The sequence below is a fragment of the Eriocheir sinensis genome, chromosome 38 (genome assembly GCF_024679095.1).
Source record: "Eriocheir sinensis breed Jianghai 21 chromosome 38, ASM2467909v1, whole genome shotgun sequence".
In the NCBI taxonomy this organism is placed as follows: Eukaryota; Metazoa; Arthropoda; class Malacostraca; order Decapoda; family Varunidae; genus Eriocheir; species Eriocheir sinensis.
This window is the reverse complement of record NC_066546.1, coordinates 14111545-14172592: the sequence shown is the minus strand read 5'-3', so window position 1 is coordinate 14172592 and position 61048 is coordinate 14111545. Positions and strand designations below refer to the sequence as shown.

Sequence of the window (61048 nt, the reverse complement as noted above, 5' to 3'; positions counted from 1 at the left end):
CCATCTTCCAGTCTTCTGGGACCTTGTTTAGTTGAACTGACCGGTTGAATATGGTAGTGAGTGGTTGAAGTATTTGTTGTTTAAGCTCTTTTAATAACCGCGGGACAAACTGTCGGGTCCCGTTGACTTGTTCGTGTCGAGTTTGTCCAAGTACTTTTTACTTCTTGGTCGCATATTGAGTCAATTTCAGCGGCGTGATCTCACTCGGCGGGCAGGGCTCTCGGAATGGTTTCGATGTCCTCGACTGTGAATACGGATGCGAAGTTACTGTTGAGGATTCTGGCCATCTGTTTACTGTCCTGAGTTACAGATCCAGTCTCGTCTGTCAGGGGACCAATATTGGATTTTACTTTCTTTTCGATCTTATGTACGTGAAGAATTACTTGGAGTTAGTTTTGATTTCGCGCTATTTGCTTTTCATAGTTGCGTTTGCTACTCCGAATAAGGCTGCGACAAGCTCTGAGGCTGTTGTGGTACTGTGTGCTGGCTTCGGCCGTAGCATTCTCTTTCATCAAATTATAATTCCTTTTTTAGGTTTACTGCCTTTTTATTTCTCTGGTCATCCACGGTGGATCTACGGCCCCATTTACTCGCCTGGATTTCGTAGGCACTGTAGCCTTCTCTACTTGCAACAGCTTATCTTTGAAGACGTTCCACGCGTTGTCGATTGTATTGTCGGTGATGCCAAGTTGGTCCCAGGTCGTAGGGAAGCAGTGCACGGGCTAAGTTGAAATTTCCTTTTTGTAATCTGGTATCACTGATGGATTATCTACGAGTTTGTGACATATGTTGATATTAAAACGGATTAAGTGGTGATCGCACCCATTAAGTTTCTCACCAACTGTACAGTCGCGAATGAGGTCGGGTCGCTTACTAATACCAGATCCAGCAGATTGTTTTCTCTTGTTGGTTGAGTTACAACTTGAGTGAGGAACGAATCCTCCACCATTTCTAAAGCCTGTTACCCTCTTGATCTCCAGTCATCAGTCCCCAGTCAATGTTAGGGCAATTAAAGTCCCCAATTATAATTGCTTCCTTGCTTTGTGTTAGAGAGTGAATCTCTTCGTAGAGGGCAGTGTCATCGGCTGCCTGTTGTTTCGGAGGCCTGTATACGGTTGCAAGTGTTAGTTTCTTGTTATTTGCGGTTATTTCCACATAGACAGAATCGTATTTCTCTGCGTCCTGTTTGTCTATTTTTATGGCAGGGAGTGTACTTTTTACGTAGCAAACTCCTCCTCCTTTCTTGTGCTTTCGACTTTTGTGGAAGCTTTCGTACCCAGGGAATGACATTTCGGATTCTAGATGGGTAGAGTTGGCCCAAGTCTCTGTGATGGCTACCACATCTGGTTTCTCTGTTGCAATATACGCCCTAATTTCGTCCTTTTTGGGTATTAAACTACGTGCATTTGTGTACATGATAGAAATGTGGCCGTGACGAGTTGTATCAGTTCGCTTGTCGGAGGCGTGGTTAGTTACACAGTTTCTTGTGGGTCGCACTGACGCTACGGGTTGGTTGATCAAGGGCTGCCTTTGCCCCTTTGCCCTTTGTCCCGTCCTCGAGGAGGAGGAGGAAGAGGAGGAGGAGGAGGAGGAGGAGGAGGAGGAGGAGGAGGAGGAGGAGGTGAATAATGATCGAGATGAGAAATATTGGGAAATGTTGACAAAACGTGAGAGAAAATGAGAGAGAGAGAGAGAGAGAGAGAGAGAGAGAGAGAGAGAGAGAGAGAGAAAGGGGAATGGAAGGGGGTGAGCTATAGTAGTTTTTGGCAAGGAATGAAAGTGAGAGTGGATTTGGAAGCCGTGGGGTCACATTCACCTTATATCTTACCTCCCTCCCTCCCTCCCTCTTTCTCTCCTTCCCTCCCTCCCTCTTTCTCTCCTTCCCTCCCTCCCTCCCTCTTTCTCTCCCTCCTTCCCTCCATCTTTCTCCCTCCCTCCCTCCAAGCGGTCAGTCTGGTCAGGATTTCTAGCAGAGGTCAACTTTCCCGCCGAAGACTTTGCATCAAGGAAAACGGGACGCATCTTCACTATCATTATTTAACCTCTTCTTCCTCCTCCTTCTCCTCCCTCGTCCTTGTCCCTCTAATCCTCCTTCTCCTCCTCTTCATCATCTTTCTTCTCCTCCTCCTCCTCCTCATCTTCGTCCTTCTCAGCCTCCTCCTCATTTTGCTTGTTTTTTTTCTTGTTTTTTTCGTTGTTCCCGTCTTTACATTTTTTTTTTTTCGTTACCTGTTTTTTTTCTTGTCTTTCTACTTGTTTGTTTTGTTGTCTTCGTCTTTGTTTTCGTTGTTGTTGTTGTTGTTGTTGTTGTTGTTGTTGCATGCTAACTCATCTCTGATCTCCTTCACTCCTTTCTTTTTCCTTTTCCTTTCTTTTCCTTTCCCTTCCTTTCTTTTCATTTCCAATATCTTCCCTTTCCCTTCCTTTCTATTCATTTCATCTCCCTTCTTTTCCCTTCCTCTCCTTTTCTTTCCTTTCCTTTCCCTTCCTTTCCTTTCCTTCCAATATCTTCCCTTTCCCTTCCTTTCTATTCATTTCATCTCCCTTCTTTTCCCTTCCTCTCCTTTTCTCTCCTTTCCTTTCTTTTCCTTTCCTTTCCTTTTTATGCATTCCACTGGTCTAGTCTTTCCTCTCCTCTCTATTGACCTCTTCCCTCTCCTTTCCCTCCATACCCTTCGTCATCTTCCCTTTCTTTTCTCTTCCCTAACCTTCCTTCCATATAATCTTTCTTCTCTTCCACCTTTCCTTTCCTTCCATACTCCTCGTCACCTACCCTTTCCTTTCCCTCCCTCACCTGTACTTTTCCTTACCCTCCATATTTTTCCTCACCTTACCTTTCCTCTCTCTTCCCTAACCTTCCTCCCATACTAATTTTCTCCTCACCCGTCTCTCTGCTTTTTCCTCCCTCCCGCCGTCAGCTTTCTCTCCCTTCACACACACTAAGAAAAAAAGTCACCATATATAGTTACCAGCACCAGCTAAGTCATCGGTACTATAAAGAAATGTCTAAATCACCATTGCAGTCACCATTGAAAATCATTATAATTAAGAATCAACATTGCATCCTACCACAAGCTCACCACCGCCAACAACCCCATCACCAGTATCACTACCACCACCACCACAACCACCACTAACAACAACAACACCACCACCACCACCACCACTAACAACAACAACAACACCACCACCACCACCACCAATATCACTACCACCACCACCACAACCACCACTAACAACAACAACCCCATCACCACCACCACCACTAACAACAACAACAACACCACCACCACCACCACCACAGTCACCAATCCCTTCACTATAAAAAAAAAAAATATACACCACAGACAGTCCCTCCACGATACACCAGCGGCAGTTCCCTTCGTCCCTTCTCCCCCTTAGGCATTCCCCGGCCTCCCCAGCTTCCCCAGACACACTCGCTCGCCTTGAAGTGGGAGAAAAGTGAGGAAGACTGAGGAGGAGAGGGAGGAAGAGGGAGAAGAGGGACAGGGATGAAGAATGAAGGAGAGGATCACAGTAGGGTCAGTGGGGGTGAGTAAGGGGTCGAATCCTCCTATCCTAAGTTTTTATGTACCTTTTTTACGAGTCAAGGCTTTGTGGGTATCAGTTAGGGCAGGTGATAGTGCATACCTTTACCTGAGACCTCCCTACGTGGCCCCGACAAGGGTTAACTTCCTCATACAACCCCTGGCTCGGTCGAGGTTAACTTAGCTTAGGGGGATCAAGTACGACCAGAGGTTATTCATAGACTCCTGAAACTACCACGACGGGGAACCTTATACTGAGATGGGAACTGAAGACAAGGAGAGAGATTGTGAAATAGGATGTTAAAAGGGGGACTATGGGCAGGAAAGAACAATGAGGAAACGTAGTTGTGTGTGAGAGATGGTAGATAAGGACAATAGATAAAAGACAAGAAGATAGATTAGGATATATTAAGTGAGGTGGTGATACGTGAAACAGAAGCAGAAAAGTGGAAGAGCATGTTAAATAGTAAAAGAAAAGTAGTGTTTTGAGAAGGCAGATAAGAACAACAGACAAAATATAAGTAGACGGCGGTTTATATGAAAAAGTGATAAGTGAAATAGGTGTATAAAAGAGAAATAGCATGTCGAAAGGAGACTAAGGAAAGGAAACATTGGTGCAAGATGCGTGAAAGAAGGTGGAATGAAATGGAAAGGTGACTGACGAGAGGAGAAAGAGAAAAGAAGAGAGAAGGAAAAGTAATGAGGAATAGAATGTAAGGGGAACTATGGAAAGGCGAAAAGAGTGAAAGATATAAAGGAAGAGCATGTTAGAGAAAAAGGAAGGAAGGGAAAGGTGACAGACGGCTGATAAACGAAGGACAGGAGGAGAAAGAGAAAAGAAAAGAGAATGAAAATAATGAGGAATAGAATGTAAGGGGAACTATGGAAAGGCGAAAAGAGTGAACGATAAAAAGAGGAAGAGCATGTTAGAGAAAATGGAAGGAAGGGAAAGGTGACAGACAGCGATAAACGAAGGAAAGAAAGAAGGCTGTTGATGGAGAGAGAGAGAGAGAGAGAGAGAGAGAGAGAGAGAGAGAGAGATGAGGATAAATAAGATGTATACATATTTCAAGATAGAATATAAAAAAAAAGAGAAAGGATGGAAGATGAAAGTGAAAGGGAAGGGAACTCGGTAACAGAAAAGGAATGTATGGAGAAAAGTGTGTGTGCGTGCGTGTGTGTCTGTGTGTGTGTGTGTGTGTGTGTGTGTGTGTGTGTGTGTGTGTGTGTGTGTGTGTGTGTGTGTGTTTGTTTGTTAGTGTTTGTCTGTCTTGTTTGTTTAGTTTGTCTGTCTTAGGTTGAAAAATAATGAAGGAGGAGAAGAAAAAGAAGCAAAAAAGGAGAGGTCGAATGAATGAAAAGATGAAAATGATGAAAAATGAAAAAAAATAATGAAACGAAGAATGGCAAAACAGATAAAAGACAAACTAAAGGAAAATAAAGTGAGAGGAAGAGAAAAAGACGCAGCAGAAGAGAAATGGAGAAACAGAAGATAAATGAGACGTTAAAGTGAAAGGAGAAGGAAAGAAAACATTTTATACAACAGAGTGAAGGAAAATTAGGATGATGGAGAGAGAGAGAGAGAGAGAGAGAGAGAGAGAGAGAGTACATAGGTGAATGAGTTACCTTTTATTCTAGTTATTATTGTTTGTAGTAATAATAGCAAAAGGAGTAGTAACAGTAACAACAACAGTAGTAACAGAAACAGATCCTCATTGTGTTACGAGCGTGTTAGTAGTAGTAGTAGTAGTAGTAGTAGTAGTAGTAGTAGTAGTAGTTGTAGTTGTTGTTGTTGTTGTTGTATATGTCTAGAGGTCTTTGCGGTGAAGGTGGTCGGTCCTCTCCATTAGCACGAAGGAACCAATGAGCGGGAATAGAAAGTGAGGGGGGCGGGGTATGAGGAGGGGGCGAGGGAGGGCGTGGGAGGGGGAGGAAGGGAAGAAGCTTGGACACTCACATCACCGCTCGCTAGGAGACGATACTGAATGCCTGGTGTGTGTGTGTGTGTGTGTGTGTGTGTGTTAAGGTGTGATTCATGAACCCTCCTCCTCCTCCTCCTCCTCCTCCTCCTCCTCCTCCTCCTCCTCCTCCTCCCTTCCTTCCTTCCTTCCCACTCTTCAAGCTCCCAAATTCGGTCGTGTCTCCGGGCCAAGGAAGATCTGTTGTTGTTGTGCTCGCCTGAACTGGTTTGCTTTGTTCCAGTTTGCTCAGGTGTTTTGTTTCCCGACGAGCAAGTTGAGAGGAATTTGCGCCCAGTGTAATGTTTTTGCTTTGTTTTGTTTTGTTTTATTTGTTTTTTGTTTGTGATGTAACGTGTTTGTGTAAGGAAATATTGTGAGGTGATTTGTGTGTGTGTGTGTGTGTGTGTGTGTGTGTGTGTGTGTCTCTCTCTCTCTCTCTCTCTCTCTCTCTCTCTCTCTCTCTCTCTCTCTCTCTCTCTCTCTCTCTCTCTCTCTCTCTCTCTCTCTCTCTCTCTCTCTCTCTCTCTCTCTCGACAAAAGGTCTTCAGAGGTGCATGATTTTTCCTGCATTGCGTCCTTCATCCTTCAATAAAACACACACACACACACACACACACACACACACACACACACACCGGGCGGCCTCCTGGTGGCTAGTTTTTCCGGGCCCATCACCACTACCACACCACGCTCAGGTTCAGCCCCGCCTTGCCCTGGTGCTCCGCTTGAGTGCCATCCCGAGAATCAAGAGCCGCAGGAAGGAAAAAAGTTGGCATACCCGAGAAGTGTATTAGACAGAGGGAAAGAGTTGCAGATCATGAGCAGTTGAAATACGTGGGATATACATTTAGATAACATTTTTTAGTGAGGTAAGATATTTGAGCTACGTAAGATATACATTTAGATAACATTTTTTAGTGAGGTAAGATATTTGAGCTACGTGAGAAATTCATTTAGATAAGCATTTTTAAGCATTCGAGTTGCGTAAAAGATGCATTTGGATAATTGAGGTCCTTTGAGAAATACAAGATACCTAAACATCTGTAACTTAAACCTTCGTAACTTAAACCATTGTAGTCAGACAGTCTTCAAATCGCATCGCACTTCAATCTTCATATACTGAGTCTATTCTTAGAGATGAAAAAGTACACTGAGGTCCTTGAGAATCACAATCTTAAACCTTCGTAACTTAAACCATTGTAGTCAGCAACTCTCCAAATCTTTCAAGGGACAGAAAAACACACAAAGGCGGATCATTTTATCTCCATCCAAGGTGATCTCCACACACCTGGCTGCTCCCTAATACTGTCGGTTCCACGTCATGTTTTTTTTTTACCCAGAGTTGACAGACCAAGGACAAGAGCAAATATAGGAGAATACCGACCGTGTGTGTTGCTCAGAGAAATATAAGAAAAATAAAGGTGATTCGGTGTCAGAATGTCGGTTTATGCTTCAAGGTGACATGCTCCTCTGATTTTTTGAGAGAATTGAAACTTTTTTTTTACGCGCATATAATAGAGTATGCCCTTAAATTTACCTTTATTTTGCGGGGTTTTTATGTATATACCTTTGCTGTAGTAAATATAAGTTCTTTACATTTGTTATTTCGTCGGGTAATTTAATGAGCAAGTAGTGTATGCCTCCTCCTCCTCCTCTCCTCCTCCTCCTTATCATCATCATCATTATCATCATTTATTCTTCATTCCAGCCCTTACCTCTTCACCACCACCACCACTACCATCATCATCATCATCATCATCATCGAGTCGCAGATCTTCAAAATACATCACCACAAACACTATTCTTCATTCCAGCCCTTCCCTCTTCACCACCACCATCACCATCATCATCATCATCATCATCATCATCATCATCATCATCATCGAGTCACAGATCTTCAAAATACATCACCACAAACACTATTCTTCATTCCAGCCCTTACCTCTTCACCACCACCACCACCATCATCATCATCATCATCATCATCATCATCATCATCATCATCATCATCATCATCATCGAGTCACAGATCTTCAAAATACATCACCACAAACACTATTCTTCATTCCAGCCCTTCCCTCATCATCACCACCACCATCATCATCATCACCACCATCACTCACTACCTTTCACTATTCCCCTCGTACCCGCTCCCCTTCACCATCATCATCACCATCACCACAATCACCACCATCACCACCTCTCGACTTGATGTATAAAATGACTCACTTATAAGATAGTTCAGCCGTGAGGTAAGGAGTAATAAGCGTTTTCATTTCAGAGAGGAAAAAGTGAGGCGAACTCATTTACTTATTATTATGTGAAGCAACGGACCCTGAAGGATTGACTATGGTGAAAGAGGCTAAAAAAAGGCTATGTTATGTTATGTGATGTATGTTTCCTGGTCATTACCTTTGCTATGTTACTTTCACGTGTATGTGATATTCGGTGGTTCCTTTTCTTATACCGTTCATCTCCATTTTCGGTCTTGGTTAATGCTTGCTCTTCACTTTCCCCTTGCTCTTGTATCTCATCTATATTTCCAGCACTCATGATTCGCCGTTAACGCTTGATTTCCATCCCTTTGTATATTGTTATGAGGGATTTAAGGCTTTATAGACCACTTCTGAATCCTGTTATTATATTATTCCATGGTTTCGTATATTCTTAATTTTCCATGTTTTTTTATTTATTTATCTTAACTCTTTATTTCCATCCCTTTTTCTATATTATTATGAGGGATTTTAGACTTTATAGACCACTTCTGAATCCTGTTATTATATTATTCCATGGTTTCGAATATTCTTCATTTTCCCTGTTTTTTTATTTATTTATCTTAACTCTTTATTTCCATCCCTTTTTCTATATTATTATGAGGGATTTAAGGCTTTATGGACCACTTCTGAATCCTGTTATTATATTATTCCATGGTTTCGTATATTCTCCATTTTCCCTGTTTTTATTTATTTATTTATCTTTACTCTTTATTTCCATCCCTTTTTCTATATTATTATGAGGGATTTTAGACTGTATAGACCACTTCTGAATCCAGTCATCATTTTTCTGCCGTGGTTTCGTATATTCTCCATTTTCCATGTCTTTTATTTATTTTTTCTATTTTTACGGAAAGGAAACAGCTTCATCACCGTTGTTTAATTAGATATGGCTCCTTTATCTTCAGACACCCTTTTGAATCTCTCGCGTCGTGTTATCTCATGATCTTATATAATTCATCGCCCTGTTCACTATCTTTAATTAGACATATGGTTCCCTTATTTTTAAACACCCTTTTTGGATCTCTCGCGTCGTGTTATCTCATGATCTTATATAATTCATCGCCCTGTTCACTATCTTTAATTAGACATATGGTTCCCTTATTTTTAAACACTTTTGGATCTCTCGCGTCGTATTATGTCATGTCTCTATATTGTATTCTTCGCCTTTTTCCTTGTCTTAATTCAATATGGTTCCCCCTTGTCAGACACCCTCACTGATATGTCGTAATGTTATCCACCTACTCCTCTGTTGCGACACACACACACACACACACACGCACGCACGTCGCCTACACCCTCCACACTCCACCCTGGCTGTTTGCGTCTCGCCCTAACTAAGCCTCTTGTAACATTCCTTCTCGATGTTCTTTTGTTCCTCTCTCGTGTTCTTGCGTCTCACATCTTTCAGCGTTCTCTCCACCCTGGCTTAACTTTCCGTTCCCTCCAGCGATGCCAAACTATCGTACTCAGCGCATTGCATTTTCGTAGTTTCCGGTCGATAACTATAGAATAAAAGAACGAAAACCATCAGTATTTAGCAATTTCAACGATGACTTTAATTTTCTATCGTTATTTGTGTGGTTACGATAATCTTGGCGCCTAAAAACAATAAATACAATGATCAGAGTACGACAATTTGGCAACGCTGAACATCCCTCTCTCACAAACCCATTATGTGTTCGAGTTTCAAGTCTACTACGCTGTCTGTGTTGGAGTGGAATCTTATTAGTTACGCCTTTGAGAGTATCTTCCTTTCTCTCTCTTATGACGTTCTGAATTAACACGTGACCACTTCTGCTTTTTGTTCATGTGGTAGTTGGCGTATACTTTCATTTTTTTATTTACCTCGAAGATATTCCAAGTCCCAGACCATGAATTTTGTATTGTATAAAATTACTGCCCCCAGACGCTACTTTCCCATTTTCTTTTCTTTTTTTGTGTAGTAATTTCGGACAGACCTATTTTCTGCCTCTGAGTTACTTCAAGTCCTTCCCTCACATCAACTATTTAAAGAGGCCGAAACGGAGATCAGTCGGGTTCTCATAAGTGTTCTTTTAGGGTCATGGTACAGAAGAAGGGTCAAACTACCAATAGGGTCTTAAAACTACCCCTGGAAATGAACATAATCACACTCTGTACTGCCTGGGGGTTGGGATGGCATGCTCCTCCCTTCTCCTTTGTTGTTTACTTGCAACAATAAACTATAAATCAATCAATCCTCTGGAAATGCCCCAAAACTCCTACGAAAGCCAGATTATATGTGTGCTTGGGGGCCGAAATTAAACTGAATCTTCTCCCAACGCCGCCTGTCTCATTCTTTCTCTTATTCTTTACCTTTTTTGCGTGGTAATTTCGTACAGGTTATTTGTGCCTCGTAGTTGATCCCGCCCCATGTCATTACTCTTGTACACGTTATTTTACCGTTTTACATCACAACGTATTAAGAATCATTATTAAAAGGGAACATTATAACATAAACAATAAATACACATCACTTCCGTTACCTTCAAATGCTCCCGTACGAAACATTCCGAGAGCGGTGACATCACTTCATAGCGCGACTGTACATGAAAGTTTTAAGCCTCTCCCGACGCCGCTTGTCCCATTCTCTTCTTTTCCGCCGGGTAATTTGCTACATACTTACATTTATGCCTCGTAGTTAATAGAATTCCATGACATAACTCTTGCACATGCAGTTTTCCCCCGACGCCGCCTATCCCATCCTTTCCTTTTTTATTTTTTTGCCTGGTAATTTCGTACAAACTTATATTTATGTCTCGTACGCACCGTTGCCAGATTATCGTACTCAGAGCATCGTATTTACCGGTTTCTGACCCATAATAATTGCCAAGAAACACCAATAATTGACCATTTTATCGATAATTGTATATGAAGCCAGTTTTGGGGGGTGGAGGAAACTGTTTTTAGGTCAGAAATCGTCAGTCATAAGAGGTACGACAGTCTGGTAACGGAGCGAGGTTAATTCAGTCCCACGCCGTAACTCTCACACGTGAAATCTCCCCCCTAACCCCCCCCTCCCCCTCCCGCCGCTGCCTGTCCCATCCAGAGGGCAGACGCTCCCTCCGGCACCGTCCTTGAAGCTGTCCTTGAGAGGGAAACCTATACTCTTCCATGCCCTCCTGACACCGTTCCCTCCTGGCCCTTCTCAGCGGCAGACGAGTTTTTGGGTTTATATTTCCCTTTGGTGTTCTCATATATCAATTTTTTTATGTATGGTATAAGGGGAACGAGAGGAACAAGAGGAAAATTTTGCCGAGATGCAGAGTCAATTTCAACGATTTTGTCCGGTTCGAAATATGGCTGGCATGCACCCTGGTCCAGCCCCCCCCCCCTCCGCCAGCCGCTTTCTCCCCTCAGGTATAATTAGTGATTCAGTTCCAGCGGCCACTTTCGTCACGCTGTCCTGCTTTCGCCCTAAGGAACGTCTGACTGGAGCCCTCTCAAAGGAAGAAAATGGGAAATGAGGTTTTTTTTTAATGTCTAATCAGAATTTATAAAGAGCAGGTACTGGAATAGACAAGTGTGTACCTGACGTGTGCTCTCACTAAGGACGAAAATGGGGAATGTTTTTTTTTTAATGCATTATCAAAATTATAAAGAGCAGGGAGGGGGGGGAGGCGATCGAGCATGCGTCGCTGAGGATTTTTTTTTTTTTTTAATGAAACACTTTCAGGGGTATTTTAAAAATATTGGGGAGGCTATAGCCCGTTTAGCCCCCCCCACCCCCTACCCCAGAAATACGCTGATTTATTAGGCAGATACAAGACATGACACCCCAAACCTTGAAACCAGCTAGCGTATTTATATAAAAAAAAAATGACCCAGTAATGTCAGTCTTCATAAATGTCTTGTAATGTTAAAGGTTGTCTGTAGCTTCTTTGTGCATGTATACAAATTCTAGGACACGATTTAGGTCCATATTCTTAATCGTATCAGGCTCCCAGGACGACTATTTTCCAAGACCACAGCAAAGACTAACCAGATTTTCTTGGGTGATTTTCCAAGACGCAGAGGTCGTCCACAACTAGCTACAACTAACATCACAAAAGTTACGAAAATGCCAGCAACTTTCACGACAGGCTTATCAGACAGGAGCATACTGAGGCGCCGTGACCTTTAGGAATACGGCGCTCCTTGTGTGTACGGTATGCATGGAAGGCCATTGCAATAACTCAGACAACCACGCAGGCACTCATTTGCTTCCTCTTGTGGAATGAGCGTGCCTGTGAAGAGATCGGGAGCGTGAGCAAGCAATTCAGGGCCGGAGAGTGTTGTAATCTGCTGTTAGCCTCGCAGGGAGCAGGATGCGTCCCCTTAATGACTGCCTCGCATCAACTACCATATATAGAATCGTGGTTACGCCGCTTTTGAGGATGGAATAGAGAAAGAGGGAAAACTATAGAGGATGTAGGATGATGATAGTTGAAAATAGCGTGTGTTAGGCCGCTTTTGAGGATGAAATAGAGAAAGAGGGAAAACTAGAGAGGATGTAGGATGATGATAGTTGAAAATAGCGTGTGTTAGGCCGCTTTTGAAGATGAAATAGAGAAAGAGGGAAACTATAGAGAGGGGGCAGGATGCTGATAGTTGAAAATGTCTCGTGTTAGGTTATGAATTTGATGATGCAAACAGGCTCTCGCTCCTCAGTGGAAGACGAGTTTTAGAATTAGCTCTTGCTTTTGAATTGCTTTTATATCTTTTTATATGATGTCATGGGAGCGAAAGGTATTTAGGAGGAAAAATTTGCTGAGATGCCGAGTAAACTGGAGGAGATTCTGTCTGGTCCATAATATGTATAAAGACAGACAGACAGACAGAGATGATTGTCTTGGAATGCTGAACTAGTCCTATTGGTTTTATGAGCACAACTGGTAAAAAGGAACCCTCAAAATCCTTACAGTAAATATTGGTCACTGGAAAGAGTTATGAAGGATTTAAACATTAGCATTATCTTGTATATATGACTGGCTCTTCACCCTCCCAAACCCCGCATCCAGCCATACATATAATAGCAAATAAAGGGGAGGGTTTATATAGAAAAGGAAGATATACAGTATTTAGTTATCAATGTAAGTGAATGTCTGCGAAGGTACAGGCAAACAGAGATAGAGGAAAGGGCATTGCAATTTGTATACATCAAAGTGGAGATTATTAGATACTTTATAGTTTTCATGAACCTGTGTCGAGTGAGTGAACGATTAAACGGAGAACAATATTTACTGGGACGTGGAGTGAATGGGAGGACTGTAATAAGGGAGTGGATGGTGCTGCTGCTGGGGCTGAGTGGAGAGACGAGTGGACGAGTGATTGAGGCGATGAAAGAGTTCCTGAGAGCATGTGGCGTGCAAGCTGTAGGGAATGACATCTTGCCCCGAGTAGCTGAACACCGATTTTCTGTATGTATTGTTTTTTTCTGCATGTATCACTAGTTTTATAATCACACTCTGTCCTGCCTGGGGGTTGGGATGGCATGTTCCTCCCTTCTCCCTTGTTATTTACCTGCAACGATAAATTATCAATCACCAATCACAGGAGCTGCCGATAAAAAGGCCTGGCTGGGAGAAATCTCAAGCCACCTGTGACATCAAGATCAAGATCGAGGCTCCCAACGTCAACACGGCTGCTCCTCAGACCTCAAGCCATTCCCCGCCGCCATGACCTTCCCCACGAGCCACAAGACGGTGTTCGTGCTGGACCACACCCTGACGGCCTCCTCGGGGGTGCGCCTGGAGGTGGACAGCTTCAGCAAGGGGCGCGGCGGCAGCAACGGGTCCGGGGGTGGCGGCGCGGCTCTCCCCCAGCCTCTCAACCTCATCCCGCTGCGCCCCGTCACCAAGACCCTCTGGACCTGTGCCGTGGAGGCCATCACCGAGTACTGCAGGTGAGGCGACCACTGATAAGGCGTTTGCAGTAGTGTAGTGCCTGTGTCTTTAATATTAGATTATGTTATAAGAAAAAGTTTGTCTGGCCGTCCAGCCTTCCTCTCATCCGTCTTTTATTCCTTTCCCTGTTCGTTTTATCTCCATATTTTTCAACCTCACTCCTGTTTGATGAGTTTGGATAGGCTGGTGCATTGGTTGGTGAGGCCTTTCTGTTCTTTGCCTGACGGTTCACCCAAGCATGGCTCATAGGGAAAGGTCATCCAGGTAAGAAGTCAAACGATCGCATACAAAATAGCATTTTTACTGAACATGAATTAGACAGGAGCCGCCGCCCGGGAATAACTCGTGTACATCACTCTTCAGACCCAGGTACTTGGAGTGCACACTGTCAGAAGTAGGAAGGTGGAGGAATTCGACGTTTTGTTCCTAGAGGATGACTACAGATCACCTGTGCTTAATCCTTTGTATATGCCCCTCATCCAGCGGCAAACAAATTCTCGGTGGCAGGGTGGCAGGTGGCATGTATGAGTGGTGAACCAACTCAATTTTCTCCTTGTTTAAGCTTGATGTCAACTATGATATTGCAAAAATGTATATTTCCTCACCGCACATGATGATTATGTTAAGAGATGGTGCAAGAAATGCACCAACATAGGAATAAACAGCTCTGCTCCGGGATTAAAGTCATAGCCATGAATTAGAGTTGGACAACGCTGCCTAGCGTTCAAAAAGATGCGAAATGTCATTAGAAAATGCAGCATCTTCCCTTCTTTCCCATGCCTTATGTCATTTTCAGGTTCTTTTTAATGTGAAATGACAAGAAAATAAATATTTCTTTATACAACACCAACTTTCTGGGTCTCAAAGAGCATTATATTCTATATTTTATTCTTCAAAACATTCCTATGGGAACTTGACTGCTGTGTGCTGTGGTTATACCTACTCGCTGATTGGCCGATGAAAAGCACTTGCTAATGTTAGCTGGTAATTGCCTTTTGGGCGAACATATCCCGGAGCACGTTTGATCCCGTTTTCGTCTGTAAGCCGGGGACTTCGTGGTGCAGTGGTTAGCACACTTGGCTCACAACCAAGAGAGCCCGGGTTTGATTCCCACACAGAGTGGAAAAATTTGTGTGGCTTTTCCGATACCCTACGCCCCTGTCCACCTAGCAGTGAATGGGTACCGGGTATTAATCGGGAGTTGTGTCCCATCTCCTGGGATCTGTTCCCTTCTATAAGTCCTTCCCCTTCTGTCTCTCTCTGGCATAGGACCACAGATGTTGTGCCGAAGGGGGATTTTTTTTAAACAATGTTATTATTAAAAATAGCTCTGCATTTCTGCCCTCATCTGCACCAAAGAATTCACCCACCCCTCAAGCTCTTCAGTGCTTTCCTTGCCTCCTCTCTGTTCATCACCCTGTCCTAGCGAACTACTCCTTTCCACTGCCATACCCAAGAATATCAAATTTGCTTTCCCTACTGTTCCTTCATTCTTAACTTTTTTGAAGTATCCTCTCCATCCATCCCTTATTGCCTTGCTATCTTTCACATGTATGCAATCACTCCATGACTTCCTCCTTGCTGCTTCCTTCAAAAATTTTCATCTACCCTCTTTTGACTATCCTTAAGAAGTCTTCTCACTTGTATCCCATTCACTTCACATTCTCTCCATCTTTCATAAATTCAAACAATTAATTATCTCTACTTTTTTTTTTTTTTATATAATTTTCCATGTACATTCTAGAATATGTAATTTTTTATAGGTTATGTAATATTTCCTTTGTAAATTCAGTGTTGGGTTTTCTCATGATCATTTCCTGCCTTCATGAATTATCAGTAGTTTTTGAAGAGTGAATTCAAAGGGGATTGCTATTAATTTGTCTTTTTCTAGGTACAGTTATTTCACTTTTGACATCCATAATAGGGGTCCCCATATTAATCTTGATAATAATACGCAGGGCATCTGTACAAGTGCATAACACATGATGTCCACTGCCCCTCTTCTTATTGGATTATGCACTGTCACTACTGTCAGAAATAGGCTGCATATTATGACAATACTAGATTGTTGTTATTTTTTTCAGGATTGTGTGGGACATATTTCCAGGCTCCAGACTAATACGTTTTGTTGCTGTTGACAAAATGGCCCACAAACTGTCATCCTGGAGTTCAGAGGACCAAAACCTAACAAGCCTCATGACTGCCTTCATGATGCTTGGACCAGCTAAAGCCATTGATCCAGGTAAGCTGGACCTCTTTAAGGGCCTCAGAACTGCCATTGAAATTTTGACGGAGCCTTCTGCTGTCCAGCATGAGAAGCGAACCTCTCTTACAGAGAGTGCTACGAAAGTTCTCAACAAGGGAAGAATTATTTTGGTGTCCAAATTTGACACAGAAGAGGAAATAAAAGCACTAAAAGACAAGTTTCATGATACACTTTTACACTTGAACAAGGGGGCTGCAGCAACAGACAACTTGATGGCCATTAACCACTGTGATCTGGTGCTCCTCAACCTGTGGCCTGATGGTCCTGGGTGCCCTGTTTCCCGTCGGACATGGCCCGACGTGTCGACTATCATGTCCTGTGAGTTCACCAACCTCCAGGGTGGCATGAGTTTGGCACCAAAGCTCTGCAACCTGGTGTTGAAGCATTATGACCTCGCCTCCACCACAGTAACTGGCATACCCATGAAGGAGGAGCAGAATGCCAGTTCCTCGGCCAACTATGACGTTGAGTTGTTCCATCCAGCCGCTGCCCACGCTGCCATCCTCAAAGGCATACCAACAGAAACTGCTCACCTGAAGACTTACCGTGAGGGTGCAGATTATGAAACAGTGACCCTGAAGTGGTGCACACCACGCAGCAATGCCAACATTGAGCTGCAGCACTGTTCCTCCGCCTACAGGATTACCTCTGTCGATGTTAACAGTCGACCCTCATCCTGCTTGACAAACTTTCTGCTGAATGGCCGTTGGGTCATGCTGGAAATGCCTCGCAAGTCAGGAAGCAAAGTCATATCCCATATGCTGGCCTGCCATGGAGGGGACATATATATCCATACCATGTACACATCTCGCAGCATCCTGGAAGACCCTCCCTCCATTAGTGAAGGCTGTGGAGGCCGTGTTACTGATTACAGGATCCCAGACTTTGGAGAATTCATCAAGGCAAACAAACTGGCCCCTTATCCAGCATCAGCCCTGGGTAGTGACGAAGCATCATCATCATCACCCCTGGCAAAGAGTCGTGAACAATTGAGCAGACACACCAAGTACTGGCCCATCACACTCTCAACCACATCACTCTTCACCTTGGGTCCGCAGGTTGAGCCACTCACCACATTGATGGTCAAGGACACTCTGACAGATGATGAAGTTGTTGAATGTAAGCAAGTGATTCTCTGTCTGATGAGTATGGAGGCTCGTGGAGACCCTCTGCCGTCCCCCATGGCTGGGCAGCGGGGCAAGGGCATGAAGCGGGAGGACCAGTACAGGGCAGTGTGGGCAGAGCTGGAGCAGTATTTACAGGTACACTTGCACTCCCCAGCCCATGAGAAGGTATTAAAGTGTTTCATGGACTGCCACAACAAAGCATCAACACCAGAATACAAAAGCGATGAGAAGGTCGACATAGCCCAAGCTTTGAAGGAGTTGGACGACATCATGACTGATCGAGAGAAGGTAGATTTCAACATGGGAGGAATGAAGCACATGTCTCCTGACCTTCCCCTCCCTGACAGCAAGCGGCGGCGCACTGCTCCTCCGCCTCTGACCCCCATGGGACGCAGCAGTGGGGTCAGCCTCCTTACATTGTGGGAGAATAAGGTCTCCTCGGAACAGTCTCGCCGTTGTCTCGAGTTTCAAGGACGGTTACGAGCAGAGGGAAATGTCACCAAACTCTATATCAACTTTCAGAAAGACAAGGACAAAGATGACAGTGGATCAAGGAAAAAGAATTGAGATGACCTGTTTTAGCTTTCTCAATATTTGTAATATCATTCATTACAGTTATTGCAATATAGTATTATCCAGTCATGAAAAAGTATTGACAAGTCACTAGGAAATATTTCCTAGGCTTTGTAGAGTAGTTCAATCATACAGTACCTGATTATTTTGTTAAAAATTTTATACATGTAAACTAGTGACATGTTTGATGATACTAACAAAGAAAAGGAAACTGCCAGTTGAAGGGAATGAAAAGCAAGGTGTTGCTTTGCAAAAGTATGTGGACAAAGTAATGAAGCTTAAAACTATTTTGTGACCGTAAATGTTGACAAGAGTGAGCTGAAGTGTTTTTGTTTGATCTGGTCAAGCATGGACAAAAAAAGAGATTTGTGAAATCCCTGAAGTGTATCATAGAAAAGGGAGTATGCTAAGCAGGGATGTAAAAAAAATAAACAAATGCTGGCTTATGTGCACCAGCACTGAAATGCACGTGAGTAGGATATTAAACTGGTGCAGTGATTGAAAAGTTGAGAAGTGCCTGTACTGTAAATAAGTAAGAAAAATCTAAATGTTCTTGGAATGTGTAGCAAACTTGATAGAACGAAGAAAATTATTTAGGGTGGTTGTCATTTATGCCACCCTGAAGAGGTTTGACCAAATCTATGCAAGCCAGTGAGAACAAAAAAAGCCCCGTGAAAGTGGATGACAGATTAGATGAATTTCCCAGCGTGATGGTGGGAGCCTCAAAGGACTAGTTACTGGAAGGATTGGGTGTCTGGACAGGAACAAGTTTAGATTCAAACACAGCCACTGTTCTGAAGAAGCCTCATGGTGGAGGCATTAGCAGGTATGGTGGTACCAATTGTTGATACTTTGTAGCCCATTAACTACAGCACTAATATCACAGGGTAGAGAAAACTCTTGTAGTTCTTACTCACATATATTATTATAAAAAGTCATGCCTTTCCCCTGCTCCATACATACATAAATCATACTTTTTTTCTTTTTGAAATACAAAATTGTTCTAATACTGATGAATCCTTCCACCCTTCACCCTAAACAGGTGACAATTATAACACCTCTCTCCTTATTTTAAAATGCACCGTTTTCCTTTAATGAGTTGAGGTAGGACTCCTGCAGGACGTGTATCGTGGCTAAAAGACTATTGCTAAAGGGGTTGTCCACACCCTGCACAGTGTTCCACCATGATTCAGTTACCTGTGGGCACAAGATTGTAATATCAGAATTATGTTAACTGAACCCTCAGTGGTTGGAGCTAGCTCATGGGGCAATGACATGTGATGGTTTCAAATGGAGATAAAACTTTATACTTTCCATGACCTAGATACAATTATTTATGAATTTTCACGGAACAATGGTTAGTTCATGGATAGCATGGTAGAACAAGGGTGCTGAGCTATTAAATCTAGTTAACTTTTTCAATGTTGGATGTGATGAAGGTTAGACCTATAAGTGATCACTGAAGAAGGGTGTAGCACCTTTGATTTAAAAATATATTGAATAATTAATTCATCAATCATTGGGGGCACATTCTGGAGGGCACACTGCCTTGCCTACCCTACAACTGGGGCCTCCTCCACTCTGGGTTGTCTTTTACAGAAATTTCCTGATGAGCAGGGTTGACTTTTGGGTAGCCTGGCACATTTCATGGACATGTTCATGGACTATGCAGGTAATAGGCCTCAAGTCAGTCTCACTGAGGAATCACTGGTTTGACACAGTCTTTCCAGCAATACCCCAAAGACATCAGTCTGCCTCTATAAGTCATTACAGTAAAAACCCTCAGTTATCTGGGTGCACCGTATCCGACCTCACCCGTATCCAAGAATTTTTAAAAATATTTGATTTTTTCCAAAAATTTTTTTAAAAATTGTCATGCACCGCCAAAAGTCGTTCATATTGCCCGCGCAATGCCTCTAAGCTCTGTCCGGGCGCATATTTACGAAAGGTTGTCAGGTTTTTGTCCCGCGGAGTCTAGCCCCACCCCCTGCAGTGATGTTACACGTGATATCTCTTGATTGGCTGCTGCCTCCCTCCTCCCCCTCTCTGCCCCCACTCCCTGCCCCTCTCCCTTCCTCCTCCAGCATATAATGTGTCATTTGTTTGTTGTGTTTTTTGTTACTGTCTAGTAGCTCCTCTTCATCTTATTCCTTTTCCTATGACCAGTCAGTCAGTCTCTCTCTCTCTCTCTCTCTCTCTCTCTGATATATATATAGATATATATATATATATATATATATATATATATATATATATATATATATATATATATATATATATATTTTTTTTTTTTTTTTCCCGTGTGCCCCTGTGGCTCTATTAACCCAGATACCAGAGGGTTTACTGTATTTAGAGAGTCCAAAGGCATCAGTCTGCCCCTTTCAGTCATCATTTAGAGAGAAGATCCAGATCTTTGTCCTTCTGTACAGGAACTGACAACACTGTATACTCGTACTGGCTTACTGTATGGCTGTGAGACATGGACAATGAATATCAACTTTCAGAGGTTTGTCAATGCCTTTGGTACCAAGTGCCTTTGCAGGATCATGGGGGTATCGCTGGAATGACTTTGTGCCAAACCAGTGACTACTTCAGGAAACAAGAATTGAGTCACTAGCTTAGTTTGTGAATACCGCAGGCACATGGCATGATTCTTGGACTTCAATCCTGCTTAACCCCTTCAATCTGGCGACGCCGATGGGCGTCCGACGGCGTCACGGTATGGAAAGGGTTAGTCCTCTTCTAAACCGTGCCCGTAGAGCCAAAGTTAGCATTTAGAGACTATGCAGGTAATTGGTCTTGAATCAGTCTCATGGAGTAATTGCCAGGACTCTCTGTCTCAGAGTCACAATATATCCCCCTTGAGACTACTAATCTCATTCAATAGGTAAAGCAGTCAGTGATCATCTGAGAGGCTCAGGACATTCCAGGAGCTCACACGCAGAGCCCTCTGAAAGTTAATCTCTGGAATGGTTCTGTGGGCGGGTGCCCCTTCTGTCTCCCTGGCCACACCAAAAGCAAAAAAGAATTCATCACCTAGTTGCTGTAAAAACAAATGGTTTGCCCTACCTGTTATAAAACAATGACAGCATCTGAATGCCTAATTCTGCCACTCCCAACCCCATGGCTCAGCCCGTCTTCAAGTACAACATGAGTAAAATAAAATAAAGGAATATCTATTTTGTTCTTACCTCTATCTGGGGTGGTTCATAACCTAAATAACTTGGAATGATGTTGCTGCTGGGGACAGGAGACATAGGAGCAAAGACATTCATAGACACATTAAATTTGATGTTGTTCACATATAACTGCGTCACTGCAAACCAGCTGAAAGATAAGTAGTATAGTTTACTTCCCTGTGTAATATATCAATAATTAAAGTCTTATAATGGGAATAACATTTAAATTTCATAACTGCATAAGCTTAGGGTTGGTCACTTTTATACCCATCTTGAGATGGTATGCAATGAATCTCTCTAACCCCTCACTCACATCTGGCAAAAAGTGATTCTGTAAGGACACTAATTAAGTGTGTCTCAGAATGCATAAACGACAAATCTGCATGGCTTCCTTAGTAAGTCAGTAATGAATTTAATGCCTTAAGGAGAACTAACCTTGATTTGACAACCTCCACAAAGAAGTCGATGCCTATGAAGACACTCTGGGTGGGCCCTAGGTCTCCTGTGCTTCGTGCCTCATCCTCACACACCTGTTGATGCGCGTGGGATTAACACAATGTCTTGTTTATTCTTTGCACTTTTATTTTAAGTAACTTCTAAGTGTAAATTTGAATTAGGGAAAGTGAAAAAAAGTTTGCAGATTGACTGCGGATGAAATATACTCTAAAATTTCAATAAAGGATGCTACAAAAGTAAAAGATATGTCTTGAGAGTAAATTGTCAGAACTGCATAAAAAGTTGGATTGAAAAGCCAATGTCCACTTGAGAGTAAAGAGCATTCAAGAGGGAGGATGAACACCTGGATAGACTATGGGCTAAGTGTTCTGGGTGGGATCAAACACATGCTCATGGAGGCAAGGGTACAATATTTGTTTACTCAAATGATAAATTCACTCCCTAAAATTTATAATGCAATCCTCAATACAGAAAGTAAATAGTAAGTTGCAGAAACTTGTCATGTGGACACACTAATTGACAGTAACAATCAAGAATCCACTCTTGAAAAGTGAACCCAAGCCTCAACTTCTTTTTCCCTCAAAGTATCCACAGCCTTGAATCCTTACCTCCTGCGCTGTCTTTGCTGCCTGCCAGCCACGGGTGCTGTTGGGTGGCTGGCACAGTGTGTCCAGTAGCCTGCAACATGAACATTGCAGCTATGATGTTCAGGCATTATCAAAGCAATGATTCTCTTGTGTTTAGTTACTTAAACTATTTGATGACATTTACCCCATTTAAAAAAAAGTCATATTCTCAATATTCATTTTTTGTGATGATCATTAAATTGCATGATCACAAACACTGACATAAATCCCTTTTCCTTTCAACAGTGTCTAACAAAACCATTGTATTTATGAGTTTTGAGGCCAGGAACTTTGGTGTTTTATAGGTTAAATTTTTCCATGATATGTATCATATCTTTCATTCTAAATAGTGATATGATGTGAGGAAAGGCACATCAATCCCCTCTGACAAACTAAATTTTTTGTGACCACTCCCTGTGAATGAGCATACGTAACAGACTCACCGGACATTTAATCCACCATCTTGAAGGATCTTCATCAAGTTGTTGCCAATCCTCTCAGAATTTGCTAAGATTGCTACCTCTTCCTCCTTCAGGCCCGAGAACTGAAAGTCTGGCAGTGGCTCTGGCGTCACCACAGGCTTGGGCTCAGGCTCAGGTTCAGGCAGAGGGATGCCATTGGGGGGACCCACAAGGTTCTCATCCACCATAGCAACTGAGTGGAAAATGGCATCATAAAAAAATGTCAATGAGAATGTGTATTAGACTCAATAAGATTGCTCAACTTAAATAAAATTATCATCATAAAACAAATAACTAAATACACACAATATTGACAGTTGTTTTAACTGCAGCTCACATGAGCAGTTTTTTAGCACCAGAGCTCCAATTCAGTTAATCTGTTTCCTGGGAATGGTGGCGTGTTATTAACACGGGTGTTCCGGGCTCAGGATCTGCCAGGCCAAGACTGAGCCATATCCCACATCGTCAGTGTTTATGTACATACAAAGAGCAAAATTTAAGAAAATATTCAAGACTAGGAGCAAGAAGGCATCAATTTGCAAAATTGGGTGTCACTAGGACACCTAGCTGGACTCCCCAGCAACTGTATTTACATGTCGTGGGAAACCAAGGACCTCAGCTTTGCATGGAGTACACTGTACTAAGCTGCAAAGGAGTTTACTGCTTGGACACTCTTTGGATTTCTAAGAATTTGTTAGTTTTGTTCAAGAATGTTTTGATTGCAGGTCTAGGAAATAAGTCACCAAAAAACTGCTCATGTAAACTATCATTTATGGAAACTAACACAGTACTGCCAATGGACAGTTGAGAGAAATGGAATTAAGAGGCCAATAGTGAAAAAACAATTACAATAACCGTGATGTCACCAACTTATTCTATTAATGATTATTTATGAAATTCCATGCAGCCTTAATATGTACATGCTATTAAAATCCATTAAGAGTTTTGCATAACTCATTGTGCTAAAAACACCAAAAATTAGTTAGACCTACCATCATTAACTAAAGTGAGATGGTACATAACAACAAGCACTGGGGCGGGCTCCTCTTCCCCAGACTCCTCGGACTCAAAATAACACGAGTAGGTGTCATTGTCTCGTAAGTTGGGGTAGGGCCCAGCAATTAACACCAAGTCCCCATCATTTGAGAGTGAAGTGCCCAGGATCCCAGCCATATCAATTGGGCCAAGGAACAAAGTCCTTCCATTGTAATCCCAAATGGTCTGCAGAGAGAATTCTTAATCATCATCATGATTTCCACCTCCAATATAGGTATGGTTCATGAATTAACTATGTTTCAGATGAGGCAAAGAGGATTATTTCATAATTTGGCATCACTGTCTAGCTGAGTAGGGTTGATGCCAGTAAAATGAATGTCTAAAGTCAATGTTGAATACAATACGTCATCCTGAATGTCTATTTCTAGCTTGGAACTGGAGCCTAAACTGTATCTAAGCTTCTTGTTAATTTGGCAGCAATTTGAGGCAGCTTTTCTACTGCTCATTGCACGCTGCCCTGACCTCTCACCCGGAGTCAGGTTGTGTGCTCCCTGGGGAAGCCACATGTGTGACCAAGGCCTAGTAATTAGGCCAGCCTTCCCATTCCCCATCCCCCCAACCCCTTCCCTAAATGCATTGCAACTTTTTTATAAGACCTTACATTGTAAAATTTAATAATATTGCTTACAAAGTGTGGGGAAGACACTGTGCATGTGACTGGCTGTCTGAAGCCATTATCTAGTCATCAAGAGGCTTAGGAAAAATATTTATTGAAATTGCAAGATTAAAATACAGTATAGTACTTACATATTCTGAGTCATATCCCTTGCAGCTCAATGTGATTTCCTCATACATTGGTGGCTCTGTGGTGGTGGTGGTGGTGGTGGTGCTGGTAGTAGTGGTTGTAGTGGTGGTTGTAGTTGTCATGGGAGTTGTTGTGGGGATTGCCGTGGTAGGAACTGAGAACGTTGTGGGCATGGGAGTGGTAGTGACAGGGTCTGCTGTTGTGTAAATTGAGGTTGCAGTATCTGTGGGTGGTATTGTTGCTGTTGTAGAGCTTGTTCCTTCAGTTGTGGGGACAGTCTTCATTGTTGTTGTCTCTGTTACTTCAGGATCATCCATGTCTTTGTAGTCTACAGGATAGTAATCATAATCATGGGGTGTTGTACTTTCTGTCACTGTACTTGGCATCTTTGTCGTTGCCAGTGTTGTACTTTCTTGGGTTGTTGTCCTCAGAGTTGAAGTTGTTATTAAAGATGTGGTTGTTGTCCTCAGAGTTGAAGTTGTTATTAAAGACGTTACTGCCGAAAATATTTAACTAGTTAAACTCGTAGTACTGGATTAAAATTTGATGAGTTTTCCATCAACATAATGGTAAACTGATGGAATATGATGAAGCTTAAGAATATTAACCAAACATATAGGTGACTAAAAGTGGTTCTTCTTATTTATGTTGACTATGATTGGTCAAGTATGATTGTGTACCTCTGGACTGTTTTCCTGCCATATTCTTTTCAACTTTACTTATATCACTATTTCAGATATATACCACATTTCAGAACCAGAATTTTCCCACCAATGAAGTAACAGTCACACCTTCTCCTAAGATGGACACTGATGTCTCCTGCAACACGTGGTCTGGGTGTTCAGCGCTGACACAAGTGTACACGCCACAGTCCTCCTCCATCACGTCAGTCACCGTCAGCGTGAACACCGCTCCCTCGTCATCTGACTCGGATATCTCCAAAACATACTTGTTGGTTGTGTTCTCATCTGACACCATTAATTCCTTCCCATTGTATAGGAAATTCACCTGAAAGTCGTCGTCATTTACTTCTCATACCTCACTGTACAAACACTAACAGGATATAGGAAAGTTAAGAAACATTCTAATGAAGTCTTGATGCACATACATTTTCTCTCTATTGAAAATTAATTTAGGTTTTACCTTCAAATGAGTTACATTTTCATAAAACCGTTATTACTCTATTTCTGATGCAAAACAGAGTAAGATAAAGTTTAAGAAAATTAAGAAAGCTGTGTCATCAAGTAATGTGGGTCACAGTGCCATTGATCCATCATTAATGTGTTAGAGCATCATACTGCAAGGCAGACTATTTATGATAATGATATCACTGAACTTTAATGTTTTGAGCATCATGTCATCTCTGCTCTAAAACAATACTCACATTTTTTCCTTTCGGTGAGTAGCAACTGATGGAAACATTTTCACCAAGCTGGGTTGTTAGTAATCCTGGGAAATAAAAATGAAATTGCAGTTCTGCCAAATTTTTAAGTCCATAAGTCTAGTGTTACTCAAAATAGAGAACATTTTTTATCCTGCATTGGCACAAAATTTGAATTATTATAATAACCAATGTTTTCCACACACCTTCAACATTAATAGAAAAATTTCTCCTGTATAACTCCACTTCATTGAGAGCAACTTGACAGATGTACAATCCAGAATGCTTGAGAGTAGCATTAGGGACAGTGAGCAGGTAAGAGTTATTGGAGACGTCCAACTTGTATCCATCCTGCTCAGCAAAGTTAATGCTGCCTTGTGTCAAAAGTGTAGTCCCTGGATACCGCCACCAGCTAACCTGGAAGGCAATCAGGCAGGTTCTTGTTGCATTCAGGAATAAAACCATGATGGCCAGTCAGGGCGTCACTGGTTAAAATGGAAAAAACATATTCAAGAAATCTGTATCTCCAATGCCCTTTCCCTCCAAAGGATTTTATTTTATTTTTTTGTTTTTGTTTACAATGTCTTTCAATAATTTAAAAAGTTGCTCATTCAATGTATTACAGTAAGACCTCAGGTATCTGCATTAGTTCAGGCCAAGAACCTTGTGTATATATAAAATATCCAGATAGTTTCAAAGGAATTTATATACCAAAACCCTCCCAGACATATTGAAAAAGTCACACACCAACCTATGCTTTCCTTACAGCCAAACTGGATCTCGTGACTTTATGGCACTGTAGCATGTTCAGCTATGGTTACACTAGCCACTCATATCCCTGTACTGGAGCCCCGACCAGCCTTACCCACCCAGGGGAAGTAGTCACAAGGCAGTAATAACCATCCACTCAGTTAAGGCAGATCCTGTTTCTAACAAAACAACAAGAAACAGCTGTTTATAAGATCAAGGGAGTGTGTAATATAGCCGTCACTGTGCTTTTTTACTGAATGAAGAGTAAAGGTAAAGTTAGATGCATTTGCTATGGCTGCATGATCTGCAGTGCTCATCTCTGTCACACCAGCATGACCCAAGTATACAGAGGTGCGGTAGGATGGACAGTCACTGGCTCCCTGCTTGCTCTGCACCACCCAGTGCTCTCCTGCATAAATCTCTCACACTATCTGTATATTATGCAGATTTTTTACATTTCACTCTTAATACAGATGATTTCCCTTTCCCTAACTTAACTACACCTCATGAGGATACAGTGACTGGTTTGCAACAAGTTGCTCTGCGGATAATGTTGAGTTGCGGGGAATGTAATGCAGATACCTGAAGTTTTACTGTATTGAAAAATATGCTTTTTAGAAACAACCCTGTCTTGTAGTGAAAGTTCTCTGCTTGTTGCTCTTCCCTCTGGATCCTGAGCAGTAAGGTCACTGGCCAAAACTTACCAGAGAGGAGGTCACATTGCTAGCCACGGAGCAGTCTAGTGTGGCAGGATGGCTCAGAGGAGGCTGCACTTCAGTTCTTGAGGACACAAAATACTTCAAGGGATCTGCAACTGTTGGAAATTTAAGTGAAACTGATACCTTAATAAAGAAAATATGAATTATTTGTAGTACATCTTATAAAGTCCTGGATGGAGATACCATAATGAGGAAAGTTAAAAAAAAAAGTGAAATGGCTTACCTGCACCAAAAGTTGGTGGTGTGTAAGGTTACCAGTTCCTGACACTGTCTAGTACTAAAGAAATCAAGCCCACACACAATACAAATATACAAAATTGTAAGGCAACAAAACAAACATAAATGCCATTAATGTGTGTAACAATTATGATGACAAATAATGCAGCTAAATAGGTCCTGATAAATGTTTCTGAATAATATACTGTCTCCATGACCAACCTTCAGACTCTTCTAAAACCAAGTATTTTGGGTAGATGATCAATGTTGTACTGCCCAGCGTAACATTGTTGATGGAGCAGCTGTAAGTGGTGTCCAGAAAACTTGACGTGATCATCAGGCCCATCACACCGTCGTGGATGTACGGGACAATGTTGGGATCCTGGATTTCTGATTCATTGCCTGAGGTAATTTTCAGCTCCAGGTCTGCATCAAACCACGACATCTGCAGAAAAGTGGCTTTGAAGATCACAGGTTCATTGTAGCATTAAATGTTTACAGAAGTTTTACTCATATTCACTGCTGTGAGGTGCACAGCTGCCAGTGCCCACTATGTTTTGGTGCAAATTGGATAATATAATTATTATTCACCCCATTATTTACCTCACCCCACTAAATGCATGGAAAATGTAAAGTACATGTTTATAGCATCAACCACAAGCTGCATTTTACGAACAAGAGAGTAAGAAATTAAATATTTTGTTCGTGATATGAAAGTGAATGTGTTCCAAGGCTTACCTCCAGGTCATCCTCAAGGGTCTGGACACAGGGCAGGAAGGCAGGTTGGTATTCCACTACCACAACTTGCTGCAGCATCATGCTGGCATAATCTGTGAAGAAGAAAAGTTAGCTCTAGCCGCAGCAATGGAGTGGTAGCTTTGTACATTGCATGGTGTGCTTTAAGCATCAACAAGTTGCCCACCCCTGAGGAAGGTGAGAGTGGTGCTGGCATTCAGTGGAGCCTCTGTGGCAAAGTTTGAAGCTTCACAGAAGTATTCTGCATTTTTGTCTGAAGCATCAACTTTGATGTGTAGCTCAGCCCTGGTGAAGCCTTCATACACGAGTTTTTCTGATGGCAGCTCCTTCCTGGACCCATCCACAACCCTGTACCATCTCAAGGTTGGGGGAGGAACTCCTCCTCTACAAGAGCAGGTAAGTGTGACGGCATCCCCGAGCAACACTTGTCTGCTGGCCTCGTCGCCCTCAATAATGGGTGCTTCAGGAGCTGCAAAATAACAAAGATTTAATTTTTTCACTCTATCCAGTACTATAGATAAGAACAATATTTGACAACTAAGCAATATTTGAACTATATCATTCTAAGCTAAAAAGAAGCACAAAACCTTTCGATTCTCCAAATATTTGGTAAAGTGTGTTGGCCTCGCTGGCTGCCAGGTCTCTGCACACCTCCGTCTCTGCCCGGCCCATGGTGAACAGGTGGTCCTGGTTCATGGCCTCCTCAAATGTGAAGCACTGATAACCTCCTTCATCGTGTGCAACTTTTCCCATGAGGTAGTGAGTGGAGCCTTCACTCCATATTGCCACACACTGAACAAGAGTAGCTGTGTCACAAATCAAAGGGTGAATATAAATATCATCTCGGGTAATTTCATTCAACACAACTGAAAATTGAGAAAAGGCAGAGGACACCATCTGGTAAGTATAGTTAATGAAGTTTCATGGAATCATCTGAGCGTAAAGGAGTGAACAATGTGTCTAGCTGTAGAGTATTGCTAGAGATTGTACCAGAGATTAATTTTGCCAAAAAATCATGATGTTTACATCTTCATAATATTGTCACAAATCCAAAACTAATAAAAAAAGCACCAAACAAACATCCCATGCAAGGACTATGAATTTCACTTCCCTCCTCCCACAATACAGCTCCACTTGGAAGCTTCCATCAACCCTGGCGTGTGGCACTGACGAGAGAGCTTACATCATACTCACATGCAAAGCCTGAGTCTCTCGGAGAATGGCATTGGTTATACAGGAAGTGGAGTTGCGTGCCATTGGAGAGCAGCTGAGAATGAGTTTCTTCACAGGTATCGTGAGGCTGCTCATACACGAAGGACCGGGAGCCAGGGAAGGGACAAGTAATCCCTACGTCCTTCCTGATCAATGCCTCGCGGGGCTGCTCTTCCACCATGCTACACAGAGAGTTCAGGTCCTCATTCCTTTCACATGGAGCTGCCAGAAAGAATAAACCATGATAAAACATTGCCTAAAACATAAAGCAACTAAAATTTCAGTAGTGGAATGTATAAAATGTAGAAAATTTTGATGTCTAAAACACTTTCTTGCAAGTACCATGAAATATCCTCACATAAGTAATGACAATGTATCCATGTAAGTTTTACAGAGATGCTTAACTAACACACAGTGAATTGGCAACTCACATTTCTTAAAATGAAGGAGGTTGAAGTGAGTCTCTTTGATCATGTAGCACATGTTACAAGTAGGGCTGTGGGATGGAAAGTTACAAAGAGATTACACTAAATATATAGAAAAAAAGTCTGATAATCCATAACTAACAGTGGGTATATACATGCAGAATATATTGATTCATTTAGCTTTCTGCGAATATAATTACATCTCAATAACAAAGCCCTCCATCACAGAGAAGCACAACATTACCCTCTCATGAAGTACTTGTCTCCCAGTGCCATGTCACACACAATCTCCCCAAAGATGCCGCCCCCAATAGGGATGTCACCGTCCTTCGTCCACCACTCACCACTCCAGTGCACTGGTAGCGCACACTTCTCTGATGGGGTAAAAGGTAAATTTCTTGTTATATACAGCATGATTTTACTACATCTTCCTCACTTCTCCTGATTCCTGATGGCATTACAGTTATCAAATCTGTCTCTAAATCTGAACCCATTTTCTGAAAATAACACTTTGGAGAACACAGCATATTGCCCTTACTCATCCTTCTTCTGACTTTGCTATGCCCATTGTTTTCTATGCCCTATCTTGCTCCTCAGAAGGCTTATGGATGAAGTTCAATTATGGCACTGTAAATCACTTACCAAACTTTGGAGACTCCTCTACAGTCAAGGAGAGGTTGTGAGAGACTCCCTGCCCTCCTCCTTTACGGTTCCTCAGCAAGCAATGGTATGTTCCTGCATCACTGGGCTGGGCATTAGCAATGATCAAGTCATACTTTGAGGTGTTCCCTGGTCTGAGTGTGGCAATGTCCAATGTGTATCTGTCGTGCCCCATGGCCAAGAAATCATCACGAGAAACCACCTCTGTTCCACCACTGACTTCTCGAACCCATGTTATCATCTGTTGGCACAAGGTGTTTTTAGACATTGATCCTCATAATGTGACTTCAAACACAAGAACTTAACATACCTCATAATTACATTAACTTTGAATATAAAGAAATGAATGAGTTGTAGTCCATCATCATAACTTGAATAAAGAAGAAAGGAGGGTTAGGAAAAAGCACTAAATAAATGGAAGTCATTCCAGGATCATTAATCCCTTGCACCCCAGGGCACCTTTATGTACATCCTGTTTTACCAGGAAAATATCCTTTACTGAATTTCCATAAAAAAGTGCCTTGAAACCAACATGGCATTTCTTACTAAGAGGCTGGTGCAGACATGAATTGTGCATGGCAATGTAAATAATACAAGCAAAGAAACTGAGTAAAAACTCAGGTGCATGAAGCACTCTGGACTTGCCAATACATAAGTCAGTTGAATTCTACATTTTTCAACAATACTTAGTAAATCAGAGCAGTTATTCTTAGTACGCTCGGGATCAATTGAGGCAGAAAACCAGACACTAAACTCACACAGTTAAACTCAGAGTAAAAATTACGACTTAGGAACTTACATATTTTTTGGAAGGGTCCTCCTGAAAGTGGAAGATAACCACCATTAATATTTCTGAGGCAACAGAGTTAAAGTAAAGGGAAAAATGCTTCAGGTGGCTTCACAGCCATGACCAAACCAATGTTTTGCAAAGGAAAAAAATTAGAACTTATGGATGCCAGTAGTAGTGTTGCACTATAAATACTGAGGGTTCCTTCCTTCCCTTGAGTGACATCAATATAGTATAACAATCCTCAGTCTCCTACTGTAGGGCCAACATGGCAAGCAAATACTGCCTTTCATCTCAAAGAATGAGTAACTTTGCCCAGATGCACATATATTCCTGGAGATATAATGAGTATTGATGCCATATCCCTTCTTTCCTTGTTCTATCATGTATTATTCCTACTTTATCAATGCATTCAACTCAAGATTAACTAACCAAACTTGTTTTCTTAATGCAATCACTGCAGTTGGCAGGGGAACACTTATATTTCTAGGACCTTTTTCCTAGACAATTGTACACCACTGACTTATTAGACACACTCACAGAGCCAAGCAGCACAGATGCTCTGCAGGGGAGGACGACCACCTCGGAGGACTGCACTATTATGTCTTTTACTCCATTCCCTGTCACTGAGAGCGGTGACTCTGAAAAAATTGGTGTACAACTGCTCAGCATTTAATAATGGAAGTAATCTTAAAAGCTAGTGAGAAAATTTCAATTACAGCATTGTACTACATGTAAACTTTTATCTTAACTCTTGCTACTGCAAAGACATGCAAAAACTGTTTAAATATGTTAATCTTATCAAGTTACAGCTCTCCCTGGGGCAGCTGACCCAAGTCTGCATATTGATTTACAATGAAGTTTATTGTTCTCAGCTTCTCCATAATTCACTGTATCCATGTGAATAGTATAAATATCCATGGTCCATTCATGTTTTGTTTCCCCATGAAAGGAGAGGAAGTTGGATAGCCCAGGTCTTTCAAGTAGGTATAGGTCTCGCTGCCAAAGAAAGTGTGATTTGAAGTGACATGAAAAAACTGAAGTGCACAAAGAAACTGATCTAAATGGGAGCAAGGCCCAAGACATGGATAAAGACTTCAAAACCCCTTAAGCCAGGGGTTCCTTCTGGCACGATGCTAGCACCCACCCACCTCCCATCTCAGTGGCCTAGGTTCAAGTTCTGAAAGGGATATTTGCAAAAAGATTTTATTCTCCTGATTAGATCAATCGCTCATGTGTTTCAAGTGGAAACCTCCCTACAACAACAGTATGACTTTTCAGTATTCTTCAACATCCCTGCAAAAACCTCCTGTGACCTCTGGCATTCTCCAATGCACTCACCTGCAGCTTGAAGAGTTTCAAGTTAGAAGGTATCTCATAGCTCTACAGGGTCCTTTGAGGGTGCCGAGCACACTGAACTGTTATGAGACTTACTGTTACAAGCCAGTAAATACTCATTGCAAGAAATACTACAAACAATGAAATTAAAAACTTTTGAAAACTTGACTCACCCCCAATGAGTTCAGAAATCTTGTATGTCAAGGCAAAGCTTTCACCTATATCACCACATAATGGGGCGTTGTTGTGGCCCATGAGGTAAGCATACTCCCCACCCTGTTCATGAGTGTAGGTGAAGCAGCGGTACTTCTGCTCCAGGTACATGGATGAGTTAGTGAGTAGCCTGGTGATGAGGTAGTGAGTGGTGTCATCAGACCAGTCAGCCACACACTCAAACTCTTCAGCTGTTGTGGGGGAATGGTTGTTCCATCAATGTTTATGGCCATTAGTATGTAAATTTTTTGTTATTAACATTCAATGAATATGTGACAACTGAAGAAAGTCTGGGGAAAATAAAATGTAAATACAGAGTAACTGATTATCTAGAGGGCCACAAATGTAAGTGAATAAGAAATAAGAATAAGAAATAATACAAGGAAATTCTGACTTGACAACAGCTGCATGTAAGCAAGGAGAGAAAAGTGGAGCACAACAAGGCCTAATAAAAAGAAAGCTTACCCACTGGCCTGGATGGATCCCTTAACACCCAGCATGTTGGGTACTGGAACTTGAGGAGAGAAGCTGTGCTGGAGGATATGAGTGATGGGTCATCTGTGCAGGCCTGCTGCTGAAGCTCTAACAAGTATTTGCGTGGCCCAGTGAAGGGGCAGCCCACGGCCTTAGTGTCTATCCGAACAAGATTTATGAAGTCATTTTTTTCAGTTGAGGAGCACAGCGAATCTACTTCCAGCTTCTTCTTGCATTTAGCTGAAATAATATATAAATGAGACCAATAAACTTAATGTCTATGACTAAAGCTATGTTTAATAATCATTCTCAAATTGAAAAATTTATTGTCATCCAATAGGAAGCTCTAGAAACAGAAATAGCAAAGGAATTTTGTGCAAGCTCAAATTTCTTTTTGTCATATTATCAATTCTTAGAAAGGCGAGTCTTGCTACCTCCACCATGACCATCACGCCGCTGAGAATCCCTGCCTGCTGGGAGGTGGAGGGTTCCTAATATCAAGTCTTTTTTCTGGGGTCATTTGATTTCATGTCAACTTCATGTTTTTTTGCGGCCTCCATTTGCTAGGTAATTATTTCTGAGGCTGTTTCCCAGGCAATATTAAGGTAAATGTATATTTTTCATGTTAGAATATTTTGGGGTTTTATGGTTTGGAATGGAAGCAGTTTACAGGTAACTTTTGGTTTTCCATATGCTCTTGTCAAATAATTATCAGGGCTCAGTGAGAGGCAGGTGGTGGGTGGAGGAGTGAGGGGGGTCCAGAGGGCTAGTAGCAGCAAGTGGAGCTAGGCAGGGAGGTGTGCAAGCAGTCAAACAACATCTTGACAAAGTACTTTTTGGATTTTAGTTGATTTAGGGAAAAATACATTTTGTTTTTCATCCATTATTTGACAATTTCTCAGACTGGGATATTTTTTTCTCTGTGGTACTCTTCACCCAAGGAGTACGAGTCAGGGTTGTGAAAGCCATCAAAGCAATTATCTCCATTTCCATAAGAAAAAAAGAGCTAGTATTTGAATAAAAATATAGAACTTACAGATTTTGTACTGGAGCAGATTCTGGTGTCTCTGGGAGAAGTAAACACAGCGGTAGCACTGTCTTCGGCTGAAACAACATTATCACGTTAGACGCTTTGATAGCAATAATCCTACTTTCTGCAATAAGGGCAGAGGAAGCCCTGTGTACCTGCCTTCACTGGCATGGATTAGGATATCATCCACAGCCACCATTATTAATATTTTGAAACTCTTACTTGTGTTGTATGATAAAGTTCCCTCCTGATTTCAGCAAACAGGATGATCGCTTAAACTCTTGAAATGCGATGTCTGACACCTGCCGGTACTTGGTGTCGTACCACTGGCCCAGCCAGTCGGAGGGAAACTCGCAGCTCCCTGGCGAGGAGACATACAATGCAGATCAGATCACAAGAATCATGGAGAGGGTTTGTTGGTTTTATAATTCAGAATAATAAGAAATGGGTAAGTGGTTTTGTGACACTCAAAGGTTGTGTGGATAAAGTGGAAATGGAATTCAGTTCATTAAACATGAACTAGTATTGTCAAATAAAAGAATGTTTGTCTATCTTTATTTAGCCTCATATTTTCACATCAGCTCAAATTTTTGCATTTTTCTCTTGATATGGATACTAGCAGGAAGGGAGCATATTAGTAATATAACATACCTCATATGATTTACAGATTAAAACTATTAGGAAGGAAAAGAAAACAATCACTCTAAAAATGAGAAGTTTAAACAACACAAAATGTCCTTGCCTGGGGCTTCCACACTGAGATGGTAGGTTTTGGAGTCCTCATAATCCACGGCAAGCCTCCTCGTGGAGGAACAAACGTACTTCCCAGAGTCTGCTGCCTCCACCCTCTTCAAGGTCAAGTCATATGTGGTCATTCCTGTGTCCTTGTCCACAGCATAGTTCACAGTCATGCGATCAGCCTCAAGGTGGACAATTTCATTGTTATCAACAATGATTTCTGGCACACGGTGAACCATTCGATTCCAGGATATGTACTGAGGAAAGTGAAACATCATTTAAATAACACAATAATATTACTAATTGGTCAAGTTTATATTTACTTATGAATTTAATATTAATGAATCATAGAAACATTTAATTAAAGCAAATTACACTTACATGCTGCCGCTGAGACAGAGGCTCATTCTGAAAAGAAAATAATAGTTTGAAAGCAATATTTCTGACAATTCCTGGCTTAAAGGTATGTCACATAAGGAAAGTGAGATGCTCATCAGCTCAAATAAATCTTCTCCATGAAGTCTATTTGTACAATTTACTACGCAAGGGAGATTGTTGCATATGACAACCTATAAAGCACTTTATTACTCTAAATGAGTCTTTGAAAATTGCCTTGCTTCTCATATAGTCAAGGTCTGGCTCAAGGGAGGCATTACAGAGAAAGGTAAAGTTGGACGCATACACTTGGTGCCTGCCCTCCCTGCCCCACTGGCCCTGGAGCCTGTGGTGGGTCAAGAGCCCATTTCTCATTACTATTTTCAAATCAGCCACCAAGCAAGTGTTGAGTTTTTAACAGGAAATAGTGAGACTTAACAAGAGCCTAAATACATAAGAAACTTCAAACTGACCTGAGGGCTTCAAATGCCAGGCAAAAACATGTTTTTTGTAATATTTTTTCAAGAAAAGGCTTGCCAACGCAGGCGAGTCTTACATGCTCACGTGCCTTACATGCCGTCAAATACAGCATCATACTGCTCTAGGTCCGCTGCTCCTAATTTTGAAATATTGTCAACATAATAGAGGAACCAAATATGTGCCACACATTCAGTGGTCTGAATATGTGTTGTAAAGAAGCAATATTTAATCTTTGATCTATAATATAAAACCACCATTAAATCACCCACCGTAATTCTTTTTAGTTTACTCGATGGCTCATTACATTGTTTGGAGAGGTTAAGATGATGCCCTTGGTGCATTGTCATTGTCTGAATTGTCTCAATAAAAGTTCTATGGAAGGCTTTATATACTTTTTCTAGCAAACTATTGTAACGATGCAATGCAACTCACAAAGTCTATCACTGCTGGCACAGAGCAGTGGAAGGTGACGTCATCTCCTGGAAGTGCTGCAAGCTGTTCTGGAATGTCTACAGAAAGAAGATATAGAAGCATTAAAAAGCTTATAAAAACATTCATGACTGATAAAGTTAGGTCTCTCAATATTATTCCCTAATGTAAATCATATATTTGGCTCTATACAATCTTTTGATATTAAAAAATAAAAACAGCTTCTATGATCTTGAAACCTCTTTAAACATGCTGAAAAGTTCATACAGAGGTAAGGAAATACAACCTTCTCACCTTTTGTGGGTAGAGTATCTGGCAAGTTTGTAGTGGATATCTGAGGCAATTCTGCAAACAGTTAAGTTGAAATTATTATGAAGCAAATATCTTATATTAAAAATCATGCATTAGAATACTCAGTCTGTGTTCATATATGTTTTGTGCTCTGCACCATATCTAATGACTGTTAACCCTGCAACACAGGGCCACTCAGCCATAAACTACCTTCACAGCATTTCACAAGGTAGTATACTCAGTGAGTAACCAGAGAGTGAGAATGATTAACAAGCTAAAGTGATTGAAGACATGCTAGCCAATATGACATAAAAATACTGATAGGTAAAAAATGTAGAAAGATAAAGGAAAAGAAAGAGGAAGCAATAAAGAGAGGAGAGTTTAAATGATGGAAGAGAAAGAACAGGAATAAAAGGATATAGTTTTAGAAGTACATAGAAAATGTGAAAAGAATGAGAAAAAAAGGTAGAACATTTAAATGTCAAGAAAAAGGAAGTGGAGCAGAACTGAAAAGGAACAAGTCACTGGTCCCCATTCCTACCAGTGTGTCGCTGAGGCACCACAACAGAGACGGTGAGAGAGGAATAGGCTGGAGGTTCAGTGGAGGCGGCACACTGGTACGTCCCTTCATCCATTTCCTTTACCTGTGAGGCATCAACCAGCCAGGGGAGAGAAATTCCAGGTTATTATAAGTTTGTCAACCAGCCTGATGATCAAGCTCTGAGTCAGTCACAAAAATGAAGGTAACTAATAAGAAAGTCTAATTTATACTAGTATGAAAAGTTTGTCTACTGTGGACAATAATTAATCATTCAAAAGACTCAAATTCTACAGATAAAAAATGTCATACACTAATCTGCCAGATTCAACAAACATATCATGACAACATTTTCATTAGTTCCTAAAGCTTTACACTTACATCACTAATCCTCAGATAGATTAGCTTTGAGCCATCACTAGCCACGTCAGGCAATATTTCCACTCTTGGGTCCTCCACCAGTGTTATGTTCCCAACATAGAGGTACGAGGTGCTATGTATAAGCACGATGTCCTGTTGAAAAAGGTTCATCAACTCAAAACAGACTCAACTGATTCTTTTAAGGCCTTTCTTGGGTACACTGAACTAAACTGCACGAGGGAGAAGAGATAATATAATTTATGGATTTCTAGTGTTCATAGTACAAGTAAATATGTGTGATGAAGTGTATATAAATTTACACGAATATAGACACATGGATTGACACTGCATTTCAAAAGAAGACTACATATAAAGTCTGTACATAATTCAAACATTGACATTTCCAAAGATAAAAAAGGTGGTGTAAGGATATAGATTCCAGAGACATGAATTGGAGAAAAATGTTAAAAAATTAAGTTCTGTTCATCTACAACGCCTTCTGCTGGAGGAGCACTCACCTGCTGCACCACAGGACTAACAAGGCAGGTGAGCAGCAACTCCCCGCCCTCGAGCACACTCTCCGGGCCAGTCAGCTCCACAATGCGACCTGATGGAAGGGTTGGCTGCAGCAACTCAAACTCATCTATGGTCACAGGTGTCGGCAGCAAAGTGTGGCTCTCTAGTAACAATAAAGGAAGGATGAAATGGAACTGTTAATTTTATATTACCTACTTGTATTTGCCTAATTGTGATACACAGAAAATAAGCAATGCTTGTGGAAATTAATCTCTGAGTATTTGTCAAATTTGGCATTTGACTGAAGAACCTCTTTTTTTTCAAGCTGTTCCGCTGCTCTTACATCTTTTAGGAAAACTGCATTCCTTGATAGCTTTCAAGCAGTTGTTATTTTCCAACTTTTTATTCATGTGTAGTTGCTCTGTTCTCTCTTCTTTCCTTATAATGTATGTATGTGTTTGTAAGTACTTATCTAGTTGTGATATGCAAGAAATAGTCTAGGGTCATTGGGTCCCTCGTAAAAATAGTTTATAATCACAATCATCTGCATCAAGTAAATGGTCTCACTGACCTTTGACTGCAATGTCTATGCTTCTAAAGATGTCTGTGGTGAGGAAACATTCCATGACACCCGAGTCTGTGGCAGCAGCATTGGCAACTGTCAGGACGTGTGACACAGCATTCGTGTGTCCTGCCCCTGGGCCGGGTCTCTGCTGCTGCACCGAGTAGCGTGAGCCTGGCTGGAGGTCCACGGCCTCACTGTTGTGGAAGAACAGCACCTGCAGCATCCATTCGGCAGTGTCAGGAAATGCACAAGACAACCTGGTTCTTTATAATCCTATGCATCTACTATAACAGTATAAAAATTCATCATGTGTGAGCCTTCAGAATAGTTGTTAAATGTATGGATGCTGGTACTGTGATATGGATATTGGGCCTTGGATGAAAACAAATATATAAATGGATCAGAAAAAAGGTCAGGAGGGCAGTACCTCTCTGTTCCAGTTGGAGAAAGTGCAGGTTACATTGAAGTCTTGCCCAATCACCGCTGGGGACACCACCATGGACTCCACCAAAGGCTGAGGGGCTCAAAGAAAAGAGAAATATGCAACAACTTTTACCAAGGGAGAGTAAAGTTAAGAGAATAAATAAGAGTAAGTCAAAATTCTATTCTACTACCATAGCCTATTCTTCTTGCACTCCTCTGAATTCACATGAGTACTCTTAAAGAGCTTTTGATATGTCTCTCAAAACCCTCCTCTAATTTTGCCAAAAGAACTGCATCATCTAACTGTATGTATTGGTGTTGAGTATACCAACTGCTAGCCATGTTCCAAAACCTCCAATATGTCCAGATGATGTCAAAACAGAACCTGCAATATTTACTTATGCTTATCAGCACTAACATAACAAATGATGCAAGATGGATTGTGTGTAAAACAAATAATCAGTGATCTAGCCTTATCAACTCTTATTCCTCAATCAACTCAATATCTCAACCAGTTTAAATAAGCATAACTTTGAAGTGTTCTCTAGAAGCTAAGTTTCTTGTGCTTGGCCTACATCTATTCTGGATGCCTCATTGTATCCAAAAAACTCCCAACTCATTTTAATCTAAATTGCATATTTTATTAATTTCTCTATTCTTTATACAAATTCCTTCCTGTAAACTACTTTCACTATTGTCGTAGAATTTCCCTGCTCCACAGCCTTCACAGTGTTCTTAAGGCCTTTTACTTACTTCCCAGCCTGAGATGAGTGGTGGTGAGGATCTCCCGGTCATGCGAGGCGGCGCGACACACGTACTGCCCCTCGTCCGTGGTGGTGAAGCGAGGGATGAACAACAGTGCACTCAGCAGGTCAAACTGATGACATCAACACAAACTCATTAACTCAACACAACACTACTTGCTCATTATATTGAACACATTAAGAATATTCCTACAGGATGGAAACTCAAAACAGTTCTTACCACTATGGGCTCCTGGATGCCTTGCCGGTACCAGGCCACCATGGTGTCCGGCGGGCCAGACACGGAACAGTTGAGGCGCAAGTCATTACCTTCCTCTTGAAACACTACCTCGGGGGGAGCATTTACAAACTTGGGTGGCTCTGAAATAAAAGGGGAATACTTGAAACATATGATCTTCTTTCTATACTCAATAACTTATCAATTATTGCTCTAGTTAATAGTGATACAAATGTCTACACAAGCATGTATAATTAAGTTGAAGGAGAGGACTGTGTCATGTGTTTTGACTCTCCCTTATCCCTGCATCCTCCTGCCAAGGTTTTGATTTGATTATCATTTCCTTCACCAAACATGCAGACAAAAACCTTTCAAACTTCAGTCTGACTCTGAAACCAATGACCGAGACATTTCTAAAGTACTGCTCTTATAAACTTCACAACTTGCATGACATATATACACATCAGCCCTACAACTCTTCCTTTGTAGCTGTTCTTATGTTGCTACAAAAATAAAAGCCATCTAGTTCTTCCACTTTCCTCAAACAGGCCTCAACTATTTATCCGATGGCATAAACAAGACTTGCTAATCCTGGTCTTCCTGAAATTCCCTATTCAATGAACCATTATTACTTGTCATCAATTTGATCATAGCAAGAACAGTCCTATAATAGATCATTATTTGGCTATCAAAGCTTAACCTCATTATTTTTTTGCACTAACTGCATTTCTCTTTGAAAATTACTCTTAAAAAATTCATCGGTGCATGTATTACACTGTCACCGTCATTAGTAGTAGGATCAGCCATGCTTCCAATTAGCAGAATTTGAAGCGGGTGCTTATGAAGGAATAAAAATTAACTGTAAGAGGAGAAAATTTACTAAATTTGAGAAATAACCAGTTACACATCACTCATTATCACCTCAACGCAACTTCCCAAATGATAAATACCATAAATTTCCAGGTGGAAGGTGTCTTTGTTGAGAGAAATCCCACTTGGGTGGAAAACTTCACAAGACCAAAGTCCCTCAAAGTCCTTGCTTAGAGAATAGAAGCCAAGGGTGAAGACTGTGTGAGGCTCGTCCCCCTCCTTGCCCTCACTCACTGCAACATTCACCAGTTGGCTTGAGGTTGACATCTTGGTGCGGTTTTCAATTGAAACTTGAGGCGAACTTTCATGCGAGAACACAACTGTCTGGTGGAAGAAAATGGACTGTTGTATCTTGCCGCATAGGCAGAGGTGTGGCATCATCACAAAAAATAACTAAATAGAAAAAATATCAGAGGCAGGTAATGACAGTACACTCTTGTTACCCAGAGTGCTGACAGGCAAGGGACTGAATGTTAAGAGGGAGTGCTAGAACAGGGGAAATGGGAGACTTCTGAGAGGGGTGCTCCACAGAGAAACAAGTCTGTGATAGGGGATCAGGGAAACAAGCCCTTGTTTGGGGATTCTACAGCAGCAACAGCTACACCTCAGCTCCTCACCACCATGTCTGGGCTGACTCCCTTTATCTTGCAGTTCATGGGTGTGGGCGTGTCCCTCCAGTTGCGTTGCCTCTCGTTCTGTAGCTCCAGGGTCACTTCAGGGATATCTGTTGCACACACACAAACACAGTGACAGTAATCATGTATTCCACCATAATATGCCATGGTATTAAGGTTTATTACTTTAATAATAGTTCCAACTTGCTATAACATACTAGTAACACCTATAAACTGTCTCAACAAATAGATAACAGCCAACACTTTCTACACTACTGACATGTACCAGGAACCAAGAACAAGTTATTCAGCCTTATGGCACAGCACACTTCTAGTCCCTGATCTTTGAAGCTGTACGGATAAATATGCGACGATCTTGATGCAGCCGAGCAAAGGAACAAACAGGTAAAGATGCACCCACCCCAAACATTGACGTTGAATGAGGCGGAGGCAGAGGGGCCGGTGTAGCACTCATACCGGCCATTGTGAAGGACGGAGGCACTTGGCACCGTGAGAATGTGTGTAAAGATACGTCTCGGCGGTGTGTCCTCACCCTCGACGCCCTCAACCATGGAGTACTGCCAACCCTCCTCCTCAAGCTCTACCACCTTGTTGTTGAAGACGAATGTTACCTGTTGGAGGCCAGTTGGAATGATTATCCTTTATCCTTTTTGCTGAATGAATGTTAATAATACCCTAAATCTACCCCTGTCCAGCTTGGCAATTGGGAGTTACTGATAAAAAGAATATTAGAATCCTATCACCTCATTAATACCTATATTTAGAAGAATCACCGCTGTAAAGACGAGGAACAGTTTTGCTGGTTATGACAGTCTATAGTATTACCTTCCTCGTGGTCTATTATGTTTACTTGACCTGAATAATTTGTAGATATTATGGTCTCTCTCCTGACAATAGGTATAATTTCAACTAACAATTTCCATTACTAGATCCTTCACAATACTAATTATGAGAAGTGTGTTTATAAGATTTCCGAGCCTTTTTTTTATTTATCTTTTTGCCCTTTACCACCTCCTCTGATGTAAAAAAGAAGGGCAACTTATGATGAAAATAAATGATAATCTAATGTTAACCCCTTGACTGTGGATTTCCTACCAGAAGACATCACCAAGCAACAGGAATTGGAACAAAAAATGGCTGCTACAATTCAATGAAGAAAATGTAAAGTCATGCACACTGGGTAGGATATCCAGCATACCAATACCACATGGGAAACACTCCATTATCCACCACAGAGGCAGAGAAAGACCTGAGAGTATATGTTACCAGGCTACCAGTCAAGGCCAAATCCGTGACATTCGTGGCAGACAGGTTAATGTTCTGGCAACTTACCGGCTCATCCCAGTTGGTGACGACACATTTAAGACTGAACTCCCTGCCCATGACCACCGGCGAGGCAGACAGGTCCAGCACTTCAGGCTCAGGCTCTGGAGTGGGGGACAGCAGGAGGACATATTAGCCTAGAAAATATTACTGCCATGCTTTCTGTATTTACCTGTGGACAGATTTATTTACCAAGTTGTATTTTACTGGATATGAGTAATGTTTGTACTCTTCTGCACCCATCCACGTTCATCCACTTTACCTTTACACTCATTAATGACCCTTGCTTGAACCAACTCTAAATTTAGAACATTCCATTCGTCAATAGTTATAGATGCATGGGAAGTTGAATTTCTTGATATTTTGTTTTACTTCTATGGTTTAAACAACTCTGTGATGTCTACATAAACCCAGTTATAACAAACTACTACCACTGCCATGCTTACCCGGCCTGTCAGCTAATCCCTACCATCACAACAACAACCACGGACACCAACAGTACTCACCTTTGACCAGCACAGGGGCTGGAGGTGACACCTGCAAGCCAGCCCGGCACTGGTACTGACCACTGTCTTCAGGCATGGAATCCCGCACAATGAGGAAAGCCTCCATTAATTTCTCCTCCATGGGGTAGCGAAGCACATTAAACCGCTCCGCCAAAGCTGACATCAAGGACACTCCATTCAGTGTGAATTCTACCTGCAGGGAGAGAGTCACTTATAATGTTTGAAGCAAAGTGCAGATAACCTAACAAACTCCTAAAGCTTTAGCACAGGGCAAGATTGGTTCCTCAAAAAGTCATGTTAAATTGACTTAGCACTGAATGAAAGTGTTGTTACATTGGAATTAACTCATTTGGCATATGCAGGAAACATGTAATGCAAAGCAGTTAGAAATGAAAATGCATAGTGATGAAAACTGATTTTAATGCTACAAAATGTCCTGTTTTAGAAATAGGAAGGAGTGAGGAAAGACCCAGATGGAAGTACAAGAGGTGAAGAATCTTTTAACATAGCAAAAGATGAGAAAGACCTGGGAATGACAGTACAAAACAACCTTTCCCCAGAGAAACATTAAAATATAATAAATGGAAAACCTTTTTAGCTGCTGACAAAAATAAAGTTAACTACAGGACGAGGAGGTGCTGAGGCAACTCACCTCACCCTCCCAGTTGCGCAGAGTGCACTGGACGGTGAAGTTGTCCCCAACGGCTACGGACTCAGGAGCCACAATCTCCAGAATTTCTGGATCCACTCCTAGAAATGAAAATCAAACTACTTACTCAAGATAAGCACTTCAAAGCCAGCTCTATTTGGATGGTCGACAACTGATATCTATAAAACAGTTGTATGAATTTTTAATAAAATTACATGAAACATCCCTATCAAGTGGTTTTGGTTTGAAACCCTTGATCTGCCTACAGCTGTGCAAGGAAAAAATACACCAACTCACGCCCCACAACAGCTGCCACCTCAGCCAGGAAGGATCCGGCCTCACTCTTGGCCACGCAGCGGTAGGCGCCGGCATCACCCACAGAGGCTCGGGGGAAAACAAGCTCTGCACTGCCGGCTCCTGTACCGCCTTCCACGGGCACCCACTCACTGCCTAAAATGGAAAACAATTATACACTCCTCACTCATATAACAACATGAATTATGATCATCAACTATCAAAAGTGTAAACCTCTTGTGAAGAACTCCTTGGGCCATTCTTACAGTCGTTTCCGAATGTTCACGATCGGGTGGCTTCTACAGTAGTAGTAGTAGCCTATAATAGTAGTAGCAGCAGTACTACTGCTACTACTATTACTACTACTACTACTACTATAGGCTACTACTACTACTGTAGAAGCCACCCGAACGTGTTAGGGACCGTCTTCCGAACATTCGGAAACGACTGTAAGAATAGCCCTTTGAAAGCAACACCAATTAGGATATTAATCTGAGGACTTGACCAGTTGATGGTGATGACAAGGTATTATATAATAGCTACAAAGGATTCTCAAAAACAAAAAAAATCCAACATATTTTATACCCAGACTTACTCTTGATAGCTGCATGCAAGAATCACAGGTAAAGATATTCTCTCATCACCTTTTTTCCTCTCCCAGTGGACTGAGGGTTCAGGATAGCCAGTGGTGTGACAAGGCAGCCGGAAAAATTCATTCTCCGTGAAGGGGACCTCAGAAGGAAGCGGTTCTTTCAGGGACGGAGGAACTGTGGGCAAGCATAACAATGATTACCAAACAATCAATAATAAAAAAAAGTCGGTCACATTCCATGACTTAATTAACCCGGTAGCAGCGATGGGCCAAATTTGTGGCTTTACTGTGTAGCAGCGATGGGCCAAATTTGTGCCATGATATCAACCCCAAAAAATAGATGATACATAATCTGATCACAAATGCTTTGATATATATTATGAAATGGTTTGTGTGAGGGGTGATTTTTTCTCATTTTTCTCGCTTGGAGGGACCATTAAGAAACATGATCCCCACTGCTACCGGGTTAAACTTTAATTATTTCTTGATGACAGAAGTGCCCCAGAGTCTGACAATATATACTCACTATACATCTCCACAGCTATCTGCTTGGAGCCATAGGGTGTGATGCACTGGTATGTGCCAATGTTCCTGGCTGAGGCGCGGGAGAGGGAGAGTTGGTGGATGGTGGTGTTGTGCTCCCCTGCGTAGGTCAGCGACTCGTACGAACTCGGGTCCAACACCGCTCCCTCAAAGGTCCAACTGACTTCTTGCTGGCGTGTTATAAAGGCAACAAGTGTTTCATCACTCTGTCTTTTACATTTTTCCAATATGAGCGTCCCACCTACAACACTTTTCTCCATTCTCGTATGACATGACTTGTATTCCAGAGCTACTTCCTGCACTTTATTCTTCACCCTTATTAATCTAGACTCCTCACAGATGTTTCTAAGCATCTTTTTCCCATTTCTCATATTCTATGAAACTCTACATTAAATATGACCACATATACTATTTAGAATAAGCTCAAGTAATAGCTTGAAATCTTAAAAGTCTAAAAATACGAAGGAGAGAAATGTACCCGGGTCCCAGCGTTCCGGGTGTACTGAGTGGTGCACCTCAAGGTCAGGTCCTCATCCTCAAAGAAGTTACCCCCAGCTATTCCAAGAAGGCGAGGAGAACGGCCTTGGTGGGAGAAAATGTGCTCCATTATCTACTGATTTATTAGCAGATTACATGAGTCACCTTTGACTCAGCACTCAGCAACTGTCTATGAAAATACATGATTAAGATTTTATTTCTTACCCTCAATGAGAAATCAAGGTTCTTTTACCAATTCAAACATCATTCAAATATTTTTAACAGAACCCTTCACAGGAACCTTCAATGTTGATGAGGATGTTACTTGATGCCCCCGGGATGTAACACACATACTGGCCATTGTCAGCAAAGGACATGGCCTTGAAATGAACCGTGGACACCAGTCTGTTGGGCGCCTGCACGACGGACTGCTTCCGTCGTCCAGGAAAGTCTGGGCCAAACAGGAGTTCTGACCCATCCTTCAGCCAAACAACCTGTTCCAAACAGAAAAAATTAAACCACATGAAAATATAATTAGTTTGCTTTATTTACTCCATTTATTAAATGACACTCTTATCTATTGCATTTAATCTGTCTTTTTTAAGCAGAATTCATCTACAAGTTCTTTTCTGTTTGGGTCACACTAAGTGGCAGTATCCATCTGTCTGATAAACATATATGAATAGTTATAAACACATTTTTGGAACGTTGGCTACCTCATTATTGGAGCCAGATATGGTGCAGGCGAGGGAGAGAGGCTGGCCATATTCCACAACATCCTCATTTGGCTCCGCTGTCAAGGACTCCACACGGGGAACTGTGAAAACAGCTTTCATCATTTGCTGTCATTCGCTATCATTACTCATTTTCTGTCTTCGGCAAAGTGGCAGTCAAAAAAGCAACCTTGATAAAAGAAAATGAGAAAAGCCATCGTCTGCACCGAGATCTGTAGCTGTAAAGAAGAGTTTGGCGGAGAAAATTGTTTCATTAGAGAATGCATGCAAGTACTTTCAAGAAAAGGATGGATAAACTGTGGGAAGGACAGAGAGTATCAGATGATGACTTCACTGCCAACGTCTCCTGCAACACCACAAGAATTGAAGTCCAGTAAAGAGGAACCTAATACGGGATCTTGCACTGAAAATCAATAAGTATCTAATGTAAGTAACATTCAAGGAGGAAAACTCTCTCCCAAAATTAAGTGCGGTGTTTTAGACCTGTTGAGAATGGAAGAAGTGACTGATCAAAAATAGTGAAACATGTAAACTTGAATGGGGCAAGTTCAGAATGAGACATGTAGGTTACAAGCCTGAGTAGTAAGGCTGACAAAAACTTAGCTGATTGAAAACCTGGCAAAAGAGATTTAACCCGGTAGCAGCGATGGGCCAAATTTGTGGCTTTACCGTGTAGCAGCGATGGGCCAAATTTGTGCCATGATTTAACCCCCCCAAAATAGATGATACATAAACTGATCACAAATGCTTTGATATATATTATGAAATGGTTTGTGTGAGGGGTGATTTTTTCTCATTTTTCTCACTTGGAGGGACCATTAAGAAACATGATCCCTGCTGCTACCGGGTTAAGTAAGAATGAGTCTATAAATATGAAGACAGTGAAGGTGGAGAATAAACTATCCAGGTTGACAGTCTCACCTCTTACAGTGATGGGCATGTTTTGTTCATCTGGGGGATTTGTTTCGATGCGGCAAGTAAAGGTTGCGTCCCTCCTAACCGAGGCCACAAACAGGGAGGCCACAAGCTGGTCGTCCCTTGCATCCTGATCCTGCGCCTGAGGGTTTCCTCGTAGTTGCCTCTTGGTCTGGGTGTACAAACGGTCCCTCAAGGATATGAACCTGCCATCTTTCAGCCAAGACACCTGGGGAGAAACACAAACATAACAAAAAAATAAATTTCACAGCATGATGGAAGATGAACGCTGATGGATACCAAATATAAATAGACTTGTGAAAAGAAACACAAAAGTGAGACTTACATTGTACACAAATTGTAATTTTTAATGGAGATTTTGAAAATGAGAGGGATGCAATTAGAGGAAGTGCCAGTTTAACAAAAAAAAAAGTACTTTGAAAACAAGTGTTGAAGAAATTGATCCAGTAAAATGCATTACGTAATAAGCAAGCCATTGTTCACTGGAGATTATGATAATTTCACGTGAGAAAGACTTCAGTGCAACAAAGATTCAACTCAGTGTAAAGCTTAATAGGGCAAAAGCTCCTTGGCAAAATCACAACCTTGAGATGTGGTATACTACATGAATATAAAGATACAGTCGTAGGTAATTTGCAGTGTATAATGATTATTTAATTTAACTGTGCATGCTCCTTACTCTGATAGGCCAAGCAGGTTTTATGAAGCATGAAAATGTGGCCGACTCCCCGTACTGAACAGTCTTGGGACTCTCCGTGCGTGTGATACTCTGCCGCTCAGACTGACTGCCATGTTCTGTGGAAAGGGAGAAAAATAGCACTGAGGACTGGAGGCTTTTGCCCTGAACACCGCCACAGGTCATCCGGGGTATAGATGGATTTATTTAAAACTACTACATGATCACTTCCATCTCTTGTGAAATGTGCAAAGCTAATGCCTGCAGGCCAGATAATTTCCTGTTACATGGTGAATTATGTTCTGTAATGCCTTCAGGATTGTTAAATAACATTCATTTATGAATGACCTGGCAGTCACTGGACTTAAATCCCATTCAAAACCTGTAATCACTGTCAAACAGGCATCTTCAGAGAAAATGTACCCCTTTTATATATAAATATTTTTAATATTTTGTTACATGTGCATCAGTGATGATTAATTTATTGGTGCACAGTGTTTGACCTGACACTAAATACCCTTCTGAGAGATATTTAGTTACATTAAGTTATGTATACTTGTTTAATTTTACAGTCAACCACTATATAATGAACACTGCATTTATGATGTGCCTGTCATCTTATGGCACATAATAGAAAACATGTCATAGCAACAAAACTTCAGAAGACTCTTAATTACAAGCAATAACTACTAATACCAAAATTACAGCCAGTAACCTGCAGTATTAAACTTGATTGCCTACACACTATGGATGCTGCCGGCCCCTGTCACCACTCACCCAGGACGGTCACCACCACCTGAGGGTCAGGCTTCTGTCCCTGTCGCCAGCACATGAACAGCCCGGACTCATGGGAACGCACGTCGGACAGTGTCAGCTCCAGGTTCACTCTGCCATTTTCCACCTGACAGAAATTTTTTTGCCATGACTTGAAATACTCAAATTATATTGTGAACCTTTGCCAAAAAGAGTTTCATGAATATTACAGCCCCATAAACAGTCTGCACACATGCCAGATTTAATTATATGTACAACTGAAAATAATATAAAGATAAACAACATCCAGCATTTTTATTTGCAATAATATCATAACATATAAAGTGAACATTTGCTCCACATGTTATATTCTAAAATATGTCACAGTAAGTATACACCTGTACTACTATCTAGGCAACAAGACAACTGTGTTACATCCATCAAACAACTCACCCGAGACTTCAGAGAAAACCGAGGTTCCTGAACATCCAGTCTCCGACCTCTTGACAAGACTTGTGGCCGGTTGGTGCCCAGCCGCACGTACACCCATCGGTACTGCAAGGAAGAGTCACTAAGGCTTCACACAAGAGGTACATTCGCACCTTACTCGGCTGTGTGAAGTTCCATTAAGTGGCCAAATGTACAACTCCACCAACTGCAGCATTACATTAGCATCACTTTCAACACAGTGTTGCCTTAATCTTGAGGCTTTAATCTTATCATTACCAGATCTCCATGAGTGGCATTCAGGCTTTAAACACATCACTGATCAACATGCTGTATGATGTTTGACTCAAGCACTCATCTCACCCTCAACCTGTGATTCTTGACATTATTTGTACAGTTACTGAGGTGCAAAGTCATTTATAGTCTGGGTTGCAACAATTAGTTTTCTAAAGGAATATACCTCAAGGCAAGAATGAAAAAAAAAAAAAATCATACAAGTTGAATAAATTGAAAAGTCCAATTGAGAAATTATCATATTTACATCAACAAGTGGAACAAGCCGTGTCAGGCAAACTTACTGAAATAAGTTGATTTGGCTTTGCAAGACAGTTGAGTGTAATGTTGTCACCAACAAACACTTCTTGGCGTGTGATGTCATCTCTGCTGGACTGTGCGACACATCCTGCAATAATGCACACCTTGTACCATCATCAGAAGACTGTGCATGATGAAGATCTTAATACCAGCCCAAGTAAATCTGCTGATTTTTATTACACTTTTAAGACTGAAGAAAATGGAGATGAAAAGTTGTGAATACATAACCATAAATGATATGCCTTACAGTTTGCAAAAAATAATGAAGTACCCATTTTCCCTATCTTGCTCCTGCAAGCCCTTCTGCTTGATCTTATCCACCTGTGAAGGGTAAAAGAATGGGGTGCTGCTGAAACCTGTGCCTTCAACTGTTTCATCTAATTTCTAGCCCACCAGCACAACTGTGACCATCAGCCATCCACCTTCCTTCACCCTGTGTCAGAGGGAAGTACTACGTGTACCTATGTGGAGTATGTACTTGTCATGTGAAGTGCATCAACAAGTTCCTGTGTATGTGAACTACCTAGATTGAAGAAAGCTTTTGACATGGTGAGAGTAAGACTTTTGAATAAGTTTGAAGCATGTAGAGTAAGAAGAAAATTTTCAGGTTGGATTAAGGGTTTTCTGACAAAGAGGAAACACATGAAAGAGATACAGGAGATTCAGTCAGAGAGACAAAATATAATCTGGAAAACCATAAGCATCTGTCTCGTGACCAATCCCCGTTTGAGTTTTCTTAAGTAACGTAGTAAATGAATTAGGATGTCTAACCCTTCTTTCTGCCAGCGACACAATTATATATTAAAAAAATCAGTAACAGTAAATGTCTTACAATGCTGAGACACCTCATGATATACCTGCAGATATATAGTGAGAAATGGCTGTCAGAGTTAAATGCTGAGAAGTGTGCCACAGTCCATGTAGGCCACAGAAATCTTTGTTTCAAATATATGTATAAACTGAATGGAAAAGGTTTGGAAACATAATCATTAAGGAGAAAAGGATCTAAGAGTTTTGGTGTCATCAGATCTGAAACCTGCACAACATATTGCTCAGGTGATGGCAAAGGGGAACAGGATGGTTGGTCTCTTACAGGAAAACTTCTTGTACATGGATTTAGAAATGTGTAAGTCACTGTATTGCTCCCTGGCTAGATTCAACTTGGAATATGCAGTTCAGAAATGGTCTTCATATAATCAAACTGGAGAAGGTGCAAAGGAGAATGACAAAGCATGTACCAGGCGGTGGCCGAAGTGATAGCGTACTGGACCCACATTCGCCGCGTGATGGACGACGCGGGTTCGAATCCTCACGCTACCACTCGGATTTTTCAGTCACCGCCGAGTGGCTTAAAACTACCCACATGCTGTCCTGAAGACCATCCATCAACCCGGACTCTAGAGGAAGCCGTCCAAGCGAATCAAGAACGAGTTCCGGGGGGCAGCATGAGCCAATGCAAGATGGCGCCACTATAAACACTCGCCTGCGCCAGAACGGGCTGGGCCGACCATCCGGCCCCACCTGGAAGAAGCCTTGGGCCGACCATCAGGCCCCACCGGGAAGATGCCTACCGGCGCAATAGGCAACAACGTAAAAAAAAAAAAAATAAATAAAAAAAATGACATGGTGTGTGAGGCAAACTTTTGAACCAACACTGTAAGAACCTTGAAAGAGGCATAACTCTAAAAGTAGACATTTGCGACGGAAATGAGATACAAAATCATGCAATTCACTGCACTTGTCACCAGAAAAACATGAACCACTCAAGAAAATCGTTGGTTGGGTTAAACTGTAAATTGTCCGTCCTTTTAAGAGGAGGTAACGTCGTATCAACCGAGGCGCTGAGTGATCGTGCTTAATATCGTGGTCATGGAAGATCCTTAGACATGTATTTTTCGACTGCCTGAATTTTAAGTTATATTACCAACATTTTGATTTTTAGACTCACACATACTACTTTCCTCCTTTTTAATTCACCCCGTCCCTCCCTGCCACATGCTGCTGGGGGGGGGGGGGGGGTGAGCCAGGGGGTGCTGCTGGCCACTCCCTGCCGCCCTGCTGTCATAACACTGCGCCATCACTAACGCCTGACTGACATCTTCCTCCTGGCCGCGAGCCTTTCATGGCCGCCGACCCGTGTTACTTTGTTTCCCACGCCTCACCAGCTGGGTCAAGAATGTGTGCATCTCCTCTCCGTCACCGCCTGTCTACTGTCCCCATGGCCTGTCTACGTGAACACTCCACTCACGGCTCACAGCTCAAATAAAGGATTCTGCGTGCGAAGCTTCGGTCATCTGTTCGAGACCACACATAACAACGAATCCCTGTCCGCTGCAACACCTTAAATCCCCTACCATTGTATCTTTTTAGTTTCCTGGTGCTACTTACACATGTATCCTTTGTTGTATAATCACACTCTGTACTGCCTGGGGGTTGGGATGGCATGCTCCTCCCTTCTCCTTTGTTGTTTACTTGCAACAATAAACTACCAATCATCAATCAACACAACACTTTCGTTTACATGAAAACCAAGTTATGCTGTTTCCAAAATAACAAAACAAAAAACGTAGGAGCGGGATGTTGGTTAAAAAAAATAACCGAAATTATGGAATACGGGGCAGCCTGACAGGGATATATTTTAAGGACTCTGAGAATGCCATTATTTTTTTTTTAAACAGAGGTTTGAAGATTACAATCCATCACGGGAGGAGTCAGGGGACGCTTTATAAATGCTGTGGATAAGAAACTAATGTGAAAAAGTTGCACCGTGCTGGCGCTAGACACGGCGAGGTGCAGCACTCCCGCCCAGCCCACGAGGCCAGCGACGCGGACAGGCTCTTCTTCGCTCAATGACGTTAACAGGTTGTGTCAGTGGATAATTGTCTCATCAACTCTCATCCTCCTACTCCCTCCGCGGGGGCAGGAGTTCGTCCAGCTGGTCCACCCCTTCACTCACCGCCGCATATTGCGTCACTCGATCGTGGATGTCGCTACTTGTTGAAATGCTCACAATCATAGGCCTATATTCACATTTTTTACTATTGAAACTATGATGTTAAGGCTGCAGATGGAAAAAAGTGATGGAGAACCTGGTGATGACTCCTTCGACTTTTGTAGTACTCTATAGACGGGCCCGGCATATCCAGTCTAAATTTTCTCCAAAAGAATATGACTACATAACGAAGAAAACTTTTTGTTTTCTGATGATGATAGATAATTATCGGCTCACCATAAACTTACTAAACGCACCCCCCCCCCCCCCCCCCTCACCCCGCAACAGGAGCAAGCGGAAGGAAGCGAGGGAGGCACGCGCCCGTTATGCAAGCTTTTTCCTCCCACACGTGATTCTTTTTTTGAAAGTCCGTCTGCGGCCGGAACCAACTTTACACGCTACGATGAATTCATTTTAAATGTTGTAGCACCTCAGTGGTGGTCCACAAAAAGCTTTGAATCCTCGGGGATCCCGCAACGGGAGGAACCCAAATGTGCTCGCTGGCTCCCTGCCCGTGACACCCACCTGGCGCTGCAGGCGACCTGATTTAAAAAAAAAAGTCAGGTGACCCTCAAGAAGAAAATATGACGAATCTTGTTAAAACTGCATAACATATAGATTTTGTACTTCCTGTTTAATTAATCTTTCTGCTTCAGTTTCCTTCAGCCTTGCAGCTTTGGTCTTCCTCTTAATTAAAGCGCCCCACCCCAAATATATATATATATATATATATATATATATATATATATATATATATATATATATATATATATATATATATATATATATATATATATATATATATATATATATATATATATATATATATATATATATATATATATATATATATATATATATATATATATAAACCACCGATCACCGAGCCTGCCCAGGTTACGGCCATGTGTGAGGCAGCGGGATGCCCTACCTTGCAGCAGGAACGCCGCCACGAACACCACCAGGGAGAGAAGGGTGTGACGGGCAGCTAAAGTTCCACGAGCGTGATAAGACTCCAGCACAGAGCTCGCCCCGGCCATCGCTAGGGGTCCAGACACTGGGGTGGCTAGGACGCGACTGAGGGCAGATGGCAAAAAGGAACGTGAGGGGGGGGGGGGGGGGAACAGGAGAGGCCCACACGCTACGCCTTGTGCCACCCCCCGATTATTACCATCACCCCCGCCCCCCGACACACACACACACACCCTCGTGGCCCCTACAACAACACAACCTCGGTGCCCTGTGTCCCTATCGCCCTTCCTCCTGGCCCTCCCCTGCCCCGCGCAGTGCCCCCACCCCAAGCCCTCGTGCCCTGCTGCCTTCCTTACGCCAGACAGTACAAGGAAGCAGTCATGCCCTCCTATGGCCTAGATCTTGGCCCCCACGCCGGGTACGAAGGATCCACTGTTGCCCACCACGACCCTAACAGACAGACAGGCGTGGCGTGGCGTGGATGTCACGTAAACACTCGCTTGCTTAGGATAGGCGAGCCCCATAACTGCGTCTTGGGTTTCTATTGCGAACAATCATCGCTTGGAAATTCAATATCTTTATCTACGAGCTTTGGTCACACAATGCAACCGGATGCCGACCAGAACAGTCCAATCGAGGCGATGAATGAACTCTTCCTCAAAGGACGGCGGCCTACGATCCCTCCCTGTCACCACCCCACACACCCCTCCCTGTCACCACCCCACACACCCCTCCCTGTCACCACCCCACTCACCCCTCCCTCCCTCCCTCCTTCCCTGTCACCACCCAACACATCCCCCCTTCCTCTCTCCCTGTTACCTCCCCCTAGCCCCTTCTCTCTGTGTCACACACCCCAAATTCCCTCCTCCTCTCCCTTAGACTCCCTCCCTCCCCATGCATCCTCCCCATCCTCCCTGCCACCTCCCCTCCATCCTTCACCCTCCCCACCCCTCTCCTCCCTCCTTGTCCGTCACGAGGGCAGAAAGTGACTTGGCTGTTTATTAGTCATATCAAACTTGTTCACTAAATATGTTTGCACACCTGAGAGCGTATTAGATAAACTAAAAATTGAGGAATCAAAGTATTTTGTAGTCATGCCTCAACATTTTGGCCCCTCAGATATGGAACTCTATGATACAGAAAATGCACGTAATTTAGCAAAGTGGATAGTTTTGCATATGCATAGAGCCCTCACATAGAACACTTAATGGAGGCTGAGTGGTTGTGGTGATCCGGAGACAGGTGTTCGAATCCCGCTCGCCTCTACAAGCTGACAAAATTCAACCTAAGACAACCAACATGATGCCCACAGAACCATCCACGATTAACACACGACATTTTGCTTTCCTTATTTTCATCTTTGTTTTTCTCGGCGTCACGGTAAAGTATTTTGTTTCATATAATTCCTCAGCAGAAATACATTTGAATAACAATGTCGCAATGCTTTAATTATTTGTTTTGACTTCTATGGTAAAAAAGCAATGCGTCTTCTTGCGAGTTCGTCTTTAATTGTTCTTTAAGTAGAAGCCAAAAAAAAGACGAGGACAGAAATCAACGTCAGGAAAAGTGTGTGTGTGTGTGTGTGTGTGTGTGTGTGTGTGTGTGTGTGTGTGTGTGTGTCGTCTTCAACAATTCCCCTTCTCTTAGGCTTTCTTCCCCTTACCTTCTAGGCCAAAGTTACACACACACACACACACACACACACACACACACACACACACACACACACACACACACACAGACCAATAAAAACAAAGCCAAAACAAGCCATAAAGTCACCTGTGTCTGTTACCTTCGTGTGCGCGACGCTAACAAGACAGTGAAGAAGAAGTAAGCACCAAACGAGACACACAAAAAACAAACATTAATCTTCGTTTGACAAGAAAGAAAGAGGGAAAAATAGATGCCAAGAGAACATATGAGCATCGACACTACGACTTTTTTTTTTTTTTTTTCGAAGTAAGATAATCTATACGCAGTGATGAGGCAAGCAAAGTGTGTACGGGGAAGGAATCACTAATAGAATCTCAAGAAAAACACCGATGAGTCAACAAAATGCATCTCTCAGGCATAACAATAAATCATTAACCGATGCAGAGTTTGTCAGATGCAGGATGTAGCGTGTTTTCCCTTGACCTGCCTCCTTTGCTGTAAGAAGATAAAACAATCCCTGAAGCTTTAATTAAGGATAAAAATATACGGATAAGATATTTAGGAAGACGTAGCTCAGTGGTAACAGCGATCCGTCTTCCCCTTGTTATGGTGTCTGTCGAGGAAGGGCGAGGAAGGGACGGCCCGACTGATGCCCGAAGACGTGTTTGTAAATAAGCGAGGGAGAGTCACGCGCGAGTCTGTGTGTGTGAGTGTGTGTACCCCGCGGCTGGCACCCCACGCCTTCCCCCCGTGCCAAAGCAGAGCCACGCCGGCATCACGCCAGGACACACACACACACACACACACACACACACACAGAATAACGCTCTACCTCTTACTTGTTTGCCCAGTATGAATTATCTTTTGTTATGAGGTAAATATGACATGAAACGACATCCTTCTAATGACAATATTGTTTTTTAGGGGCGCACGTCATTGAGAGAGAGAGAGAGAGAGAGAGAGAGAATATGATGTACGTAGATCTCGGCTATTCATTGACGCATTAGGACTTGGCGAGGGAAGAGTCTCATTAAGCCAGTAATTATGCTTCGCTTCCCACTAAACATGATAAACGGCGCTATATTCATACAAGTAATGTCTCTAACTGTTTGCCTGTCTAACCATATCTATTTGTTTACAGGTGGACTTACAGATATATAGATGGAGATATAGATATAGACGCATCGATCGAGACATGATATAATAATGATAATAATAATGATAATAATAATAATAGTACACGTCCTCGTTAGTCGTCGTTGCGTCATCACTATCCTCACTAACGAGAAGACGAAACTTACGACGGCCTTCTCCCAGGGTCACGGGGTCTCTTCCTCCTCCTCCTCCTCCTCCTCGACCACTTTAAACAGACGCAGGGGAAAGGAACCTCAGACTTACTCCTCCTAAGTGTGACGAGACGAAGGATCAGGAATGGATGCCCTCACCGCCCCTCACCCACCTTGGAGGATCAGGGACTATGCGAATGAACATAAGAACATAAGAACGTAAGGAGTCGCCTCTACCCCTTGCCCCTATCCCCTGCTCTTACCCTACCCCGTGTTCCTACCCCCTACCCTTCGCCCCAATCCCTACCACCTACCCCTACTCTCTACCCCCTGCCCCTACTCGATCCTGCTCCTAAACCCTTATTCCCTCGTCAACGATCCTATATGCAGAAGAGAAGGGGTGGATGAGGACTAGAAGAAGGTGAGAGGGAATGGAATAGTGGGGGGAGAAGTGGAGGGTGAGATTAAGAGCCTCCACCACACAACCGTACACTCCCACCGTCTTTCCTTCTCCACTAACCTATAAAGGAAAAAAAGAATCATCCCCCATGACCTCTTTAACCTCCAGATCCACCCCCTCACCACCCACTCCTCCATCCCCTTACTACCACTACCAGCAACCACAGCCCAGCGGATGCACGAAGTATACCAATAATTTGAAGCATAGAGGGGGGCTAAAAGGTGGGGAGGGGGATGAGGCAACAGGGGGTGGGATGGGAAAGAGGCAACAGGGGGAGGGGGAGGGAGAAGCATCATGGGGGTGGTAGGGAGACAGGGAGAGAGACAACAGGGAGTGGGGAGGCTCATTTCGTACCCTTCTGCTATCCCTTCTACCCCCTTCTATTTATGTATTTTAATAACTTCTCTCTTTCCTCATTTCTACGGCCTTCACCTCTCCTGCCCTTTGCCCTATACCCATTACTCATCCCTATACCCTCCTCTTCATCCCTCTTCACTGTGCCCTCATTCTCTTAAGTCCTACATCCCTACACTCCCCGTCTCGTGTCCTACTTCTTCTTATCCTTCCCTTATTTTCCTACCGTCTCATGTTCTCCCTCGCCGTCTCCTGTCCTCCTTTTGCTGTATGGTAACTGACTAACTTCTTGGCACCCACTTTTAATGAAGTTTCGCATTTTCTTTGTTTCGATTTTGGTGTTTTCTATCTTCGGCTGTTTTTTTTTTTTTTTTTTTCCATCTTCTTTTCTTGCATTATACTGTTTTCTATCTTGTTATTGTGTTTTTCGTTTCCCATCTTCTGCTCATTTAATTTTGTAGTTTCCCATTTTCTCTTCTTAAATTATGTCGATTCCCATCTTCTTATCTCTCAGTTTGTCGTTTCCCGTTTTCTCTTCTTTCAAATTTGTCGTTTTCTATCTCCTGTTCTATCAATTTGCCGTTTCTAGTCTTTCTCTTCTTCCATTCTGTCGTTTCCTTCCTTCCGTTCATTCTTCCCGTTTCTTATTTTCTGTTCTTTCATTTCTCTCCATGTCCTTGTGTCTGTAAAGCCTATCTTATTTTCTTTTTCGTTTACCTTTATCGTGTTTCTTTTCGGCACTCATTCTGTCTCTACCTTTGCATCCTCTCCAATCCCTCCTTCCTTCCTTCCTTCCTTCCTTCCTTCCTTCCTTCCTTTTCCCTAACCCCTTCGTCTTCCCGTTCTCTTCGCCTATCTCCCCCAGTCTCATATAATCAATAAAGATCGGATCAGCACGACGACAAACGCATCTTAAAACGCATGCCATTTGTGCGATAGCGAACAGAGTGGATATTTATGTCACGCTTCATCTTATTGGCGTCGATGGAAGAGGCAGGACTCCGTGAATGTGACTTTGATGATGTATAAGGGTGGTGTGAAGCTGTCGGCAGTCCGTTTGTCAAGATGTAGTGGAGGAGAGGAGGAGGAGGAGGAGGAGGAGGATCGTGGTATTGGTGTTGGTTTTGGTGGTGTTGGTGGTGATGAGGAACCCAGTGACTTCGAGGAGACGAGAATACTTCCTTGCTAGAGGCGACACACACACACACACACACACACACACACACAACGTTACCATTGGTCGGGTCTAATGCGCGGTGGCTCAGCTTTCACCCAGATCACGAGGAGCACAACGCACGGAAACATATGCTCTCTCTTCAAGGCCTTCGTGTCCTCTCTCTCTCTCTCTCTCTCTCTCTCTCTCTCTCTCTCACTAGACGAAAAAAGTTAAAAAAAGACGTTTAAATGTTTTCATATCGTTAAATTAGACGTGGTAATTGGTGTTAGTCGGTCGCATTCATAAAATATCTTTTTGTTTCGTTTGTCACACTCGAAAGCACATATATTTCAGGGGATTATGAAGTAGACGATGTGGAAATTTGATGTGTATTTCTCATAGACGCTGGTGATTTTGATGTAATGATAATGTGCAAGCTCGATGTTTTTGATGGTTTGTTTGTTTGTTTGGTATGAATGGTAAGGCTTCAAAAATTTACATTGAGAAATCACACACACACACACACACACACACACACACACACACACACACATAATACTTGGGTTTGTAACAGCGGACTGCAGCTATGACCTCCTCCTCCTCCTCTTCCTCCTCCTCCTCTTTTTGCTTCTTTCTCTTCCTCTTTTTTCTTCCCCTCCTCATCTTTTTATTCTCCTCCTCCTCCTCCTCGTTTCTCTTCTTCTCTTCCTCATTTTCTTCTCCCCCTCCTCCTCTTTTTCTTCCCCTCCTCTTTCTTCTTCTCCGCCTCCTCCTCCTCTTTTTCTTCCCCTCCTCTTTTTTCTCTCCACCTCCTCCCTTTTTTTTCTCATCCGCCTCCTCCTCCTCCTCCTCCTCCTCTATCCCAGTACACAGTTGCCAAAATGTCCTGCCAGTTCTCCGTTTTTACATTCGAGATTAAGAAAAAAAAAGATAGCCACAGTTACCTCATTTTCACCGAACCCTGCATGTTTTTCCTCACACACACACACACACACACACACACACACACACACACACACACACACACACACACACACACGACATATTTCTTAGTGTACATGAGCGTTTTGTATTTGCACTCAGACTTACAATGTCCCCGGGTCAGGTTAAAAGGTTCTCTTCTCTCCCACCACAGGCTCAAGGGTCGATGTAACTGAGATGTGCACCGCCGCCACGCCCAGCAATAGCGTGTGCTCCCAACTTTACCAGACTCACTTTTTCACACTTTCTTTTCCTTAATCCCCAATCCACGTTTTCCTCGTCCCTCTCCCTCACCATCGAACTGACTTTATTTATCTTCCTTTGGGGACATAGGGGCGTAATTATAAGACATTTCATTGCCCAAGAACACTAATTTGACAGGGCTTTCGTAGGAGTTGTGGGCATTTCCAGGAGTAGTTTTATGACCCTGGTGATAGTGTGACCCTTCCTCTGTACCATGAGCCTGCAGAAACACTCATTAAAACCCGATTGACCCCCTCTTTGACCTTTAGAAATAGATAATGTGAGAACCGAAACTGTCTTGCAATACCGCCCATATTTAACCGGTCACATACTTTCCCCTCACCTGCCGCGCCTCCCTCACCTGTCACCTGGACGCCTCTAAATCAGTGGAACCATTAGTGTGCTTCCTGAGGTGAAAAAAATATGATCCTTCGACCCACATTCATATATTCTGTGGCCAAACTTTCTTTTCTGCATTTGGCTCCTTTAGAATGTTTGTTGTTTATGGTTTGTGTTTGCGAAATATGAATGGGGATTTTAGTCTTAATCTTGTTCTTGTTCCTTTCCGTCTTATTCCTGCTTTTCTTTTTTTTCTTTTTTTTTTTCTTTTTCATCTTCATCAAAATCATATACATAATCTTTTTTTTTATTTCTACTTCATCTTTCCCTCCTCATCTTCTTCCCTCCCTTAATATTTTCTTCTATTTTTCCTCCTCCTCCTCTTCTTCTTCCTCCTCCTTCTCTTCGTTTCCTACTTTTCTTTTCCTTTTTCTTCTACTCCATTCCCTCTGTCTTTCCTCATCTTCGTTTTCTTCCTCCTCTTCCTCTTTCTTCGTTTTCCTCATCTTGTTTTCTTCTTATATTTCTTTCCCTTTTCCTCTCCTCATCTTCGTTTTCTTCCTCCTCTTCCTCTTTCTTCGTTTTCCTCATTATGTTTTCTTCTTATATTTCTTTCCCTTTTCCTCTCCTCATCTTCGTTTTCTTCCTTCTCTTCCTCTTTCTTCGTTTTCTTCATCTTTTCTTCTTATATTTCTTTCCCTTTTCCTCTCCATCTTCGTTTTCATCCTCGTCCTCGTCCTTCTCCCTCT

General features: G+C 42.3%; 2 protein-coding genes across 6 annotated transcripts; one reads left to right on the top strand and one right to left on the bottom strand.

The window, feature by feature from the left end:
• The first annotated feature begins 12991 nt into the window (after positions 1 to 12991).
• On the top strand, positions 12992 to 25127 carry LOC127008706 (integrator complex subunit 13-like). 4 transcript variants are annotated; one of them, XR_007761264.1, is made up of 3 exons: positions 12992 to 13687; positions 15773 to 18480; positions 24980 to 25127. XR_007761264.1 is itself a non-coding variant. In XM_050881045.1 (2 exons), exons 1-2 carry the CDS (start codon positions 13461 to 13463, stop codon positions 17646 to 17648), a joined length of 2103 nt encoding a protein of 700 aa, XP_050737002.1. In that variant the 5' UTR covers positions 12992 to 13460; the 3' UTR covers positions 17649 to 18663. The 4 variants fall into 4 exon arrangements, 1 of the variants encoding a protein (XP_050737002.1); XR_007761266.1 differs by having other exon boundaries at positions 24932 to 25078; XR_007761265.1 differs by having other exon boundaries at positions 24914 to 25062.
• LOC127008705 (uncharacterized) lies at positions 18555 to 53952 on the bottom strand. 2 transcript variants are annotated; one of them, XM_050881043.1, is made up of 54 exons: positions 53787 to 53952; positions 49848 to 49951; positions 49276 to 49377; positions 48847 to 48970; positions 48073 to 48188; positions 47379 to 47601; positions 46440 to 46540; positions 46025 to 46217; positions 45725 to 45828; positions 45230 to 45416; positions 44756 to 44878; positions 44115 to 44267; positions 43821 to 43918; positions 43169 to 43361; positions 42672 to 42766; positions 41740 to 41950; positions 41322 to 41428; positions 40785 to 41028; positions 39838 to 39977; positions 39607 to 39730; positions 38858 to 38952; positions 38437 to 38644; positions 37868 to 38028; positions 37371 to 37502; positions 36993 to 37095; positions 36455 to 36505; positions 36164 to 36240; positions 35258 to 35284; positions 34881 to 35133; positions 34361 to 34499; positions 34145 to 34212; positions 33100 to 33348; positions 32595 to 32825; positions 31624 to 31724; positions 31096 to 31116; positions 30279 to 30537; positions 29881 to 30010; positions 29643 to 29707; positions 29194 to 29433; positions 28587 to 28805; positions 28166 to 28468; positions 27982 to 28073; positions 27466 to 27688; positions 27013 to 27122; positions 25765 to 25975; positions 25562 to 25626; positions 24969 to 25185; positions 24180 to 24673; positions 23369 to 23597; positions 22359 to 22569; positions 21898 to 21967; positions 21269 to 21363; positions 20846 to 20981; positions 18555 to 18851 (listed from the first exon to the last, which is right to left on the bottom strand). In XM_050881043.1, exons 1-54 carry the CDS (start codon positions 53893 to 53895, stop codon positions 18726 to 18728), a joined length of 8262 nt encoding a protein of 2753 aa, XP_050737000.1. In that variant the 5' UTR covers positions 53896 to 53952; the 3' UTR covers positions 18555 to 18725. The 2 variants fall into 2 exon arrangements, with proteins under 2 accessions (XP_050737000.1, XP_050737001.1); XM_050881044.1 differs by having other exon boundaries at positions 37868 to 37956.
• Positions 53953 to 61048: the final 7096 nt, after the last annotated feature.

Coding starts and splice junctions, on each gene's coding strand:
- LOC127008706 (XM_050881045.1), top strand. CDS start 13,461: ATGACCTTCCCCACGAGCCACAAGACGGTGTTCGTGCTGGACCACACC. Junction 13,688..15,772: donor GCCATCACCGAGTACTGCAG/GTGAGGCGACCA, acceptor TATTTTTTTCAG/GATTGTGTGGGACATATTTC.
- LOC127008705 (XM_050881043.1), bottom strand. CDS start 53,895: ATGGCCGGGGCGAGCTCTGTGCTGGAGTCTTATCACGCTCGTGGAACT. Junction 32,826..33,099: donor GGATCCATCCAGGCCAGTGG/GTAAGCTTTCTT, acceptor CCCCCACAACAG/CTGAAGAGTTTGAGTGTGTG. Junction 30,011..30,278: donor AGAGGAGTCTCCAAAGTTTG/GTAAGTGATTTA, acceptor TTACCCCATCAG/AGAAGTGTGCGCTACCAGTG.